This window comes from Nelumbo lutea, chromosome 5, assembly GCF_056320005.1.
Source record: "Nelumbo lutea isolate HS-2025 chromosome 5, American lotus-T2T, whole genome shotgun sequence".
Lineage (NCBI taxonomy): Eukaryota > Viridiplantae > Streptophyta > Magnoliopsida > Proteales > Nelumbonaceae > Nelumbo > Nelumbo lutea.
In genome coordinates this window covers 39,754,326-39,825,246 of record NC_142688.1, presented here as the reverse complement: position 1 = coordinate 39,825,246, position 70,921 = coordinate 39,754,326, and the positions used below count along the sequence as shown (strand labels likewise).

The 70,921-nt window shown below is 38.4% G+C and overlaps 3 protein-coding genes and 1 long non-coding RNA gene across 18 annotated transcripts; 2 read left to right on the top strand and 2 right to left on the bottom strand.

The window, feature by feature from the left end:
* Positions 1-12,005: 12,005 nt before the first annotated feature.
* On the bottom strand, positions 12,006-13,146 carry LOC148851872 (uncharacterized). The gene is made up of 2 exons (XR_016098978.1): positions 12,673-13,146; positions 12,006-12,375 (listed from the first exon to the last, which is right to left on the bottom strand). It is a non-coding gene; the product is annotated as an uncharacterized LOC148851872 (long non-coding RNA).
* On the top strand, positions 13,096-32,281 carry LOC148851871 (pentatricopeptide repeat-containing protein At3g53360, mitochondrial-like). 15 transcript variants are annotated; one of them, XM_088943526.1, is made up of 7 exons: positions 13,102-15,087; positions 15,182-15,225; positions 17,147-17,301; positions 17,552-17,640; positions 18,004-18,083; positions 30,648-30,711; positions 31,934-32,281. In XM_088943526.1, the coding sequence occupies exon 1, from the start codon at positions 13,373-13,375 to the stop codon at positions 14,927-14,929; it is 1,557 nt and encodes a 518-aa protein (XP_088799652.1). In that variant the 5' UTR covers positions 13,102-13,372; the 3' UTR covers positions 14,930-15,087; positions 15,182-15,225; positions 17,147-17,301; positions 17,552-17,640; positions 18,004-18,083; positions 30,648-30,711; positions 31,934-32,281. The 15 variants fall into 15 exon arrangements, 14 of the variants coding, with proteins under 14 accessions (XP_088799650.1, XP_088799660.1, XP_088799652.1 ...); XM_088943532.1 differs by lacking the exon at positions 30,648-30,711 and adding an exon at positions 17,729-17,919; XM_088943524.1 differs by lacking the exon at positions 17,552-17,640 and having other exon boundaries at positions 13,096-15,087.
* An 8,684-nt stretch (positions 32,282-40,965) lies between these two features.
* Positions 40,966-58,612, top strand: RSW3 (Glycosyl hydrolases family 31 protein). The gene is made up of 6 exons (XM_088943520.1): positions 40,966-42,809; positions 43,390-43,663; positions 43,753-43,888; positions 55,195-55,405; positions 55,515-55,721; positions 58,111-58,612. The coding sequence occupies exons 1-6, from the start codon at positions 41,169-41,171 to the stop codon at positions 58,477-58,479; spliced, it is 2,838 nt and encodes a 945-aa protein (XP_088799646.1). The 5' UTR covers positions 40,966-41,168; the 3' UTR covers positions 58,480-58,612.
* LOC148851869 (uncharacterized) lies at positions 58,555-61,000 on the bottom strand. Its single transcript, XM_088943521.1, has one exon. It carries the CDS (start codon positions 60,998-61,000, stop codon positions 58,814-58,816), a length of 2,187 nt encoding a protein of 728 aa, XP_088799647.1. The 3' UTR covers positions 58,555-58,813.
* Between the last annotated feature and the right edge of the window lie 9,921 nt (positions 61,001-70,921).

Below are 70,921 nucleotides of genomic sequence, written 5' to 3'. Positions count from 1 at the left end.
AAACAGAGAACTGAGGAAAAGTTATTGCAGAATTTCAGAAATATCATTAAGTACTTGGGTTTGACTATGATACCGAAAAGACATGATACTAGAAAAACTTACTGCCAATCAATCGGTATCATAAAAGAGGTACCCAATACTCTTTGATAAGATGTCTTTCCATATCATAGATTTTTTCTAAAAATATCCTCCTTAATTTTCTATTTCTCTCTTATTTTCTATTAAACCAAACACAGCCTAAATTGAAGCCTAAAGTTTTATTCCTTCAAATTAAGTGCATTATACATGCATTACCAACATATTTTTCTTGGTTGAGCAGCACCCAAAAACAACTTTCTTTCAAGCAACACAATTCCATTGGAGGTGGAGATAATGGGCTCATGGACCTTTTCACAAAAGGACAAAGTATAAACATGGGCACATGTGCACATTGAGTTATGGGATTGTTTAGTCCATTTGTGATTTAAAAGCCCAAGATGGTGTCCATTGACTTTGGATGTGGACCAATGTTGAAATAAGTTAAGTGATGGAATGCAACAACAACATTCTAACAATGAATTATTATAAAAAGAATTAGGTTTTATTAACTAGTTAGTAATACTTTCTTTTCTCACAATTAATCCATATAAAACTTAGAAAAAAAATCATCACGATATCAATTAGAACATCAATTAATACATAGATTAATTTAGGTTTTTAATTATAATATGGTTCATTGGGCCATCAAAAACTAATAAATCTTGCAATCACCCACATGATTGAGGGCTATAAAAACCATCAAATAACTAGGACCCAAAAAGTTCACTTGTTATCATCTGCTCAGTTCCAATCTGGCAACAATAATTGTATGAGTTCTGGAATGAAAATGAAAACCTTAAAGTTATGTTTGGTTTGAAGGAAAAAATGGGGAAAAGAAGGAAAATGTAAAGAAATTAATACAAAGTTTGTAAAGGCTTTACTGCTTTTCCCTTCCTTTCCCTACTAAATTCTTCCTTCAAACCAAATATAGCTTAAATAATTCATGTATTTAGGATTTAAATTTAAATTTATCCAAAATAAATGATGCTATCATTATTCCCCGCTGGTGCTACTGCTACCTGCTGACTCAAACCATCGACCTATTTGACCTGATCAATGAGTTTTGGTCGTTTTTTATTTTAATTATTTTTTAAGTTGAAATAGACCATCTATTCGAACCAGGTAATCAAACCATTGGTGGCCGGAACGGTTCTGGTTGTGGATCGATTTTAAAAACGTTGATTTGACCTATTCGATTTAAAACGGTCAAACCAACCAATTACCGGTTCAGACTCTGGATTAATTTTTAAAACATTGGTCTTCATCCTCTGGACGATTTACACGTTGAAAGTTAACAGACCCCAGACTGCAACTACCGGTCCTATCTCCTATGACAGCAGATGCAGCCATATTTATGAAAAAAGTGGAAATGGAACCTCACTTGGGTCCCATTTTTATGTGTGCAATATTGCTTTCCTCCTTTAGTTAAGAAGATTAAAGAACAAAAATGGAACCCTAAATTACGGATGCACTTGGATCATTAGCCATGGCAGCATTATAATCACAGTTTTGAGCAAGGAAAAATTACAGTATAGGATTATTTCAATCTCCATGCTTTGGGTCCATGGATAAAAACTTGTAATGTTGAACCGTGAAGAAATGGCTCTGTAGGTCCTGTGGCATTTGCAGGACCACCATGCAGTGACTTACCAGAATTCATTCTGATAACGACCAATTCTTGTATTGTTCTTGATGGCAATCAGTCATGAGCCCTTGATCATCCTTCCAATCTTCTTTTTTTCTTCTGCAAACTTTTGGCTCAGAATTTTATCTAAACTAGAAAGAGAACAAGAAGAGATGGTTGTGCTCCATCTACTGTAATGCAGACACTTTATAGTATCATGAAAACTTTTGAGATATTTACCATATCTGAATTTGATCCTCTTAATTACGTATTTGGATTCTGGGGTTTGATTGATCAAGTCATATTGTAGCTTAATCAGATTCGTCTAGGTAGGTCTGAATTCAACTAAACTACAACAAACAGCTTTACCATTTAGGATTTAGAACCTTAGATCAACCAGGATGGGATTTTTAACATCTAAACCAGTTTAATTGGAAAATAAGAACAATGGTATCATCCCATCATATAAAAAGGGACCAACTAGCTCAGTTGGTAAAGATATACGAGCTTGGATACTTCTTAGTTCTTATAGATCTCAGTTGAATATACAAAAGGAGAAAATGGGCACTCTTCTGGGTCCTACATTTCCATGTGCAGACTACAGAATTCTCTCCAAACCAGACTTCTGAATATACAGAAGCAGACAGTGTATTTTCTTTCTCGGTCCTACATTTCCATGTGCAGACCATCTGGATTTTCAATCACAAGAAGTCTTGCTTTCCCACGAATCCCACCCATCAAGCCTTACTAGTCACTACAGTGATCATTTGCTTCCATGGTGGCGATCGACTAAAAGAGGCCAAAACCTGCCCACTCGGTATCAACCGTTGCTCGTTGCGACGACCGGACGGACATGGAGTGAAAGGAGAAGTGCGAGTCGTGGAACGGCGAGACGGACCTGCTACTGGTGGACATCGCTGACGCTACGTTGAACGGGGAGAGGGGCCTCCTGGTGGGTACTGGTGATGATTCGCGGAAAGGGGAGATGGACCTCCTGGTCGATATCGGCGGTAGTTCAAATGGCACAGAAGGCGAGTCGCGGAGTGGGGAGGGTGACTTCCTCCGCGGCTTCGGCGACGATGACACCGACACAAATGAGAAGGAAGAAGGCGAGTCACGGGTGGGGGAGACTGACGACTTCCTTCTGGATACCGCCGGCGAAGACGGCACGGACACAAATGAGAATGAAGAATGCAAGTCACGGAAGGAAGAGGCTGACGACTTCCTTCTGGACACCGCCGGGGAACATGGCACGGACACAAATGGGAACGAACAAGGCGAGTCATGGGAGGGAGAGACTGAAGACTTCTTGCTGGACTTTGCCGGCGAAGACGGCACGGAGATAAATGGGAAAGAAGAAGGCGAGTCACGGAAGGGAGACACTGAAGACTTCCTGTTCCTGCTGGACATCGCCGGCGAAGACGGCACAGACACAAATGAGAATGGGGAGTCACGGAGGGGCGAGACTGATGATTTCCGGGTTGACGTCGACCAACGGGAGAGCACAGATTCGAGAGCGGAGGCGTAACCAAGCTCGGTCTCCACCTTGTCACTGCTATTCTTGCTACCTCTGCGCTTCAGCAATGGAGTGGAGAAGCACTCCACAGAAACAGTTGCAGACCGAACTTTACTAGATTGATGGAAACGCAAGCGGTCGGACCGTGATCGAGAGGTCGACCGGACCGGGCGGCTGCCTAGCTCAACCGGCGGATAGAAGTGCAGCCCGGCCGGTGGCGGCTTAAGCTTCTGGCGTGGTTTGGGTGGTGACTTGTTACAAGGTTTCTCTGGTGGTGGCGGTGGCGGTGGTTGTTGTGGTTGGGTCTTGGGAATACCCGGCCGGATCTCCCACTCGAAGGGCACGGCTCCCGGTCGCTTGAACGATTCATCTATGGCCATCTTAACGGAAATAACTAACAAAGTAACTAACTCACTCTCTTGCTCCCGCTCTCGTATTTATAGATTGATGAAGGGTGTCGGTCTGGCGAGATTGGTGGCGGGAGGGGTGGTTGTGGGGCCGGCTGCTGCATCAAATCAATTGTGGGCTGGGCTCGTGTCTCCGACTCTCCGTGCACGCAATTGACTTGGGCGGATCCACGTGGAAACAGGAGAGGCCCAAATGGATTATTGTAGTTAGGTAACTGTTAGTGTTACTATAAAAATCAATATGTATATTGGACCATCTAAGATTTGAGGAGAAAGGGAAGATCAACGACTATTAAGGGGGGATCTAAGGTTGGTGGTTGATGATTCTCGTCGTTTTGATAATTTAAGCCGTGATGATCGTTAGGTGTACTGGGTAGGTCTAGAATTGAATGAAATAGAGAACCGTCCATTAATTGTCCATGTGGGGTCCGTTTGAGCTTTAGACCGCTTGTGATGTATCAAATCAAAATCAAACAAACAAGTTCAAGGACCATGAACATGTGCTGTCATTCAAATCCAAAGTCCAAAGTGTTTAGATGGTCAATGGACGATTAGGATGGGAGTCATGGGACATGGTAAACCGGTAATGGTGTTGACGTGTTTTAGCAATCAACCAATCACCAAATTACACGTGAAGTCGCTGGCATCCGCTTGATTGCTGCCCGTACAGAAGTTTGCACCTTATCAATGGACTATAAATAGTATAGTATGGAAATTTACAACGGTTATGACATCAAACAATTGTTTGGCCCGTGATTTGAGCACATTGAAGCTACGGATCCGGAATCGTTTCGATTAATAGTCGGTTAACCCAGTAGACCCGATTATTCTGAAAATTATATTTATTTATTTACATAATAATTTAAAATATAAGTTTTGATAATATAATTTTAATAAAATGATAAAAATATTAAACTTTTATATATTAATAAATTAATTAAACATTTTTAACTAATATTTTCATATATATATATATATATATATATATAATTCATCAATTTTACCATTTTAAACCTAAAATATGATAAAATTAAAAAATATTATATATTTAATAAAATAATTGATTCAGGACAAATAAAAATTATTTAATCAGGATAAAATCATGAAACCAAAACAAACATAATCGGTTTGATTTGGTTCAGACAGACCCATTGACGGAGCCTAATTAAATCCCATTAAGGGCATTGGCACGACTCAGGTCCTCCCTTAATTAATTAGGGACACCTTTGCCTTACGAGTTACAACTGCCCCTAATTAATGGATATGTCTTCAGGTTGCGTCTTTGTATATTTGGTGAATGTAAAGTTTTATTGCTCCTCTCTTCTCGAGAATCCATACATGGACAGCTATCTCTCGAGCACAGGTTTAGGTTCGGCTCAATGGGAAAATGGAGCACATAACAATGCATCTTCAAGAACTACGAGATCACCCCTTTCATTCTGGGGTGACGGAGGGATCGTACCATTCGAGCCTTTTTTTTTTTCATGCTTATCCCGGAGGTCTGGAGAAGGCTGCAATCAATTATCTCTTGACTCGAAATGGTTTGCTTTTGAATTTTGAATGTTTGGTAAGAGTTTGCTTTTAAAAACTTAATTTAAACCCAAAACATTTTAAGCCCAAAAAAAAAGCAAAATCTAAAATTGTGGTTTTGTGCTTTTGGGATTTAAAAACACAAATCATGATTCATGAAGCTTATCCAAGCACAACCTTATTGATTTGTTTATCTTATAAGCTTCTATGGAAGTTGCCAACTTGCCATGTGGCAAATATGGGCAATCAAACTTTTCTTTGACTTTGTATATATCATCGAAGAAATACCAAAAGAAGTGGTTTTTGTTTTGTATGTTGTGCCTACTAAGCCAAACTCCTCTTTCATGGGAAAATTTTGTTCTCATTGATGGTCAGATCTTATCTTTTATTTCCCTAAGGTAAGGAAAAGGAAACTCATCTTTTCCTTGTCCGCATTTGATTTCTTGGAAGGCTGATAGAATGGAATGAGGTGAGAAAGGAAAGTTGAGCACAAAAAATTCTATGATCATTGGCTTCTGAGTATTTATATTTCTTTATTAGTGGAGAGATGTTCCCAAAGCAAGGCTGCAAGTGTTATAAGGACCAAAACCAGTTTCATATTAAACAAGCATTTCCCACCTTTCACATATTTTCACACCAAATTTGTGACCCCACTTCTCGAAATTTGAGAACAATCCCATATATCTTTAATCTCATGGAAAAAGCACATCCGTTGAGACCATGGTTGCACACTACTTGTCACCCTCCAATAAAAACACTACTATGAAAAAAGTAGAACATTTGATGTTTTGAATTTGGAAAAATCTATGATGCGGACATGTTTGCATTTCATTAGGATTGTAAGGAAGTACTGCGACTATGGTGTAGGGATGCAAATTGATCAGATCGGATTCGAATTAAGGTATATATGAATCCAATTTGATACTGTTTATGTTGGATCTAATCTGATCGGATCGGATCTAATAAGATTCTTGAATTTGAATCCTGTCGGTAAATCGGATCTTTGGATTTGATCTGATTCGACTTGTTTTCTTTAAAAATTAATAAATTATTAAAAGAAAAATAAAATATACTAATTTCAATAAAGTAAAAACAAAAAAATACAAGTTTTTTATTATTTTTATCATATGTATATACATGTTTTTTATAAAATCAAATAATATAACAAATATATAAAAATATAAAATAAATAAATAATATATACGTATTATATATATTTATGTTTATAAATAATATATATTTATATATATATATGGATCCAAGTTTCTCAGGTCAGATAAGGATGATCCGAATCCGATTCATTTTTTTATCAAATCATAATTATTAAGATCCGATTAGAGTTAATCCGAATTCAACCAAATAGGATCGAGATCGGAAAGGATCGATCCATTTGAGAATATTTAACAAGTGACAAGTAAAACATGATCAAAAATAAATTTGAGAATATTTCTTTTTATATTTTCCCTTCCTCCAACACAACCTAGGAAGGTAATGCCTCGTGGCTTCTCTTTCTTACCTACTAACTTTTATCCGTACCTTTGGAAAGTCCGTGTAAAAGAAGACTTGAATGAAAACCTCCCCATCTGCATCACCTCATAATAGAAAAGGTTGGTCTCTGAAATTGTCGGTCTCGTTGTTAAATGCTCCACATCAAACATAAGTGTATGTTTGTGAGTTGTGAGCTAGCCGTCCATATCAAGAATTATATGCTATTCTTCTTAGACTTAAATAACCATCTACATTTTCTCTCTTCTACTATAGTAGTGCAGAACAATTATGCAAGTTCCACGTAAAAATGGCTTAATGGGCCAAAGAAACAGATTAAGCCCAAATCCAAATAATTGATGCTTAGTGAAGCCCAAATGCAACTCAACATTTTCCTGGTCATATTATGAGGGTGTTCTTTTTTTTTTTCGGATTTTGAGAGTGGGGAAAATTGGTCAATGGGATTTTGGTTCCCAATAACTAAGAATTTCATGTTCTTTTTTCATCTTTATGTGGGAATGAGGGAAAGTTTATTTTCTTAGGTACACTTATTCAGGAAAGTGATACCCATCTCCTAAATGAATAAATAACTTTCCCACATAGGGGGAAGTTTCCAACACTTGAATGAGACAAAAATGCCCCTTTTAATAATGAATTTCTATGGCTAAAATGGTCATTGCCTTATTTACTTGGAAAATAAAAGAAAAATAACATGGGTAAATGCACTTACTTGGGCAAGTATTTCCCAAAAAAAGCTTACTCAGGCAATTGCATTTACCAGGATAAGTAACTTACCAAAAAGTGAATATGGCCTATGAGTCAACTCACTTTAATTGGTTAAACTTAACCATGATTGGGAGTGTTTAAAAATAAGTGTTTATCAAAATAAGTGCTTATTTGGGCCATTAAGCACATATTGGTATTTGGGAAATAAATCCAAAATAAGTGCTTATTTTTTAAGCCCAAATTTTCGGTTCTTTTAAGTGCTTATACAATAAGCATTTATTCAAAATTTTCCTTCCAAAATTATCCCTAGTTGAATTTTAAAATACCACTTATAAAATTATCCCTAGTTGAACTTTATAAAAGTACTTTGTATGAAAGCACTTTTATAAAAGTACTTTTACAAGAGTACTTATAAGAAATTACTTTTATGAAAGCACTTTTAAGAAAGTACCTTTACAAAAATACTTTTAAAAGTGCTTTCGTAAAAGCACTATCATAAAAGTACTTTCAAATGGTATATTTTAAAATTTTGAAAGAAAATGAAGGACAAAATAGTCACGAATGTTTATTTAAGTGCTTATTGGAGAAAAAAGACCACCAAACACCCAATATAAAATAAGTGCTTATTTTAAAAAATAAGTACTTGAAAAAGTTGGGTGCCAAATGCAAATAAATGTTTATTCAAATAAGAACTTGTTTTTGAGCACTTATTTTTAACTTAAGCACTCCCAAACATGGCCTTAAACCCATAGAGCAAAAAAAAAATCTCAATTTGATGTTTCTACAAAAAACAATTGCACTTCAAAAAACAAAAACAAAAACAATTGAGTAGAAAGAACAATACAATGTCACCAAATACAACCTCATCTATAAATCTTGTAGTTCATAGGTAGAAGCCTCAATGGTGAAGGTCGCCTTGGACGTTTGGATTTGAATTATTTAAGGCTCTATTTGAGAGGAGTGCACATACAAATTTATTTGGTTCATAAAAATGCAAAGTCGGTTTAGTTTTGCAATGACAAATTAATATTCTTACAAAGGCTCCATTTGGGAAGACTGCATATGCAAATATGTAAAGTGCATTTCGATGCAAAGTTGGTTTAGTTTTGCATTGATAAATTTATTTCTTGTTAAACGATTTTTAGTTGTAATGGATGCAAATATGAATCCCAAAATTAAAATATACATTTCTAACATTTGGTCAATTTCAAGTACAAATGTACATTGATTTTTTTATATAAAATTCCCTCTCATTTTGGGTGCAATCGTACATTGGAAACTGTGTTTTTTATCATTATCAATGCACAAATATAATCTTGCCAAACACTAGTAAAACTAAACCAAATTGCATATATGCACTGAACCGGAATCTGCACTCTTCCCAAACGGAGCCTAGTGATTTTTGATATGTTACCATAACTACAAACACAAATTCTAACGCCACTTTGAGCTCAAAAGTTTGCATCCATTTTTGAATGCAAACATATATTGGAATTCTTGATTGTTGCCATTTGCAATATATAAATGCTTATAAAACCGAACCAAATTGCAAATATACACCCAATAAATATAAACACAAATTCCAATACTAGAATCCACCTTTTTACATTAACCCATTTTTAGCACAAAAATTGGAATTTTGTTCATTTCATTTAAACCGAACCAGAGTGCAAGTATGCATCCAACCAGTTTGCACTCATCTTACACGAGGCCTAAGTCTCAATAGAGACACTTAGCATGCAATTATTATTATTATTACTGTTTGTCTTCATGAGAATGAATGAGATGACAAGTTTTATATTCACACAAGTGTATGCTGTTACTGGCCAGTGGCCTGTGGCCACATCATCTCTGCATGTAGCAAAACAAATCCTATATAAAGTTTAAAATTTCAATAGAGCAGTATGTCTAGAGAATGGTATGAGGCATGATCTACATGGGTCCCACATTCGGTTGTTGTGCCCATTGGGAGTGCTTAGAGTGACCAATCAGCTCAGATCAGAATTTTATAGCTTCATAGTACAGGGGGAATGATGTCAAAATTCACGGACAGGATGTGGTTTATAGGGAGGAGATCGCTAGTAGTAGGGGGGGCTGGAATTCAGAATTCTGCATCGCATGTATCCGTACTTCTCCTTACTTACCAGCGGGCCCATGTAATCAAGTTGATTAACTTTCACTAAATTAAATTACCAAAAACTTGAAAATTAGTTTATGGAAATCACTAAGTTAAATTTCCCCAATAAATACCAAAACCAATGAAAGTTACCAATATTTATGGAAATTATTAATAACTAATAAATACAATTTATCAATATTAAAAATCCCCAATAATTAATTATGGAAATAATAAGATTTTCCAAACTTAATAATATACAAAATGTACTAAGTTTTCCAAATAGTTTTGGAAATTATAAATATAGTTAAAGTTCACAATAATTTTCCTATTTGATATTTAATAATTACCAAAAACCAATGTAAATGAAAATATTAAAAAATATTTTCCATTACAAAAAATAATTTTCAAAATCAATAATTTTCTGAAATTACCTGAAAATTACTACAAATTATTGGAATTTTCTAAAAAAATAAATTTCTGAAAGTTACAAAATAAATAATTTTCTGAAAATTACTAAAATTTTCAGGTAATAATTATCAATTTCAGATGAAAATAATAATAAATAATTAATTTCATATATTACCAGTAATTATTAATGTTTTATTTAATTATTTATTGCTTAACCATTATTAATATGAATAAATCAATTTTTAAAATTGTATGTAATTATGAATAATTAATTAGTGAGAATATCAAAATAAATTCATATTTTAATTATTGTGATGAAAATGATTTTCTGAAAATTACTGAATTATTTTTGTAAAAGTTATCAACTTGAGATGGTGAAGTTAATAATAATAATAACAACAACAACAACAACAACAACAATAATAATAATAATAAATTTGACATCATATTAATTTAATATTGAAATATTAAAAAAATCAGTAAATATAGGTGCTTATTAATATATTCATTAATTATTGATTTTTAGCAATTATTGTTATGCATAAATTAGTTTCAGAAAACAATATCGGAACTTATGAATAATCAATTACTAAAAATATAAAAAAAATCAGTAAATTGGAATTTTTAAAAATTAACATTCTCTAAATTAAATTACAAAAACATGAAAATTAGTTTATGGAAATCACTAAATTAAAATTTCCCAATAATTACCAAAAACAAATGTATATTACCAATAATTACAAAATGTAAATTATCAATGTTAAAATTCTCTAATAATTTTCGAATTTAATAATTACCAAAAACCAATACAATTTACCAATTATTAACTTTGAAAATTATTAAAAATTTCCAATTTATTAATTTTCCTATTTAATGAGTTTCAAAAAATATTAAATTTTCTGAATAGTTATGGAAATTACGAATTTAGTTAAAATTCCCCAATAATTTTTTCAATTTAATAATCACCAAAAAAGCCAATGTAACTTACCAATAATTGATTATGAAAATTATAAATTTTTGCTATAATTTAAAAAAAATAATTACTGATAATTGCCAAAATTACTTAATAAAAAATAAACGAAAATACATTGTCGTGCTATTTCATTTGCATAGGTGTAAATAAAATTGGAAAATAAACGGAAATAATAATAAAAAATACATTTCTACCAAAAAATAATAAAAAAATACATACCGTGTTATTTCATTCCCCTTACCCCTATTTCCCCAAAGTGTAGGTTTCGGGATTTGATTTCGCGTCAACGGTGAATCCAACCAGCTAACACACCAATGAGCAGCCCCCTATAGTTACTTTTGCAGGAAGAAGAGGCAGCTCTTCTTGAATTGTCATGAGAGAAAAATAACCATGTTTTAGGTTGCAGGAGAAAGAAATGTCAACATATTATGACAAACAAGCGAGACGCGTGCGGAACCCATTTCAAGCTGTGAAATGCACTTCCGTTAATTCCTCTCTTGCGGAATGTGTGTCATGACACCATCGGAGTGGGAGCCTCTTGACGCCGTTTCAAACCCTTGACACCCCCAGAATTCGAAAGCCCTCCAAAATTTGAAACTCTCCTGAATTTGAGTTTTGACTTGAGGCGCTTGGCCATGGCTGGGATAGCCTGGGAGGAGGAGTAGGAGCTGTGCAATGACGATGGGTTCATTTACAAGATTATATTGCTGCTGCTGCACCATTAGTACCGGCTTCTGATCCAGTGGTGGAGCAAAGGCAGCGGAGAGAGCAGAAAAAGAGGGCACTGCTGAAGCTGAGAGATCAGTTGCAACAAATGAATTTGATCACAATTCCCTTTGGATTGTCATGTATTCTCTCATGAAATATTAAAGGTTCTTTGTCAATGTTCTGTCTCTCTTTATTAGTATCTACACTATAATACGATCTCTCTCTCGGAAGAGGCAGTTGGTTTTAGCAATGCTAAAAATTTTAAAGTCTTAGGCTTCATTTGCCTTTCCTTATTTCAAGGATTTACCTCTTTTTGGCGTTGGGGCATTTTAACGGCAAAAAGGAGTCTTTAAAACAAGGAATGCCAAATGCAACCTTAGACCTGGAAGCCATACCTACAAAGATCATGTAACAACAATGGAAAGCAAAGATTTAAAGGGGCATCAACTGATGAGAGTATATATCTATTGAATACTTGGTACACAACATTATGACTCTTGCTACTACATATATACAGATAAATATACATTGTCTTGCTACAACAGTAGAAATACCGTCTTTGGTTATTACCAAAATCCCTCTTCCAGACATAGCAGCTACCTAAATGCATACATGAGCAATAAATAAGGTGTTTCGAAGATATCATTGCATTTCTTTGGTACTTTTTATGATAACCCACTCAAGTTGCAAAGGGTTTTAGAAAATGGTTGATAGGACCAACTGCTGAAAGAACTCAGACCTATGGCTTCTCTCTTTATAATCCTGCTCCCGATCTTCATCTGACATGTAGATTGCTCCATGCTGCATCAACACAAATTGTCAGCCATATCCTCTTATAGTCAAAGTGTTGAAACACACCAACAGTTCCTAGCATGGCAATTATGTTTCCTTCTAAACTACTGTTTACCATATGAATTTTAATTGCTTATGACTGGAGAGTTTCAAATTTTGGAGGGCTTTCTAATTCTGGGGGTGTCAAGGATTTGAAGCGGCGTTAGGGGTCTCCCATACCAGCGGGTTCAGATATTTGAATGTTAGAAAAAGAATGAGAAAAACAATATATATAAAAGAAATGAGAAAAACTTACAGAGTACTTACCTCCTGCCAGTATGGCCGTCGAAGTCTACTGGCAGAACTTGACCGAACTAATCTCCGGTGAGTGGGTCACGATAGGTGTTCGGCATCAAGAATTTCAGTTCGAAGTAGAATGGAAGAATATATATAAGAAATGAGAAAAACTTACAGAGTACTTACCTCCTGCCAGTATGGCCGTCGAAGTCTGTTGGCGGAACTCGACCGAACTAATCTCCGGTGAGTGGGTCACGATAGGTGTTCGGCATCAAGAATTTCAGTTCGAAGTAGAATGGAAGAATATGGGAAGAAGAAACGCTTTTGGGCAAAAGAGGAATTAACGGAGGTGTGAAAATTCACGGCGTGAAATGGGTTCCGCACGCGTCTCGCTTAATGCGCGTGTGTCATAACACGCGTTTAGTAACCTGAACCGTCTCGCTTAACGGTGTGTGGGGGGGGGGATGCGCACCCACAGTTTTTGGGTTCATGCTCAGAAATCTTACACCTGAACCAACCTGAAGCGGGTTATATGCACTGGTTGGTAGAAGGGATCGACAAGTTTAGGAACCTAATAATTTCAAGGCAATAAGTGCAACAGTTGATGCATCTATGTTGGAGATGGTATAAATGCTAGTTGGTAGGCTGTAGGTGGGTAACGAGTGCAATAGTTGGTGGTTGAGTGGTTTTATGGTGAAGATGTTATTTTGTATATGAATTTGTAAATCAAATGACTGAGCATCTCTCTTTGGTTCTCAAACAATGCATAAGCACCAAGTCGGCCGCATTGGCCAAGGCGGTTCATTCTATTTCTCTTAAATTGGGCAATCTCACTAGGCTTCATGTGGGAGCATGTATAATAAACGCCTACAGCAAGTGTGGAATTGTTGATGCTGCATGCCATTTGTTCGATGAAATTGCAACTTCAAGTGCAAAGCAACATTTTGTGCTAGACGTGGTCTTCTGGAATTCAACTATATCAGGCTGTGTTCGGAATGGAAGGGATGAAATGGCCTTCCAATATTTCAAAAGCATGCGGTTCTATTATTCTTATTACCGGAACAACAATTATGCTGATTTAGATTTGGACCCTGATTGTTATACTATTTCAAGTCTCCTGTCCTCTAGTTATTGCCTTGAGAGAAACCCAAGTCTGGGTGAACAGCTTCATGGGTATTCCACCAAGACAGCCATCCTCTCGAGCCTTTCAGTTGGGAACGCTCTCATCACCTTCTATGCTAGATGGTGCTGGTTTCACAAAGCGAAGCTTGTTTTTGACTCTATGCCTCGAGTGAATGTTGTTTCATGGACTGCGTTGATCTCAGGCCATGCTCAACAGCCAGGTAATGAAGAAGAGTCCTTGAAGATATTTGTCACTATGATGAGGCACAACAGCCAGTTGCCAAACGAATTCACTTTTGCCACTATTTTCAGTTCATGCGGGAGATTGACTTCCTTCTCTCAGGGTATCCTATTTATTGCAGCAGCTTTGAAATTGGGCCTTCTTCCCGACATTAATGTCAAGAATTCACTAGTGGGGTTCTACTCAGAATGTGGTTGCTTGGAAGAAGCCGAAGCTGCTTTCAAGGACATTGCTAATCCTGACCTTGTATCATGGAATTCCCTTCTGAAAGGATACTCCCAACAAGGAAAAGGTGAAGAAGCCCTCGGACTTTTTAAGAAGATGCTTGAAGAGGGTGAGACCCCAGATGCCATTACATTCCTCTCTCTCCTGTCTGCATGTAGGCACTCGGGGATGGTGTACCAAGGTCTCAACCTGTTCAGATGCATGAAGCAAGATTATGGGATTGAACCGGAGGAAGAACACATTTCTTGCATAGTTGATCTGTTAGGACGTGCTGGTAAGCTACGTGAAGTAGAAGTATTTATCAGGGATACCCAATTCAATCTAGGCCCTTCTGTTTGGAGGACAATTCTTGGAGCCTGTCGAGTCCATGGTCAGGTGGAACAAGCAGAGTTAGCTGCCTCAAGGCTTCTTCAATTGGAGCCTTGTGACAGAGAAGCTCACTTTGTGCTCTGCAACATCTATGCAGCAAGTGGGAGATGGGATATGGTTGCAAGCCTGAGGCGCTCGGTTAAAGAGAAAGGAATGGAAAAGGAGCCTGGTTTTAGCTGGATTGAAGTGGGTAACCAGATACACTCCTTTTTAGTTGCACACTGGAGTCATCCGCAAATAGATGAGATCCAGAGGACATTATTTGAACTTACAAACAACATCAAGGAATGGACTCTTGAGACAAGTGAAATAAATGATTTTTTGAATTGAAAAGCTATCTGTTGGCGAATGTGCTATTGTTCTAACTCTTGCTTGCAGTTCTTCTCATGCAAGAGCTCCTCTGGCATGTTACAGAGTGTTCTCATTGTATTGCTTGCCATATCCATAAACTGCAGATACTCGCCTGCTCCTGTCTTCGTATATTCTTTGTAAGATTTTCTCTCGATATTCATTTCTTTCTTCTCTATTATTTTGTTGTGTTCTGTTATTTACATGTTCTTCCTCTTCCTTGGTCATGGGCAGGTCATTCTTGATCTGTCAGAAACTCCTTGCAGATCTAGGGACAGGTCTGTTGTTCTTAATGATTTAAGGCCTGTTATTTTATTATTATTCATTTCAAGACCCAAGAGCTTGAGCACAATCTATTGCTTGCTGTCTTGGTATTTTGAAGCCGTAATGAAGCTTCCTTTACCTTTCTCAATCTGTTGAAAACCCTCTAGAGCTCCAGAGACAGGTGAGCTCTCACCAGTAGAGGTGTCAATCGGATGGATTTCGTCCAACCCGATCCAGTCCTATGTGAATCCCCACTTATAAATGGACTGGACCCAATCCAGTCCAAATCCAATACAAACCAAATCCAATCCAATCCATTAAAATGTAAATGGATCGGGTCAGATCCAATTCAAACCGAATGAAATAAAAAAATTATATAAAAGCACTTTTAGCATTGAAAAAGCACTTCTGTAAAAGTACTTTATAAAAATATTTTCATAAAAGTGCTTTTACAAAAGCACTTTATTGAAAGTACTTCGGAAAAGTGCTTTTGTAAAAGTACTTTTATAAAAGCACTTTTCATAAAGTACTTCTGTAGACTTTTATAAAAGTACTTTTGTAGAAGTGCTTTTGTAAAAGTACTTTCATAGAAGTGTTTTTATAAAAGTACTTTCGAAAAGTACAGACTTTTATAAAATTACTTTCGTAGAAGTGTTTTTATAAAAGTACTTTCGAAAAGCACAATCTTTATAAAAGTACTTTTGTAGAAGTGCTTTTGTAAAAGTACTTTCGTAAAAGTGCTTTCGTAAAAGTACTTTTATAAAAGTACTCTCGTAGAAGTGCTTTTGTAAAAGTGCTTTCGTAAAAGTACTCTCATAGAAGTGATTTTATAAAAGTACTTTTGTAGAAGTGTTTTTATAAAGGTACTTTTGCAAAAGTGCTTTCGTAAAAGTTATTTCATAAAAGTGCTTCCATAAAAGTGCTTTTATAAAAGTACTTCTATAAAAGTGCTTTCATAAAAGTACTTCTGTAAAAGTTTTTTTGTAAAAGTGATTTCATAAAAGTGCTTTCGTGTAAAAGTAATTTTGTAAAAGTGTTTTTATTAAAGTGCTTTTATAAAACTTCTGTAAAAGTGCTTTTATAAAAGTAATTTTGTAAGTATTTTTATAAAAGTGCTTTCATAAAAGTACTTATATAAAAGTGCTTGTATAAAAATTTTTTCGTAAAAGTACTTTCATAAAAGTGATTTTATGCTGTTTTCAGTTTTGATTGATTTCAAATTGGACAAGGGTTTGGCCTCGTAATTGGATTATTGGAAATTTGGTTTGGGTCTAATTCAAACCAATAAGAATATGGACCAATTTATTTTGGATTGGCCCAATCCAATAATTACAATGGGCTGTCCAAATCCGATTTGATAAGGTTTGGATCAAATTGGATCCAAACCAAAACCGGTCGATTGGCACCCCTACTCACCAGGAAACTATAATCCATAGCAATTCGAATGTAGGTTCTTAGATATCAATTCCATATTGCTATGTTGGAATGTTTTGGTGGCCTGTCAGTTGCCTGCATACTCAAGTTTCCATTTGGTTCAGCATTATGCATATGAATTCCTACCTTTTTGTGCCAAAGTCTTGACATAGATAGATAAGGCCTCCTAACTGTAGAAAACAAGATTCACAGGCTTCCTACAGACAGTGAATCTTATAACATATGTTATAAATATAGTATAAGTATATAACATATATAATTCTTCTGACAAGAAGTACATAAATCATGAGGGAAATGCCAAGCTGAACTAAGAAACAGGATACACTGGCTTCCTAGGGATAGTTGATACTTGTAACATACAAACGTAAATGTTTACTTTATTAAATCCTTTTACAACATATGGGCTATCTACTCCTTTTTTTTTGAACTCCATTATGCATTATAGTTCTATATAATATAAATCATATTATAAGTGATTGATGTTTTAAATATGTTTTTTAGTGCGGAGACTAGTATTTACACATGGGCAAAAATGTAGCAGACACAGAGACAGCGATTAGAGAGTAAGAGATGGGTGTGCTGTGTGCAGATATATAAGTGGATTTGGTTACAAACAGTCCAGCACAAACATGATCTAAAAAAATGTTAAACCCTAGGTAGGCTCATGAAAAAAAATTCCTGGCTATGCCCTCAAAGTTTCTTCTTTTCAAATTGTATGATAGGTTACTTTTCTATTGTCATATTTCACACTTCCTAATCTAATATTTTACGCTGCCTACTGTTCGGTGGTTTAAATTGAGATTCACTTAAATATGTATGAATAGGTTAGTTTTCTCTTATTTGGCATCAATTGCTTTTAATTATATAGTTAGTTTTTGCTTGCTGATTAGCCTAACAACTACACAGGAATCATTGTGTCTCTTATTTAGCATAAATTTGTATATGCTATATCATTGACAAGATCTACGATTACAAGAGCAGGCAGAATTTCATAGGTGTGTTGAAGCTCACAGTATACACTTTTTTTTGGACCAAAATAGTACTTTATTCATGTCATGTCTAACTAATTAAATTGGATTTCAGATATCATTGGTTTAGTTGTGTTTGTAAGCCACACATCTATTGTTGCTTCTAATTAAAAAAAAAAGGGATTCTACTATTATGTGTCAAGTCTTTAAATAAGAATCTCCAGGCCAGGCATGAATAATGCACATAGAAACCTTCCCCTGTTTACATGTGGCTTTCATTAAACCGAATAAAAGAAAAGGCACAAGGTGAGGATGCTTACTTGACCCACCCCATGTCCACTTAAAAATGTCTGCCTCAATATACTAACCCATTCTATCTGTAATTGGCAGGGCTTCCTCAAGGCACCAAACAAAACAATGTCACAGGAAATGACCATCCTGACAATGTGACAACTCATTGCCACAACAAGGTAGAAAATATATAAACTCCTTCATCTCTGAAATTTCCTATCTGTGTATGCCTTTGTTTCTTGAGTGTAATAGACTTATATAAGATGGCCTTAGTTCTTCCACTGCTTTTATTTTTTTAGCTTCTTAGTTAGCACTCTTAATTTTTTTTTTTTTTTTTCCTTTTGGCTTCTTCAATAGAAATGAAACTCTGCAATGTAGACTTACAAATGATGTATAACAAAGACAACAGGACTTTATTTTGAAAGATGTTACTCCATGGCCATGTTTGGTTCGCTTCTATGGGTTTCATTCTTTTCATTCTTAGGCAATAATGAATAATATGCAAGCGTTGGATACAAAATTCTTGCCATGGGCCTCGTTCTTTTTAGAATGAAAAAGGGACCAATGGCACAAAAATTGAGGCAGCCTACAGCATGAGAAATAATTGTGCCCCAAGCTGCCCATTCTCATTCTTCCTTTGACTCTCTCTCTCTCTCTCTCTCTCACACACACACACACACAATTTGCAGCGGTATCTGGTGAGAGCTCTCTATATATCAGATTCTTCTCTTTTTGTTCACTTAATGTAATAGGAACAGGGATTAATAGATTCAAACTGTCTGTGTTCCCATGAAAATGGCTAATCCCTGCAATGCTTTGCCTGCCTTCTTATACATTACTCAATTTCAACCATCTTTTTTGCCAAGATTGCTTGTTTTTGAACAAATTACGTGTTTCCCATTCTACACAAAACCCAAGAGTTGTTAAATACTTAGGAGCTCCTGTGACGTTTGTAGATAATGATTTGATTTCAATGTTCTAGACGTAATATTTTGATTTCTGGTTATGTGAGAGTTGGTAAATTATTGGAGGCTCGTAAGGTGTTAGACAGAATGTTGGAAAGAGATGTTGTTTCTTGGACTGTTGTCCTTAATGGTTATTTGGGGGCATAGTTGGGTGAGGAAGCAATGGCATTTCTCTTTTTGCTCTTTCTTCTTCTTCTTCTTCTTCTTTCATATTGGGATACTGGGCCCATGTGAAATTTGTGACATGGTAATTCTCTTTGGTTTTCTGACGAACAGTCAATCTTGGGCTGTTATTTATGTATCCTGACATATTTTTGTTAAGTCTTGGGCCCATGTGAAATTTTATATATTTCTGTATATTTTTGGACAATATGGCCCATTTTTGTCATTTTGATCAGTTCCATTTAGGCTTGGGCTATAGCATCTTGTTCCTCTAGCTCAGTAGTGCTTGTCTTTCAATTTTCAGTTTATTTGCGTTAGTAGATAGAAGGTTATTGTGTTTCTTGATGCACAAGACAAGGAATGGCAGTTTTTGTAATTATAGTGAACAGTATTCAGGGCCACACAAGTCACTCCATAAATAGATGTATTCTTTTCCTTTTGAAGCTAATGAATGAATGAATGAAGATTTCTTTAGAACTCTCTTGCTATATGTAGTGATCCCTACAAACCTAGAGTGATTCTAGGACCCTTGGAGTGATTCCTTGGGATTTCTCTCTTTTATCTCTTTCTCTACTCTTTCTTCTTCTTGTGATAGTTTGTTCTAACCCTACTACATCAGTTTTGGTATCAGAGCTAATGGTTAGTCACCATGTTCTCACAAAGCGACCGATTTTATAGGCCTAGGGTATCATTTAAACAATCTCATGGGTTTAAAATCAATGATTATAGGGTTTTTGAACCATATGAAGGGTCTATTGTTGATTTACATGAGAAGTTGGTGGAAGAAAGTAGATCTAGTGATGTCGACTCTAGGAGTAAGGTTTTCAAGAATGTTATAAGATAAGGGAAGTGCCTAATTTCAATGGAGATGAAGACTAACAAGCATTCTTTGATTAGATTGCTATACTAGAAGAATATTTCAATTGACATGATATGTTTGAAAAACAAAGATTTAGATTTACACGCATGAAGCTTACAGGTATTGCTAAATATGGTAGAAAAGGAAAAACTTTGGTTGTTGGGGGCCAACAACCTATACTGTTGAGAGAGTTTTTGGGAATGCCACGTTACCATGAGAGTGGGTAAATTAATAATTTCCCCATAATTTATCTTGACCAAAAACAAAAACATGGGCGTGAATAGGTGAATTGCCGAGAACGTGCCTAACCCAGAAACTCTTAAACAGCATAGGCTATTGGGCCCTAACAGCCAAAGTTATACTCTTGAGCAACGTCTAGAAAATAGAGGTGAATTTCCTATTACCACATGGTTAGAGATCAAGAGGTATTTGCAAGAAAAGTGCATTCCACAATACTTCCATGATGATCTATATGTGGAGTTGATTAATCTCAAGCAAGGTATGCTATCTGTAGTTTAATATATGTATAAGTTTGATGAATTATATATTAGATGTGACATTACAGAAAATGAAAGGCACAAATCAGTTTACAATTCAGATTCATGATTTAGATCATGCCTTTGAATTGGCTCTCAAGATAGAGAAGCAACAGTTGGTTACAACAAAGAATTTGAAGCCAAGGAGAAGAAAGTACAAAGTTGAAGATAAAGAGGATGATTTCTTGCATGTCAATGCTCGTCCTAGAGTTAAAGTTGTGAATGAAGAATTTCAACCTATAGAAGTTGTAAACATTAAAGATCAAAAGGGTGTGGACCAAGAAAAGATTAGAATTGTTGAAGAAGGAACTTCCAGCACCCATGGTCAACTTGAGGTTAATGATCAAGAAGAGATAGAAGTGGAGCAGGTTGAAGAAATTTGGGTGCAAGATGCAAACACGTTGGTTGTAGTAGATGATAATAAAGAAACAAGTCATGACTTTACCTTACAAGTTCAACTGGAACCAATTCAATATTTACAAACTAACATAGCACAAGTTCCACCAACATCAATAATGGTAGAAATTCAAGAGTTTGTTGAAGAACCAAGGGTAACCGAACACATAGAGATGGAGATTTTTCAACTAGAGGTTGAAGGAAAGTTCCAAATGGTGCAATGAGATTTTGGATATGAAATTTCATAGTGTGGTAAGCAAGGGGAAGATTCACCACAAGATAGGTTGATTGATGATGTCAGTGTTCAAGAAGCTAATGCTATTGATGATTTAATAATGAATGTTATGGAAGGTATTATTTCAGGCATACATTACTTTCATGATCCATTTATAGCTATGTGTGACATCTACTCTACAACCCAAGTGTGTTGAAGTGGCTATGGGAATTACTACTCCTTTTGTCATCAACTTTCATCCTCAAGGTCTTCAAAACTCGAGGACGAGTTTTTTTAACCAGGGGAGAATAATGTAGGAGCTGAAGAATCAAATTTGGAATTTTCTAAAAATTTCTATATTTCGGTATATTTTTGGACAATATGGAGCATTTTCGTCATTTTGACCAGTTCCATGTAGGTTTGGGCTATAGCATCTTGTTCCTCTAGCTCAGTAGTGCTTATCTTTCAATTTTTAGTTTATTTGCATTAGTAGATAGGAAGTTATTGTGTTTCTTGATGCACAAGACAAGGAGTGGCATTTTTGTAATTATGGTGAACAGTATTCTGGGCCACACAAGTCACTCTATAAATAGATGTATTCTTTTCCTTTTGAAGCTAATGAATGAATGAAGATTTTTTTAGAGCTCTCTTGCTGTATGAAGTGATTCATACAAACCCTAGAGTGATTCTATGACCTTTGGAGTGATTCCTTGGGATCTCTCTCTCTTTCTCTCTCTCTCTCTCTCTCTCTCTCTCTCCCTTGTAATAGTTTGTTCCAGCCCTACTGCATCATACGGTTAATAAAATAAAATACCATTTCATGGTTGATGGTAAAAAGCTGTTGGTTTTAAGACAAGTATTAGCCACTTGGCTGGGAAGAAGACTGCAATCTAAATGTAGACTAGAGTTTGGCTTTTTGGAAGTAGGTATTTATGACTACTAGAAAATGTGAGGTTTCAATTTGGAGAAACAATATTTAAGTGCAACAAGTAACAAATCTAAGGCTAAGTTTGGAACTGATTAAAAGTAAGTGCTTATTCGAATAATCACTTATTTTGGGCCAAGACCACACCAATAAGCACTTATTTGTATTTCAGAAATAAGCCTGAAATAAGAATAAACACTTATTTTAGAACCTCAAATTTTGGGCTTATTTAGTGTTTATTTCCTTTCTGGCCCATCTTGGACTGCCACATCATTTTAAAAATACCTATACTATCCCTATTTAAAATAAGTGCTTTTTCACCAAACGCTTATAAGTGCTTATTAGAATAAGCATTTTTTAATCACTTATTCAATAAGTACTTATTTTCAAATATTTACTTCCAAATTTTCCCTAAGGTTGATATTATTTGCAGATTCAACATGTTGAGAAACTATGATCTGGAGTGCATCAAAAAGAGTATAGAAAGGAGATATTGGACTATTGGTAGGGGTGTCAATGGACTGGTTTTGGATTGGATCCAATCCGATTCAAAACTTATCAAATCAGATTTGGACGGTCCATTATAATTACTGGGTTGAACTAATCTAAGATAAATTGGTCCATGTTCTTATCGGTTTGAGTCAAACCTAAGTCAAATTCCCAATAATCCAAAATCTTGTCCAGTTTGAAACAGATCAAGACTGAAGTCAAAACCTAAAAGTCTGAACCCTTCGGAGTCAACGTTTGAAACCCCTGTTTGAGGTTTGAAGACTAAAATCCTTGTTTGGACGCTCAAAGCAACCTTTCTCTCTGGAACTCTGGAAATGTGGAAGACTGGAACCAGGTAGGGGTGCCAAATGGACTATCAATGTGATATGACCCAGAAATTTGACACGCAGTTCACAAACTCACAGCAGAATCCAAACCACTAGCACATCAACAGGGAACTGATATTCATTCAGAAGAAAAGATCACTTACAGTAGGTCAGTTCTTCGAGAGACCGCCGGCTCTCCCAAGCACTCTCAGAATTCTGTACTCAACAAAAGTCTGCCTCCATCCCCCAAAGCCCCTTCTTATACACATCTTACAGCACAACTGCCTTCCATAATAAATGCCCAGCTGGCCAACTTATAAATGCCCCACACTCTTCTTATTCCCAATTGACAAGCTATAAATGCTACTCTTCTTATTCCCAACTGACAAGCTATAAATGCTACAAAACTCTCATTATTCCCTCCAGCCATAAATTCCCCCATGTTCAATTATTTCCCCCCTTGGTCGAAAGCTGACCTTTCCCCTTCCTGGCATACGTAAAATTAATTGGGGGCCTATCATTACCCACCGCCCAAAGTCTAACCTTGTCCGCAAGGTTGAAATGAGGAAATTGGTTGCGAAGTAAGTCAAAAGGCTCCCATGAATCTTCAAAATCAGGCAGGTCCTGCCAATGGATAAGCACTTCTGGACCAGTAACTCCAGGCATAGTGGATGGACACACCCCTCGAATGGCCGCCGGTTTCACCGGCATTTCCATATCAGTTGACAGAGTGGAAGGAATCATAGGAGAAGAGATATGATTGCCAATTGCCTTCTTGAGTTGTGAGACATGAAAAACAGGATGAATCCTTGCCTCTGGAGGAAGTTGAAGTTTATAAGCGACAGTGCCAATTCTTTCCACAATAGCAAATGGTCCATAAAATCGAGGGGCAAGCTTTTCATTGGCTCGGCGAGCTAGAGACTACTGGCGATAAGGTCGCACTCGAACATATACCGAATCTCCAACCTCAAAATTAACATCATGGAGGCTCACACCAGTCGAGTCTTTCATCTTTTGTTGTGCACGGTGTAGATGAGCACGCAACTCCCTAAGTATAGCATCTCACTGAAGGAGAACAACTTCAACATCAGCATTAGCCATAGAGCCAAGCTCATAGCGGATTAATGGAGGAGGATTGCGCCCATAAACCACCTTGAAAGGTGTCATGCCAGCAGTAGTGTGAAAAGAGGTTTATAGCTGTATTCTGCCCACGATATCCAAGAAGACCAGCGGAAGGGGGAATCAGCCGCAAAGCACCTCAAATAAGTCTCCAAACAACGATTAACCACCTCCGACTGTCCATCTGTCTAAGGATGGTAAGCTGAACTACGACGCAATTCTGAACCCTACAGGGTAAAAAGCTCGTGCCAGAAGAAGCTCATAAAGACTTTATCACAATCAGATACAATCGAGCGGGGAATGCCATGTAAACGGACTATGTTGTGCAGGAAGGCCTGAGCAACCGTGAGAGTTGAGAGGGATAAAATGGGCATACTTGGAGAGACGATTGACCACCACCATAATTGTGTCAAACCCCTTTGACTTAGGAAGAGCCTCAATAAAGTCCATAGCAATATCCTTCCAGATCTGTTTAGGTAGGGTAAAGGTTGTAAAAGGCCAGCGGGGGACATGGCTTCATATTTACTACGTTGACACACATCGCAGGCCTGTACAAACTCCTAGACATAATACTTGATCCCCCGCCAGTAAAATTCAGCTGCTATTCGCCTATATGTCCGGTGGATACCCGCGTGACCTCCCACAACTCCCAAATGAAACTCCTTCTGTAAGAGGGGAAGAAGCCGACAAAACCAACTTACCATGATAACATAGGTGTTCTCCAACTAAAGAATAGGTGGGATAGGACGTCGGATCATGCTGTATGGCATGCTTGATGGGGGCCAAGAAAGGATCAACATCAACTTGCTCCTTAAGGTCATCAAAATCAAGGAAAATAGGGACTGTAAGAGAGTTTAAGTGCATTTCAGTAGGAACCCTGGATAGGGTGTCAGCCCCATGGTATTATCGGCACCCGGTTTGTACTGAATCTCAAAGTCATAATTCATAAGCTTAAGAAGCCACTTATGATGCTCACCTTCGACAATCTGCTGGTCCAATAGATCTTTGAGACTATGCTGGTCGGTCCGAACAATAAAGCGTCTTCCAAGAAGATAGGGGTGCCATTTTTTAATGGCAAAGACAATGGCCATTAATTCCCGCTCGTAGACAGCTTTTGACTGTGCAGACGGGCTAAGCTTGTGGCTATAAAAAACTATAGGCCGATTATTCTGCATTAATACCACCCCAAGACCTACACCGGATGCCTCCGTCTCGATCAAGAAGGGTTGGGAAAAATATGGAAGGGCCAACACAGGTACGGTTGTCATAGCCCATTTCAACTCCTAAAATGCATTCTCAGCCTCCGCATTCCATGAGAAAGCATCCTTTTTAAGCTGTTGCGTTAATGGCCATGGTATTTTACTGTAGTTACACACAAAACGGCGATAATAGCCTGTAAGTCCCAAAAAACCACGAAGAGTTTTAGGTGAAGATGGTTGAGGCCAATCAACCATGGCCTGGATTTTAGAAGGATCGGCAGAAACACCAGCCGCGCTAATAATATGACCAGGTACTCAATGCTAGGCTGAGCAAAGATACATTTCTTTGAGTTGGCAAAGAGACGGTGGGTGCACATTATAGAGAAGACCTGTCAAAGGTGATCCAAATGGGCAGCTTCGGAAGCACTGTAAACCAGAATATCATAAAAAAATACCAGCATAAAGCGACGGAGGAAATCATGGAATACCGTATTCATTAATGACTGGAAGGTCAAGGGCGCATTGGTGAGACCGAAGGGCATGACAAGGAATTCGTAATGGCCCTTGTGGGTGCAAAATGCAGTCTTGGGAATATCCTCACTACGGACCCGAATCTGGTGGTAGCCCAATTTAAGATCAATTTTGCTGAAAATAGAAGCACCATGGAGCTCATCGAGAAGTTCTTCGATAACCAGAATGGGGAATTTATTCGGAACCATAGCACCGTTAAGGGCTTTGTAATCCACACAAAAATGTCAACTTCTGTCTTTCTTCTTGACTAAAAGGACCGGGCTCAAGTAGGGGCCTGTACTCGGCTAAATAATACCTGCAGCCAGCGTCTCAGAGACAAGGCGTTCAATTTCATCTTTCTGGAATTAAGGATATCTGTAAGGACGAACAAAGATAGGAGAAGTGCCCTCCTGCAAGACAATAGCATGTGTTGTAGCCCGTGTAGGGGGTAAGCCCGTAGGCATGTCAAAAACATCTTTGATCTCATCTAGTAAAGCGAAGATTGGCGGGGATGCAGGCAAGACAGAGTTCAACGGAGAATCCACTATTTGCAATTGTTTTAATTCTAACAAAACCCCTTGTCCCTCATGTTGTAAGTTACGCATCATAGCATGCAAAGATACCTGAGAGGAACAGAGAGAAGGGTCGCCCTACAACTTTACTTGGATACCTCCCAAATTGAGCTTCATAGACATGTTGCCCCAATTCATCACTGAGTCCCCGAGGGATGCTAACCAAGGAAAACCAAGAATGACATCCGTAGAACCCAACTTTAAGGGAAAGAAATCAGCAATGACATCCAATTCAGGTAAGTTGAGGAAAACCTGACGGCTGACTCCAGAAGTTCTCACCTCATCATCATTTCCCATCTGAACTCCAAATTCGTGTGTAGGGGTGCGGGGTAATTTCAATTCTTCCACTAAAGTTTCGGAGATAAAGTTGTGGGATGCACCCGAGTCTACCAATATGACCACCTCACGTGACAAAATGCATCCACACACCTTAAGGGAATTTGCCGCACACAACCCAACAAGAGACGAAACACAAAGTGCGGCTGATTCTGGAGCCGGAGCAATTTTAGTGTCCTCGGAAGTGCAGTCCCAATTAGACGCATCAGAAGCAATTTCCTCCACATCATCTTGAACCCATAAAACCTGAAGTGATTTCTGAGCACAACGATGTCTCGGGCTGTATTTCTCGTCGCAACGGAAGCATAGACCCTTTGCACGTTTCTGCTGCATCTCTTTGTCAGTCATCTTTTTGAAACAGGAGGCGGGGCCTTAATAATAGGGGCTGATGAAGGAGGAGAGATTGCGGGACGTGCAGGTTGGGTGACAACAGAAGTAGTCACTTGCGAAACCCGTGAGTTAAAGTGGGTTCCAGAGAGGGACGTTGCGGGCCCATGAGGAAATGAACTTGATTGATAGGCCCATAAGGCCCAATTCTTTTCCTCAATTTTCTGGGCTGCAACCATTTTTCTAATAAGCCCAACGGGTTCCATCTGTCGGAGTTTGGCCTGGATATCTGGGCGCAACCCATTCACAAAGGCTGCTTCAAGGACTGATTCTGGTAGGTCACGTAAGGGGGCAGAAAGCACCTCAAAATGGCGACGATATTCCTTGACAGTAGTGGATTGACATAATGATAGAAGCTGCTCCTGCAAGTTTCCCTCCTGAGTTGATTGGAAACGTTCAAGGAGGAGTTCCTTGAATTCTGCCCAATTACGAAAAGGTCGCCTACCATCCTCCCAATAATACCAAGCCAGTGCATCACCCTCTAAACAGACCACTGCCGCTCACAGACGTTCCGCCGGAAGCAAGCCATTAATCTCAAAATAGCGCTCTGCGCGAAAAAGCCAGCCGTCCGGATTTTCCCCATAAAAAATGGGCAACTCCAACTTCCGAGGAAGTGGATCAGAAGTATGTTCCGGCACTGACATTGAAGAAGACGTTGGGAAAGCTGCACTCTTCCCTTTGTCAGCCGCACGACTCGATGTGACTAAAGGAGGAGCAATGTCAGTTGCAGACAAAGGAGCTGAATAGGCTCGTTGCTGAAGCAACAAATCAAATCGTCTCACCAGATCTTGAACACCCTCCTTCCAGAGATTGTACCGAGTTCTCTAGGGACGAGATCGTCAAAAGTCCAGCAGCTACCTTATCTGTATCGAGTCGCTGAAACTCATTGCGTAAGCCATCCATCTCCAAACGAAATCCAAAATGCAGAGAAGACAGGCGTTCTTCGAAACCCTCCACCTGCGATGCCACTTCCTTAGTTGTCACCATGGCCGAGGAAAGACGTGCTCTGATACCACTGATATGACCCAGAAATTTGACACGCAGTTCATAGACTCACAGAAGAATCCAAACCACTAGCACATCAACAGGGAACTGATATTCATTCAGAAGAAAAGAAGATCATTTACAGTAGGTCGGTTCTTTGAGAGATCGCCGGCTCTCCCAAGCACTCTCAGAATTCTGTACTCAACAAAAGTCTGCCTCCTCCATCCCCCAAAGGCCCATCTTATACACATCTTACAGCACAACTGCCTTCCATAATAAATGCCCAGCTGGCCAACTTATAAATGCCCCACACTCTTCTTATTCCCAACTGACAAGCTATAAATGCTACTCTTCTTATTCCCAACTGACAAGCTTTAAATGCTACTCTTCTTATTCCCAACTGACAAGCTATAAATGCTACTCTTCTTATTCCCAACTGACAAGCTTTAAATGCTACTCTTCTTATTCCCAACTGACAAGCTATAAATGCTACAAAACTCTCCTTATTCCCTCCAGCCATAAGTTCCCCCATGTTCAATTATTGCCCCCCTTGGCCGAAAGCTGACCTTTCCCCTTCCTGGCATACGTAAAATTAATTGGGGGCCTATCACAATGGTTTGCCCTTAGGGTACGGAAACGTGGTTGATGAACTGGTGGCTCGTGCTCATTGGGACTCCTCTTTTTTCACTTTCTTTGGTCGGAATGGTGAGTTCTGCAGCAGTGATCTTGAAGTCTCCGCAGTTTTGATTGATTTACTATATTGTTTTTTAGGCCAATTTATAGTCTACTCCCCTTCAGAAAATTCCATTTCTGTGATTAAATTGTGGAGAAACTTTCTTGGTTATCATGATTTCTTTTGTGTATTATAGATTTAGGGTATTTTTTCCACAGTCACGGTCATGCTTTTATATTATCAATGGTTCTAGAGTTGACAGAAGATTATCTTGATTTAGGGTGTACGGAAATTGATGAGCCTATTCTGTTGTAACTTTATGCGGGGAAACTCTAGTTTCTGTAAGCCTATAAATTTCATAATTGAGCCTTTTTCATGCTGAGCGACACTAATTTCCAAAATCGTGAGAGAGAGAGAGAGAGAGAGAGAGAGAGAGAGAGAGAGAGAGAGAGAGAGCAGTAATTAGACGTTGGTGGCTCTAGAGTGTTACCTGTTCTCTTTGTTCCAAATTGTCTTGATGATATATACAAGCATGAGAAAGATAACGATATAGATATACTGAACATGTTGTCTCTCTTTTGCCAAGTAAAAGGATCCTATATGAATTACTTACCTCAAACGTCATAATTCTGGACTGAGTAAATTACCTGTTTGTCATCATTCTAATATCAGTGCCTTGTACATCCTTCTGCATAAAGCATAATTTCTATCACCTCATGATTTTATGAATCTTGTTTTCACTCTGATTCATGACCCTTGCATTGCACTTGTCTGAACTCAGATCCAGTATACATAAGCACTAAGCAGTTGAGAATCAGATTGATTGCATCACTAATTAGTTTGCCAATGCATCAGCCAAGTCATTACAATTATTCTTAGTCAAACTAGATAATACAGTTGATGGATTTCCACAGGGTAAGCACCAAGCAGGCTAGGTTCCCATGATGAGTTGCTTGGGAGGGGTATGGGCATGGGCCCATTTAATTTCTTCTAGGATTTGCTTGTTGGACTTTGCCTCAACAGTTGAAAGCTTTTTTTTTAAGTACTGGAAATTTGGCAAAGCAGCACTGCATTAGTCTGGGTCTAGGGATACATTTAAATCTACAGGACCCATAAACCAAGGAATATCAATAGGGATCTCATCAACAGCTTCAGCATGCTTTTGGTGTTAACCTGAACCCGCCATGCTCCCAGTTAATGTGGTAGTGTCATAGAGGTTTTGGTTGGTGAGTTGGATAATATCTCATGTTGGATGCAACTGTATTATTATGGTCTGCACACAGAAATCTTATATATGACACCTTATTTGGATAATTAGATCAGCCCCAAATCTTATACATTAATTTGCAGCAACCAATTTGAAACTGCACTCAGATAGTGATCTCTGTGAGTGTGAGTCTGCCTCTCTCTCTCTCTCTCTCGCTGTGCTTGTGATGAAACTGTCAATGTCCATACAATCCAAACTTGGACTCGCTCGACCAACCTTGCCTTTAACAACAAATATTTCAATTTAAATTGGTAAGGGATTAGGGATCTGTGGTTGAAATCAGATCTGCTGTGATTTGCCCCTTTGTTCACTGTATGCTACTTAACAACTCTGCAAGAAGGAGGTAAAAAAGAACCTATCAAGGGATGGTGCTGGCTGAATTGCACCCATAAACCAAAACCATCTACCCAGCATCCTCAACATGGGGAGTCCTTTTATCAGGGCTTTCCATAGCCATTGAACTTTCAATCTTGTAATTTTAAAGTTACCCACAAAAGGGTTTATTTTGAACACATTATATAAAGTGTTTTAGGCTGAAATTTGATTTCGAGGGTGGAGATAAGAACATGGGGAGTCCATTTTCTGTCCCAAAGTAAGTTTCCATATGAAATATTCCTGTGCCATTTAAACTTCTCTAGTAATCATCTCAACTATAAGACCAGTTCTTCATCTGCTCAACCCATGTAATCATCAAAGTACTCATAGATGCTTTCTGAATTGGCTTGGAAACTTCTAGGCTTTTCAGATATAGTTTCTTACTTCCTTTTGTTATAAGCTCAAATATTGAGTTGTTGAAACTAACTCCTGTCTCTAATGGTTTTTAGGAGCTTAGACAATGTTCGGATGAATCTTGAAGTTCTCAAGTACTATGCAATAGTTTTGTTCTTGGTAATCTTATAACCTTGCAAGCTGTCTATTTACTATGATGTAGATACCTCTAAATTCTAAATTTTTGTTCATATTTGATGAACTAAATATCTGATTCACCTACTAAAAATCCTTCTATAGAGTAGGATGTTAAACAAAATGTGATTAGCCAATCCCAAATAGTTGCCATAAGGCTTTAGTTGATCTGAGTTAAGTATCTGATGCTGCAAAATTGATATTTACAAATTTCTAATTTCTGTACATGCTTGAATTTAGATTTGATTCTGAAAATCAGATGACTAGGGTTCTCTAATGGGTTTGACCTTTAAAGATTGAAATTTTCAAGGTAGGATCCATTAATTGCATGTGCACAAAATGTCCTACTATACATGCTCATTAGGGTCTTAATCAACCTTAAAAGTAATGAATGAGGAAGAAGGACCATGAAGAGTTTGTTCTCTCCTGCCAGGCTGTCACTACACCTCTTTCTTAGCAAACTTGTCTTCTAATGATTTGTGCTACACACTTAGCCGTGATGATCATCCACGCTTATAAGCAGGGATCTGGATCTGTTGTCTACAATTAGATTTTTTTTTGAGAGTTCTAAGGCTGACTCTATTATTCATTAATCAGTTTACAGCAGTTACAATTTACCTTTCAATGATTTCTTCGGCTAAAATCAGGAGTATTTGCCCATGTGATTGAGATCTTCCCCCCGGACTCAGAATCTCTTACACTTTCTTAATACTTGTACACTTTCATTCAGTCTGTGATAGATGCCCACTCATACATATGTAAATAGTCACAAAGGAGCAGTAGGGATCTCCTACACTTGTCACCTTTATATTAAGGTGTACATTAACTAATGAAAAATCGTCAATATTTGGTCCATTGAATTGGACCAGTCCAATCCCGTCCAGGTTCAACAAATATTCGGTCCATTGAATTGAACCAGTCCAATCCCGTCCAGGTTCAACAAATATTCGGTCCATTGAATTGAACCAGTCCAATCCAGTCCAGGTTGGACAATACATTCCAGGAAAAACAAAATTAATTCTGAATGAATTCAGTTAGCTTTAAAGGATTGATTACATTTGCCCCAGCTTGCGAATAAGTATGAAGTGTTGTGTTTCTTGTGTTTCCTGTGTTCATCTATATTGCTTTCTATGAAGAGTACAACTACATTATATGAACACTTGTTATTGGTTAACATTTTCACGGGCTATCCTTTTTGTATTTTCAGGTACTAGTTGATAGGGCATATGTGGGGGAAATTTTGCAAGAAAAAGCTTCTTGCTGAGATCAAGAAGCTTGATAATCTATGTTCAATATGATTCACCCTTCTTGACAGTACTATTTGACAAGCGAGGGATCTCCACCTGCAACTATGAAAATCTTTGTTCGGATCTTTGATATAACTATTTGTATTAAAACCAAGGTTTAAAATGTCAATGTCGGTGGAAATGTTAGTCATGCAAATATAAGAAACATGCCGGAAATATCATATGGAAATATTGTAAAATTTAATAGGCATGGTGGAAACATTGTAAAATATGCAAAATATAGAATGATATTTTATGAAATGATAAAAGAAGCATAGGCACACCTTTTTAAATTATTATTTTGTTTCAAATCATTAAACAAAGCTAAGACATTAACGTTATAGACAAAGGAATACTTTCTCAAGTTGCCCTATAAACCTTAAGATTTAGATGTTCATTATAGAATGAGTTAATGTAAAATTTTAACCCATAGAAAATGTAAATGGTTGTAACAAAAAACCAATATTTGACTTCATGTTTAAGATGAATATTGAGCTAGCCCTAAGAGGCAGTCATGTTTAAGATGAATATTGAGCTACCTAATGGGTAGCAACATGACATTGTTAGTTCACATACCTACAAATTTCCCCAACTTATGTTATAATACTAACTCTTGGACTCCACGTAGTATTGGTAGTGTTAATTGGGGAATGTGTCAATTCTAGAAAAATTTCATGTTGCTACCCATTGAAGTGGAGATTGAATGCCATGGAAACTATCTCTTGTACTCTACATAGGGCTAATAGTGTTTATTGAGGAAATGTCAATTCCAATAAATTTTCGTATTGTTGCCCATTGAAATGGAAATATGTTGTGGAAATATTAGGAAAATTAGGGACATTTTAAACTATGATTAAAACAAGCTATAATTACAAGGTTGTTGATTTGTAAAAAAGAAAGAATTTAAGGAAACATTTTGTGAGGAAGTTATGATTTCAATGTTTCAGATTTTCCTCGTTTGAATATATTTTTGTAATCTTTATTTTTTCTGGGTTTTTTTTTATAAAATTTTGATAATTCATTCAGTTTGGATTGGATTGGATTCTAGTCCATTTACATTTAAATGGATTGGATTGAGTCCGGTCCATTTGTATATGAACTTGTATTGGATTGGATTGGATTGGATCATATTGGACCAAATCCAATCCAATTGGCAGCCCTAATATTGGTTATCCAAATTTCAGAAAAAGAAGTAATTTATTATTGGAAAGGATATTCACCACACACCAACCCCTTTATGTTTACATCCTCCTTGACTAGTGAATCAGCCATCTCATTGGTAAACTGCATCAAGAAAAGTTTCTCAATTCTCCATGGTCCCACCATGCAAAGCATTTTGTTCTGAATTCTAAATTCTGAAAATTGTCAAATGTCCATTTTGACACCATATATGAAATTTTTTGTTTGTCTATGTAATTCAATAAAAAATAATATTAAAAATTATTATAATGATAAAAAATTATTTAATCAAAATTAATAATTCTTAATAAATAATTTGTGTTAATTAATAGTTCATTATAAATATTATTATTATTTAATGATTAATGATTAATTATTAATTATTAATTAACTTTTAATTATAATAATTATTATTATTGCATATGAGGCCCTTGAGTTATAAGGAGGGAGAAGTGTTTTGGGTTTTGGGGGTATCATTGGAAAACAAAAAAAAATGTAAGATTCCACTTTAAGAGATAAGAGATAAGAGGAAACGAACAACCATTTTCTTCTTAAAGTTGCTTTTGATCATGAACAAAAAAAAGCCTAAAGTAAGAATGAAACACTAATCATAGTGCAGCCAGTTATTGAACTGAAATTAGTGCCAAGGGATTGTACAAGAGAACCCAATCCACCAAAAATATCTTATACAAATTAGCACCGAAAATACCTTAAACCAATTTAAGCATGAGTTTCTTCAATAAAATGATTTTTTGAGAAAAAATCCTGTAATTCTATTGAATGAACATGAATGCCTCTTCCAGTAGTCCCTGAATTCATCACACATGATTTCAGAAGAAGTCCCAAGTACGCCCATGGCCCACCCATTGCCTCAACAGCCATTCAACTTTGTTGATTAATGTTTCAAGGTAGCTTTGTTTAGAGCAAAATGCAAGATGTTCCACAAAGTCTTAAACAAAATAATAAAATTAGCTAATCTTTTTCTATCGTGTTTTTCTAGCATCATATGAAAGCATAAAGTCAATATCTGATGAACAAAAAAAAAAAAAAAGAATATTCTGAATAATCTAAACAAAAAGATTACAATATAGAGCCTTCTTACAACATCCCCTGGGTTCTCAAGCACGGCCATGAAATGAAACCTAGTGTGAGGCAAGGAGAATAGGCTTATCCAAATTCACTAAGGAAAAAATATGGAAAGGATGTTGGACTTATTTTTATAATGTTGCTTATAAAATCCATGATTGACCATCCACGAGAAAAGAAAGAATACAATATCAGGTAGGTATGTATTTTCTTCATCCTCTTTTCTAACCCAAAAATATAGCTCAATCGCATGCATCTTCTTTTCTAATGACTATTTAATTACTTTCCCCATCAAGTTCTTTTTACAGAGTCTATAGCCACGAGGGAAACTATTTCAGCCATGGCCACAATGCCAAGATAGCCACCATTGATCAATGGGAAAAGAGGAAAAACCCTTATCTCCTCTAGAGGTGTAAAACGGGTCATGCCACCCGTGGCCCGGCATGACAATCTACAGGTCGTGTCAAGCCTGACACAATCATGTGGGCCATGCTGGGCCTAGGGTTTTAGGTCCTCGCGGACCAGCCTACAACACGACCCATATATATTATATAATATTATATAAATCATAATTATATAATAATATATAGTATATAATATATTAATAAAATAAATGATTTTTTATACTAATTTATTTAATTATTATATATATAAACAATTTTATACATAAAAAATCATATAAAATTAAAATTTTAAGTTTTTTTGTCAATTTTTTAAATAAATAGCTTTGGCCCGATGCACCGCACGGGCTTGGGCCATGGACCGTACTGGGTCGACCCCCCAAGTTATCCCTGGGAGGGTGGCACGGCCTACACCTTGCGTAGGCCGCCCATGGGCTGTGTCGTGCCGGCCTAGCACTTCTCGTTTTACACCTCTAATCTCCTCTTCTTCCACTACCCTAAAAAACAAGGTATTTTGGATTGCAACAGTCCCCATCTCTTACGGTGATCAATGGGTAGAAGTGGAAAACCCTCACCTCTGCTTCCCTCCCTCCCTTTTCTCAATGTAGGAATAAATGGTCAAGGACAAACAACAATAAGCAATATATCATTACCAAAAGAACAACAATAACCAATAATTCATAAATTAATATCCTGCAACAAAAATATTGGCAATGTATCTAAATTAATATCCTTCATCTATTAGCTTATGATTCAAAAAAAAAAAAAAAAAAAACATGGCAGTGTATCTCTACACAAATATCCTTCAATAGAAATATTGGGGTCCTTTTGACAAATTACAATAACCCATTGATTAATTTGTCCATTCTCCTAATACTACTATTTAGTCATTGCCATGGTATTCTCAATGCTCATAAAATCTCATTCCCTTTAAACAGAAATAAATTTATGAAATGGTTCTTGTCTTATTTATAAAAAAAGGCTTTTGTTTTATGAATTTGATTTGGTTCCATTAGCAAGTTAAGAGTCAGAATCAAACTTGACTTCAATTAATTGAAGAGATTTCAAGTTTCATCTTCACTTATGTACACAAAGCATACTAAAATATAACCTCTTGGCTAAAACTTTGATAACTAACTCTTTGCCATTGACAACATTGGATAGAATAACTACTAATTTAAGAATAAACACCAAATCATTTCATCTCTATTGTTTTTAGCTCCATGGTTCTCTACTTTCTATGCTTTACTTCTGCCCCCCAAAAATTGGCCAATCTTGACTAATAGCACAAAAAAGTAGCATATAAATAAATTCCATTAAAAAAAATTAAAACAATACATTAACTAAACAATCTAGAGTGTAAAGAACTGTAGTTCAACTACAAATTTAAATATATACATTTGAGTGTAGAGAACCAGTTTCAAGCATACCTTTATTGTCAGTCTACTTAAAGGAAAAGAAGAAACAATTTTCAATTGTAGAAATGAAATCAAGTTTTGCTATTGTCTCTTTCCCAATTCTAAAATCCATCAAAATGGTAGAGTGGCTCTTTCTAGACACATATTGTAAAATCTTAAAAGTAACAGATTTGTAAACCATATTGTAAAATCTTAAAAGTTGTAGATTTGTGAATTTTGTTTAAGTTGCAACCCAAACACAATAATACTGCATAAACTTGGTGGGCACTTGAATTATAAGCCATGTTTAAAGGTTTTATATGCATAATATGAAGAGAGAGACAGCGGATGATTTTTCTAAGCATGAAGTAATATCTTGTTGATTTTTGTGGCATCCCTCAAAGAAAGAGGATGTAAGGAGGAAAAGGAAAAGAAAGATTTATACATTTTGGCCCCTCCATATTCATAGTTCCCTACAATCAAGAGGTATGTCGATTGGAGGATGAGATCGAGGAACACATTCCAATACACCCATCTAAAAGTGGGGAATCAAATCTTCCTTGTTAACGCAGAGTGCTTCATTTTGGTACCAAGGAAGGGAGCACCCTCTGAAAATGAGAGATAGAGATATGTGATAGAATGGATTCAGAGTGTGCATGTTTTGGGGAGGTCTTAAGAAGTTCTAAGATTGAAACTTGGGCATTAATAGACCCTAAGTGTGCTTCTCAACCATAGGGAGGGATACGGCGATATCATGATGCAGTCACATTGTGAGTGGTGGCCCTTGTGCCTCCCCACGTCTCTTTCTCCCAATTTGTGGTGTCTCCCCTAGTGGTCTAAGAATGAATGGCTTAAATCAATCTAAACTTCTTAAAATGGAGCCTCTTAGCACCTATTCGAATGATGATCAATCTCATTGCACTTTAGGTTCAAATCCACAAATCTCTACATTAGCTCTCTTTTTAGATTTTAGTTATTTCAATTGGCATGCCCAAGCTCCTCTTATGAAAGCAAACACACGGCTGAAAAGTCAGAAATAAATTCAACAACATCCGAAAGGAATAGTTCACTCTGCACACTACATGAAAGAGTCATTTGAATGCATAAACTAGAGGCACTGAACAACTTAGCTTCGTCAAAAGACCCTGAGGACTTCAACCGAAACAATTCACTTTCCATCATCCCCACTGATCTATTTATAGTAGGCTGATGGTGGAAAGTCGAATAGGGAGGGAAATCATTTATTCTCCTTCATATTGAATGTAGTCCATCACTTTGAGGTCATGAAAACCTTGTGAATTGAATGTAGTCTGGCATGACCAAACATCATCCTAGAAGCGAATAAGCTTATCATTGCCCAACCAAAGTCTAGCCTAGGTTCTGCCTGAAAGTCTCTCTATACCAAATAATACATTTCTAGATGCATGATATTTAGAGCAAATAGACATTATGTATACCTAAGGGTGTTTTAATGAGTGTATTGCACTCCCTCCTTGAATACTTACACGAAAAATTCATAGCTTATACTTTTTCGGAAGGTGTAATAGGTCCCTGACCCTTAAATTCCCGCTAGGGAATTGGATCAGGGCTAACCACTTTTAAATGAGCTAACCAATTTTCGACTTCATTCTACTGGTGAACTTCAAGTTCACCACTTTTAAATGGGCTCATATGATTTTGTCTTCTATCGGTGAACTTCAAGTTTGAGCGAAATCAACAAACGATCTGAGATCAAGCTGAATGTTCAGTTTAACCGAGAAATTTAGTTTAGACCCAACCAAAGAAGAAAGGAGCGATTCTTTATTTCAACAGAGTGTGTCAGGTTCAGGAGGGATTCCCTCCCGAACCTCCCTCTACCTTCGGAGTAGGGAAACTTGCACGTGTGGTTCTGGCTGGGGTTTCCTTTGGTATCTAATAACCTTGCTTTTGCTCATCGCAGGCGCACCTCTCCTAACTATTTCCCATTTATTTTGGAATAATCTTTTTAGGAGGGTCAATTTTACATGCTTCTTCCAAATCCTTATATTATTAAGTACGACTGGTACCATTTTGATGTATTTCGATTCTTCCAAGCAAGAGAGGGTTGATGCTTTTGAATCCATTGTTTTAATTCCACTTCCTACTCTCTAGGTTGAACTTGTCCTCTCCTTCCCCTCCACTCCCCGAGCGAAGCAACCCTTTCCATGAAAGTGGGTAAGCTATTTGTCAAATAAAAATCTTTCTCAACTCATAGCTTTAGGCAACTATTGCTTATAGCACTTGACTCTTTCTTCTTGGCCCACATATGGTCAATATCATTCTTTCTCTTTTAGGCACTTGTCATTTGACTACTTCTTTCTAGTTTTATGAGTATTTCTACTTCCTTCCTTCTTCCCCACTACTTTCTTTTTCCAGCCCTCTCCTTCACCTTCACTCCCCCACTAGACTAAGAGACCGGTGGAGCATTCAGAGACTAGCCATGCAATTCGTAATCTGTGGGGATAGGTTGTATAAAAAGGTCAACCAACAACATTCTGTTGAGATGTATAGATGAAAGGAAGATCAAAGAGAAGATAATCTAGGCCATGAAGTAGTCTGCAGTCCACACATGAATGGGCACAGGCTTTCCAAATTACCGTTGAGTACTGAAAAGTGAAAGCCATCTCATATAAAGAAATGGTTCAAGAAAAAGGGATTCATTCAAGCAAATAACCTTCACTAGGTTACCTCGAGGCAATAACTGACTAGCAGATACTCGTGCTAAAATTGCCTCCATGTTTCAAATCCCAACAGGGGCAGAGGTCAGATGAGATTTCGCAACAAAATGGGGGGGGGGGGGTTGTAAAGTTAAGAGTGAGTGCTCACTCTTTCTTTATGGGGCATCTATTCAAAGGAAATGTTTCGGCCAACAGACGAGGCATCTGACTTTCTTACTGACTTTTCTTATTAATTGAATCACTCAAATCAGTTAGCTCAATGAATTCTATGCTTTGTCTTGAGTGAGTGGAGTTCAGTACTCCCATGTCAAGACTGATACATAGACCTACAAGAAAGACCAATCAACAACAAGACCAAAAAAGATAGACTTACCTACCCACGAAAGAAAGAGGAAAGTAGGAAGGATTGACTAAGTCAGACAACTATATTCGGGTTCCCAGATCCCAAAATAAACCAACCACAACTAAAGATACCTACACAACATGACCCTTCATGCCAACCCAAGAGACCAACAATCTCATAGGCAATGACAACAAAGTGTTATAGGTTGCTTTGTATGTTGTAAGCCGAACCCTTATTGCCTTGCCCAAGAGTTTAGGTTTAGAGCTCGATCAGGAGAGTATGCCACCACTAGTACCCGAGGAGAGGGGAGTAGAAAGGTGCAACCACAAGATGCTGATGAGCGGGCAAGCTTTGCCACCACAGCCATGTTGATAGAATTGGGCGAGGCACTCGACGAAAGGGGGTTCACTGAGCAAGTGATGAAAACTATAGGATTGGTACCCTTATTTGATTTAGAGTTGGGGCTTTCTTTGCATGCTCTTGGGCTTTGAGCAACCTGACACATTGTAGTGCCCTCGCAGCCCACTCCGCTTTCTTAAAAGGGGTTCATTCTTAGTTTATTAGCTACTCGCATATTAATAACTTTGTGTTTCCTTATGTGGCATTCACTTCATATGTGATCAAAAAAGAAAATATGCCAATTGAAACCATAAATTTCAACGCTTATCTTGAAATAAGTACACTTGTTGACATGGTTAATAAAAACACTATTGGTCTTAGTTAAACATTGCAGAGTTTTATCTCCATTCAGTTGTTTGAATTGCTTGTGATCATGGATTCTGCGGTGTGCAACTGTAACAACTTCAATATAGTATACATCCAAAGAAGAAGAGGAAGGACATTAAATAATCTCCACCACCATGCCATCCACCTCCATCAATGCAAGAAAGACACTAAATAATCTCCTTTCAAAATAGATACACCTATATTTGGGGAGAAGAGACTAATAGAAAATTTTGTCATTATTGCATCCTTATAAGCCAAGAGCAAAGAAAATGCAACTCACAAATTAAATATAGATCTACATATATTACTATAAGATTAAAATATAAGTGGTTCATTAAGCTACTATTAAGCAAGGACCAAGAAAGGAAGAAAGAAATGTAGCTAATGTAAATGAGAACCTTCGAATATAAGTGGTTCAATCACTAGAACCTTTGAAGGCCTAAATGAGAACCTTCGAATATTAGTGGTTCAGTCAACTACTACTAAATCAGCGGTGCAGGTGGTGTGAAGCGTTCACATAGGAACGTTTGAGGGCCTCCATGGCATTAGAAAGTAGAAAAACTGAAAAAACCAAAAACCCTAAGTAGATAGAATGTTTTTGATATAATATGTGCATTTGGAAGAGAGTGAAAGAAGGTAAAAACGTTAAGGCTACAATTTACTTGGGGTGAAAAAAAAAAACGAAAAACGGCCGAAACTGAACCGAAAAATCAATTTACCGAATCGGTTGGTTTGGTGATTTTAAAAAACTGAAGGTATCGGTTCAGTTTCAGTTAACCAATTTAAAAAACCAGCGGTTAACCAAACCGACCGGTATACATGTTTTTGTATATATATTTTTTATATATTTATGTATATTATATATATTATATGTATTTTATATATTATAAATTAATAAATATGCATTATATATAAATATATATTTATAATATATAATATATTATTTATTATTTAAAATATAATATTTTATATATTTTTATAATAAATATTATAAAATCAAAAAATTAAAAAAATCAATGAACTAAACCATCGATTAAACGAACCACTCAACTAGTTAACCGACTGATTTCAATTTAATTCCAATTACCACCCCTACCTTAAATAAGCTTGAAGGATCTCTTTGCTAGTTCGAAAAGGAAAGGAAAGGGGCCTCATAAGCTATTAACGATGATATTCCCCCTTTTTTTCCTCTTCGAGATGTAAGATAAATGAAATAAAGCTGACTCTAAAAACTCAGCTACTCCTCTTCAAAAAGAGGAAGTCTCATCTGATCATCTCCTCACAGGTCTTGAAAACCACGTGGTAGAGCCCAAAATTGGAACTAAACCATGGCGACAGCAATGGCGAAGACGACAACGACGACGATGAGGGCTTCTTCTCTGCTTCTAGTGATTATGCTGTTACTGGTTCTTCAACTGAATTCGGTTTTATCTTGGAAAAAAGATGAGTTCAGGAACTGTAACCAGACCCCATTTTGCAAGAGAGCTCGTTCGAGGAAGCCTGGATCTTGTTCCCTTGTGGCCACTGACGTCGCTATTGACGACGGTGATCTCATAGCTAAGCTCGTCTCGAAGGAAGCCGATAAAGGGCACGGAGAAGGAGAAGAGCAGCAACAAGAAGAGGAAAAGGAGCCGGTAAAACCCTTGATTTTTAAGTTATCTGTTTTTCAAAATGGCATCTTGAGGGTTAAGATTGATGAGGATCCCAGCTTGGATCCTCCCAAGAAGCGGTTCGAAGTGCCTGAAGTAGTTTTACCCGAGTTCGAAAACAAGAAGCTTTGGTTGCAGAGGGTCTCGACGGAGGTGATTAATGGCGATTCCGGCCCTTCTTCCATTGTTTATCTGTCGGACGACCTCGAGGCGGTCCTTCGGCATGATCCCTTTGAAGTTTATGTTCGAAGGAAAGGAGGCGATCGTGTCGTGTCGATGAATTCGCATGGGCTATTTGATTTCGAGCAGTTGAGGAAGAAGAAAGAGGGAGAAGATTGGGAGGAGAGGTTCAGAAGTCACACTGATACCAGGCCTTATGGTCCGCAGTCGATCAGCTTCGATGTTTCGTTTTATGGTGCAGGTTCTGTGTATGGGATCCCTGAACATGCCACTAGCCTTGCTTTGAAGCCTACCAGAGGCCCTGGCATCGACCACTCCGAACCTTATCGCCTCTTCAATCTTGATGTTTTCGAGTACCTTCATGATTCTCCGTTTGGCCTTTATGGGTCGATACCGTTCATGATTTCTCACGGAAAAGCTCATGGGACATCTGGGTTTTTCTGGTTGAATGCTGCAGAGATGCAAATTGATGTTATGGGATCGGGCTGGGATGCCGAATCGGGGATCAGCCTGCCTTCATCGCAGGGTCGGATTGATACGTTCTGGATGAGTGAGGCTGGGATTGTGGATGCCTTCTTCTTCGTGGGTCCAGGGCCAAAGGATGTCATGAAGCAGTATGCTATTGTTACTGGGACATCTGCATTGCCCCAGCAGTTTGCCACTGCATACCATCAATGCAGATGGAATTACAGGGATGAGGAGGATGTTGCGCATGTTGATTCGAAGTTTGATGAACATGACATCCCGTATGATGTTCTGTGGCTTGACATAGAGCACACAGACGGGAAGAAATATTTCACATGGGACAGGGTGCTCTTCCCCAATCCGGAAGAAATGCAGAACAAACTGGCTGCAAAGGGTAGGCGTATGGTTACAATTGTTGATCCTCATATCAAGCGGGATGAGTCCTTTCACCTGCACAAAGAGGCTACTGAGAAAGGGTATTATGTGAAGGATGCCACGGGCAACGATTTTGATGGATGGTGCTGGCCTGGTTCCTCATCTTACCCTGATACCCTGAACCCAGAGATCAGGTCCTGGTGGGCTGAGAAGTTCTCTTTCCAGAATTATGTTGGTTCAACTCCTTCCTTGTATATTTGGAACGACATGAATGAGCCTTCTGTCTTCAATGGGCCTGAGGTATGTCACCCTTTTTAGTTCAGTGTTTATTGCAGTTGTATGCCTCTTTCAGATGAGTTTCTTTTTCCCCTTAGTTACGGATGAATTAACTAGTAATGCTCATGAGAAGGTCCTCCGGTGTACATTGTTTGCATATAATATATTCTTTATAATGAATTAGGGAGGAGTAAATTCAAAATCCTTGAAATATGGACCAATACTTTACTATCCAATAGTTTTATAGTATGCTGAACTGAGACAAAATTAATAAAATGTAGACCTAACAAAAATACAGTGACAAGGATTGGTGGCCAATGGATTTCACGAAGCAATCATTTATGTATATTAGCCCAATTATCTATGAGGAGAGAGTGATCCAAAAGTATGCCACCTATTGAACTCAATCTAGATAGATAAAATGGCAATATGCTCCAAGGGTTTTCATTGATGCATGCATTTAAAACTGTAAGGCAAAATATTACAAGACAGCTAAAAATATCAGCGATGCTTCGATATGATGTAGGGGCTACTGTTGTGGCTTGTTAATACTAGATGTTATCCTGTTATAGTTAATTTATTATTATTATTATTTTTAAACCAGGTAACCATGCCTAGGGATGCTGTGCATTATGGTGGTGTGGAACACAGGGAGTTGCATAATGCCTATGGTTATTATTTTCACATGGCCTCAGCTGATGGGCTTTTAAAACGAGGGGATGGGAAAGACCGACCTTTTGTTTTATCAAGAGCATTCTTTCCTGGAAGTCAACGATATGGAGCAATTTGGACAGGGGATAATTCAGCAGATTGGGATCACCTCAGGGTCTCAGTTCCAATGATTTTAACTCTTGGTCTTACTGGAATATCATTCTCTGGTTAGTAGGATTCATTATTTTATTAAATCGTCTTAATACCTTCAGTCTCCTCATCCAGGAAACTGTTTTAATGACTATACTTCATGCAGGTGCTGATGTTGGTGGGTTCTTTGGCAATCCTGAGCCAGAATTGTTAGTTCGGTGGTACCAGCTTGGTGCCTTCTATCCATTCTTTAGAGGTCATGCTCATCATGACACCAAAAGACGAGAACCTTGGTTATTCGGGTAATATATTCGATTATTCTGTACTTCCTTTGTTTACTTGATATTTGGTTTCAAATCCCACAATTTATTGCCTTCTCCCAGCCCTCTTAATAGATACTACTAGTTCAGTTAATTAAAATATTAAATTTTCTTCGTTCTGATCACTTGTATAAATTCCAAGTTGTTGGTTGGAGATGATTGTTTATTTTCTTTTCTTTCATTTGAGGCTTGGTTTCTTCTCAGATGTATCTCTTTACACTTTTGCTAGGTTTATGAGTATTTATAGGATGCTAAGAGACTGGAAATTTTTAAGAATATCATCATCATGGTCCTCTAGTTCATGATTTTCTGATTGTCTTATTAGGATTAGATGCATGTGCAATCTGTTAGCAGTTCTTATGATGTCACAGAACTGGAAGGTAAGTAAATTACCATTTTGACCAACATGTCTCCATTTCTACTGGTTTACTTCCTTGATGGAGAAGGTTGGGAGTTTCTAATGCCAGATTACATTCTTCTGTCAGTTTCTCTATTGGTTTACTTGATGGAGATTATTGCATTAGAAACTACTAAATGATCTAGATTGATAGTATTGGCTTCTTGCAGTTCATAAATTTATAGATGGAAAGAAGCATGAATCCATGAAATTTATTTTTCAGCCTCTACAAAAATTGGGTTCTTGCTCAAAAACATGTTTATCCAACTCTAACCTATAAAAGCCTCCTATGCTTGTTTTTGTTTAAAAACCTCAACCAAGAAACCCATGTTGAATAACAAGGGAAATGTTTACCTATTAACAAATAGCAAGGGAAATGTGCTACTAGTCTGGCTATAGAAGTGAATAAAGATTGAAAATTCATGAAGTGTGGTAGGATCAAGGATTAACATTTGATTATGGCATATTTTCTGTCTGCAGAAGTGGTTCATGGGAATTTGTAGAAACTCATGGAGACACTGTAAAATCCCAGTGTTACTACAATGGGAATAATTCAATTAGAGAAGGTTAAAAACTATATAAATAATTAGTGCCATTGATTTTTTTTCCCAATAGGAATAAATTGGATTGTGTAAGTTAAAAACCGTAAGTAAGACTAGATCCCTCCAGTTCTCCAGCCTAATATTAATGAACAAGCAAAACAGGTGGAATCAGTCCAAGTTAAAAGCAGAATCTTAGTAGGTATAATAGACAACAGACTGACATAAAAACTTGGGGCATTCATACAAAAAAAAAGACATAAAAAACTTGGGGCTTTCCATCTCTTTTCTTTTTAATTTTGTGCCTTGGGTCCCTTTATTTGCAATGTAAATTTCATTTGCACTGGTGTAGATGAATGGAACTGCATATGGGCTAACTGTAAATTATAATTTACTTTTGCTTCAGATTTGACTCTATATATATTGTGAGAAGTGGAATGGGAAATAAAATGATGTGGTCCCCACTTTGTATGAAAGAGAATGGAAGTGGGAGGAAGGTTATTTGTTTGGGAGGAGTAAACAAGAAATCAAAATGATGCGGTCTCCACTTTATCTATTTATTTATTTTTGATCAGCAACACAGAAAAGATTCATTAAATTAATAGAATGTGTACAGCAAGAAGTTGTGGGTAGACAAAGTCCACATAAACCCCACTAATTACCATACAGACCCAAGCTTTACCCAACAAAGAAATTCATTAGTTACAGACAAGCCCCAATGGACCCAAAGGAAATCCCACTACCTCTAATATAGCTCAGAACATAGATTGCCTTTGAACTCCTTGCTTAGCTAGACCCTGAGCTATGCTATTAGCTGTTAGCTGATCTCCTAATCCATCTTATGTGAATTTCCATATCTTTAGAAGCCTGCTTAAAGCGCCTGAACTCATTTCTTAATCTATAGATTGCTCCTTCCTCTTTTTTCAGTTAGTTTGCAACAACTTTTGAGTCCCCTTCAATAACCAACCAGTTTATCCCCAACTCTTTAGCTCTTTCTCAATACCAAATACTTCTGCCTTCAGTTCTGAATTCACCACATCACCATGCTGGATAGGGCCTGAGAACATGGCAATGATATTTCCATTCTCCCTTATTACCCCACTAATGCCCGATGGGCCAGGGTTTCCCAAACAGCTACCATCAAAGTCAGTTTCTTCCACCCAACATTTGGAGGGGACCAAAGTTCAGATACAATAGGTCTTCTAGAAGCAATGTTTGCAATTGTTCCCCATGATTTGAAGAAGTCTTCTGTCTTAAAATCTGCAAATATTTTCAAAGTTTTCACCCAATGTGCCACCCTTATGGCTATCACTTTAAATACAGCATCTCTACCTCTGTCCTTATCACCAAATATCCTCATATTTCCTCTCTGATTGTCCAAGCCACTGCTACTCTAATGCATTTTCCCATTACTTTGCCTCTCCTTTTAGAATACCTGAATATGTTGGAGCTAAAGAGATCTTCTACATTAGCAAGAGGATTCCAGCTGCAACCAAATAGAGAGGAAAATCACTCCCAAATAAAGTTAGCAAAAGAACAAGAGATAAAGAGGTGAAAATCAGTCTCACCATTCAGCTTACATAAGGAGCACCAGTTTGGGGACAAGCACCACTTTGGCCTTTTTCTTTGAAGCAAGTCACAGATGTTGATGGAACCATGGAAAACTTCCCAACAGAAAGCATTGACTTTAGGAGGGATGGATCGAGACCAAATTTCCTTAACAGGGAAAGAAGGAGAGGATGGAGTGACAACAAGAGAGTTCAAGAAGGATTTGCAAGAAAAAAGAACCTGACTGATTGAGGGCCTAGACTCTAGAATCTGAAACACTATCCCCCAAATCTATTGAATTCAACAAGTCAACCAAGGTAGAGACATTAGAAATTTCAGATTCCCTTTGATTTCTAGTAAAACCCAAATTCCAGCTTAAGTTTGAAGAGGAAGAGGGAGAGCTGATAAAATCACTAATAGGTTTACCCTTGAGTCTGGAAAGAGCAAAGAGTGTAGGGAAGACCTTTGACGAGGGGGAGTCCCCAATCCAGATGTCTTCCCATAATCTGATTTTCTGACCCAAAGCCAAGTAATACCTTATATGGGGAAGAAACAAAGGAAGAATATCATGGATGGCCTTCCAGGGTGCAGCTGCTCACATCCCAACCATTGCTTGATTGTCCCTGGATTCTTGAAGTAACTTTAGTCCACAATTTCTCATTTTCTTTGGGAAACCTCCAATGCCATTTACTTACTAGAGCCACATTCTTTCAGTTTTACATTTCCAATTCCCAAACCCCCTTCACCTTTCAACTGGTTCACCTTTTCCCACCTAATCAAATGACCTTTTTTCCCTTCCCCAGGCTCCCACAAAAAGTCCCTCATAATTTTCTCAATTCTTCTTATCACAGCTTGGGGCATTCTAGAAACCGACATGTAGTAGACTGGAAGATTCGCCAAGGTGGATTTGATCAATGTGATTCTCCTTCCCAAAGAAATATATTTTCTCTTCCAACTGTCAATCTTTTTTCAAACCTTTCTACTATTGAGTTCCAAAAACTTACCGAACGAGGGTTTCCACCAAGGGGCAATCCCAGATAACAAAAGGCCAATCTCCAGTCTCACAACCCAACAATACATCCAAATCTCTCAACTCACTCCCTTCCAAATTGATGCTTAGATTAGTTGGTTCTCAAGTTGGAGATCCTTTCAAACAAGTTCACAACTAATTTCAGATTTTCCACATCTTCATTGTTCTCCCCTTCACAGAAAATCAAGGTATCATCTGCAAACTACAAATGTGAGACCATAACTATATCTCTCTCGACTGACCAGCCTTTGATCAGTTGCATAGAGTTAGCCTTTAAAATCAGTTTACTCAAGACCTTAGCTACCAAAGTAAAAAGAAAGGGAGATAGTGGATCTCCTTGTCTAAGACCTTTAGTCCCTTCAGTGAAATCAACTGCAGTGCCATTCGCTAGAACTGAATAGTGACTTGTTTGCATACATCCTTTGGTCCACTTACACCATAAGTCTCCAAAACCACACTTTCTCATTATAGTGATAAAAAATTCCCAATCCATAAGATCATAGGCTTTCTCCAGGTCCAACTTAATTGCTACTCCCTTCCTCTTTAACAATTTTTTGACCCTCCACACACTCACTTGCAATTAGAATTTGATCAATAATTTGCCTATCTTGAATGAAGGCCCCTTGGTATTGGGAGATGAGAGAGGAGAGCACCTTTTTAAGACTCAGAGAAGGGACCTTGGTAATTACCTTATAAATACTAGTCACTAAGCTTATAGGTCCGAAGTCTCCTGGCTGGGTGGCACCTTGCTTCTTTGGGATCAAAGCTAAGAAAGTTGAGTTCATCCTTGGACTAATTACTCCCCTTCTATGGAATTCCCTGAACACTTTCATCAAATCATTCTTGATTATCTCCAAACAATCTTGATAGAAGGCCATGGTGAAACTGTCAGGCCCAGGAGCCTTAGATCTATCCATAGTGAAAATGGCTTCCTCAACTTCAATTTCCTCAAACCTCTTCTCCAAGGCTTCCACTTGATTTTCTTCCAAGCTTCCCCATTCCAATTCTCCCAAACCCCATCTCTCTGTGATTGGCCTACCAAATATTGATATGAAATGGTCAACAAAGGTTTTAGCAATTTCTTCTTGATTTGTAATTTCAGCCCCCCCACTACTAAAGAAGAAATTGAGTTCTTCCTTTTTCTACCATTTGCTAAAGCATGAAATTACTTAGTATTGCCATCACCTTCTTTAATCCATCTCTCTCTTGATTTTTGCTTCCAACTAATCTCCTTTCTTAACAAGGTATCCTCTAATTCCTTCTTCAGAGACCATCTTCATTCTCTATCATGATCTTCTATCACACCTTGGAGTTCTTTCCTGTCAATTTCCTCAATTTGTGTAATCAAACTGCCTTTTTTCTCTTCTAGTCTTCCAAACTTCACCCTGTTCCATTCTTTTATTTCCCCTTTCAATCTTTATAGCTTTCTCAGAAACTTTTGCCCTTCCCATGTAGGTTGTGGCACATAGAAACCCCACCTCTCCTTCACCTATCTTAAATTCCAGATGGGTAAGCCAAATATTTTCAAACCTAAAAGGGGAAGGGCCTCCCTCAATGGCTCTTTGAAACAAACAGATTGGCCAATGATTTGATGTGACTCTGGGTAATGATTTTTCCCTCAACTCCTCCCAATGTTCTTCCCAATCAGTGTCGGGGCCTGTGTGGAGCACTTCAAATCTATTCTAAGAAGGCCTGTGTGTAGAAGGGTGTGGGTAGAAGGATTGGATTGGCCAGATGTAGGGGTGGAGAACAGGAGAAGGTTGGAAAGAAGCTTTAGTTTAGAAGAGATCAAGGAGGCTGTATTTTCTATGGATAGAACAAAAGCTCCAGGGCCGGATGGGTTCACAATGGCTTTTAATCATGACTGTTGGGATATTTTGAAGGATGATCTTTTGCGGATGTTTGAGGAGTTTTTCAGGAGAGGAATTGTCAATCCGGGTGTGAATTCTACATTTATAGCCTTAATTTCAAAAAGGAAAGATGCTTCCCACCCGAAGGATTTTAGGCCAATTAGCTTGGTTAATAGCTTGTACAAGATCATTGCAAAAGTGTTGTCTTTGAGGTTGAAGAAGGTTTTGCCAGATATCATTGCACACTATCAAAGAGCTTTTGTGAATGGAAGACAAATTACTGATAAGATTTTAAGTGCTAACGAGAGTGTGGAGAACTTTAAGAGGGATAAGAAGAAGGGAGTGGTTTGTAAGTTGGACTTGGAAAGGCTTATGACTTGGTGGACTGTGACTTCTTGAGGAAAGTTTTGACTAAATTTGGGTTTGGGGATAGATGGTCTAAGTGGATCATGAGTTGTGTCCGGAATTGTCATTACTCAGTGCTAGTGAATGGGACAGTCGTAGATTTTTTTTCAGCCAGTAGGGGTATAAGACAAGGAGACCCCCTTTTTCCTTTCTTGTTCATTCTAATTGCGGAGGTTTTGGGGAAACTGATTCACAGAGCAAATTCTAGGGGGCTCATTAGAGGCTGGAGAGATGGGAGGGTAGAAACCCCCCTTACTCACTTATAGTTTGCTAACGACACGATTTTGTTTTGTGAAGGCGGTAATGTGAGTTTTATCAGGAATTTGAAGTCGGTGATACAACTGTTTGAGCAAATGTCCAACTTGAAGGTTGACCTTGGGAAAAGTTGTGTTGTGGGGGTGAATTTGGAGGGGGGAGAGATCAGGGAGAGTGCTGAAGTGCTCGGGGGTGAAGTCTCGGGGTGGCCTTTGAACTACTTAGGGTTGCCTTTAGGTGATAATCCCATGAGAGAGAGCTTTTGAAACCCGGTGGTGGAAAGGTTTGAAAAAAGACTGGTTTCATGGAAAAAGAACTACCTCTCTCTTGGTGGGAGAATTGCACTTATTAAGGCCACGCTTGCTAATTTACCTATCTTTTTCCTGTCGGTGTTTAAAATCCTAGTGAATGTTGCTAATAGATTGAAGAAGATAATGAGAGATTTCCTGTGGGAACCGGAAGAGGAAAAGAGCGATCAGAGTTAGCAGGGAGATAGTTTGTAGGAGTAAGACCTGTGGTGGTTTGGGGCTTGGGAATATTAGGAGAAGGAATATGACTCTATTGGGAAAGTGGTTGTGGAGATTCCCTTTGGAGAAGGAGAAGCTATGGGCTAGAATAGTGGCAAGTATACATGGGCTGGAGCATAATGGATGGGACGTTGGAATCAGAGCTAGGACCACGAGCAATTCTCCTTGGAAAGCCATTCATGACTTGCTACTAGTTTTCTCCCCTAATATCAGGTATGATTTGAATTCCGGTAACTCCATAAATTTTTGGGAACAATCCTGGGTGGGGAGTGCCCCTCTAAAGGATCGGTTTCCTTCTTTGTATGCTCTTTCTGATTTGAAAAATGAGCCAATCTCGTCTTTCACCACCCCATCCTCTTCCACTTCTGGGATTGGGTGGAACTTGGGCGGATTCTAGAATTTGGACCCCACTAGGGCGGATTCTAGAATTTGGACACCTACCCCCAACGAAATATTTTCTTGTGCTTCTTTCTTCAAAGTCTTAAGTCAGTCTACCAGTCCTACTTTCCCCCCTTTTCCTGTTGATGAGGTTTGGTGCAGAGCAATACCTCCTAGGGTTGGTAGTTTTTGTTGGGAAACCTATCTGGAAAGAATCAACACTGTGATCTACTCCAAAAGAAGAAACCCAATACTTGTTTGTCACCTCAATGGTGTGTTCTTTGTAAAGTGGATGGGGAGACTGGTTTTCACCTATTAGTGTCTTGCCATTTTGCGAGGTCAATTTGGGAATGGGCTTTGTCCCTATTTGGATGTAGCTGGAATCCCCCATCAGACTTGCAGGGCCTTTTTTCCCCTTCTTTTTTCTGGTGGCAGATAAAAAGGTGAAGGACAATGTGGAGAGGACTAAGGGCTGTAGTATGTTGGACACTTTGGGAAGAAAGAAACTCCAGGATATTCTCAGAAGCTCAAAGAGGAACAGCAGATCTGAGGGCTTTCATTCATATTAGGGTGATACATTGGCTGAAATCTTTGGAGCTTTTCACAGATTACATTGTAGATGACATGTTGAGGAAGTGGGGTGAAATTGCAAGTTGCACACAGCCCAAGTCAGTTATGAGTGTGGCTTGGACCCTTCCACTTGGTGGATTCGTGAAACTAAACTTTGATGGGTGTAGCAGGGGAAATCCGGGACAATCAGGGATTGGAGGTGTTTTTAGGGATGAAAATGGGGTCATTTCTGCCATGTTCTCAGGCCCAATTGGAGTGGGTGACTCCCTTAGAGCTGAGATCTTTGCAGTTATGGAAGGAGTCCAGAAAGCTAAGGGGTTGAACATCAGGAAACTCTTAATTGAAGGGGATACAGAGGTGGTGATAGGGTGGCTGATTAAAGATCACAATGGCTTATGGAAGTACAATAATGAGAGGGGGAAATTCAAGTGGCTGCTGCGGGAGATGGAAGTTAAGATACGTTGGGTTAAAAGATCGGCTAACTCCCTAGCTGACGGTTTAGCTAAACAAGGGGCAGAAAGGGACTCACTGTTTTGGGCTAAGCTGTAACTATAGTTTGTTTTCTTTCTTTCTTTTTTTTCCTTTTCTTGAGGTTCTTTGTTGCTCTTGGAAGATAAGCGTGTTTGTCTTCCTATTGTAAATATTCTATTGATGAGTTAATCAAAGTGTTATTGATCAAAAAAAAAAAAAAAAGGAGACGTTAAAAACCTATCCAGTCTTGAGCAAATCGGGTTAGCTTGGAGATTGGACCAAGTGAAACAGGATTGACCTAGTGGGAAGTCTCTTAATTCAAAGTCCTCAATAAAGCTGTCGAATTTCCTCATACTCAAAGTAACTCTCTGTCTTCCTCCAATCGAGTCATCCACATCTTATCACATTAAAATCACCTCCTAAACACCAAGGGCCTTCCCATAGACCTCTAACATCTGCTAATTCTTCCAACATCATGTTCTTTTCTCTATAGGAATTTGGCCCATAAACATTGGTAAGAACCCAATCAAAGCCATCTTGATTATTCTTCAACTTCACTGAAACTGAAAATCTTCCTACTAGCTCTTCACAACAGGAAAACATATCTTCCTTCCAAATTGTGTTATGATTCCCCCTAGAAGCACCCCAAGCTGGTGCATAGCACCTTTGATAATTTCTTTCTCCCCACAAACTCCTGATCTACATCCTATCAACCTCCTGAATCTTGGATTCCTGGATCAGAACTATATCTGGCTTTTCTTTCTTCAATATCTCCTTAATCAATCTCCTTTTTGTGGCACTTCCTAGCCCCCTAACATTCCAACTGATGATCTTTATTGAACTAACTGAAAAATCCAAAACACCTTTTCTCCCTAAAAGCCTCCTTTCATCCATCCCCCCTAGCACTAAACTCTTTGTCCCCTTTCAACATCATTAATTAATTTCTGCACTTCATTCATCTCTTTTTTTCCACCCCTTTTTTCCTGGCTTTTTTTGAACAGTCTCCTTGTCTGTTTTCTCTAGATTAAGGCCCATTCTATTGGAAAAATTCATCAGCTGGTCCCCTCCCACTTGCACCTTCCCTCCTGCAAAAACATCCTCCCACCCACTACTTTTTCCTGTTGTTTCATCGGAACAGTGTCATCCTTCCTCGTATCTCTTTCTTCTCTGCCCTTCTCTCCCTCCTCTCTGATCTCTTCCTTCCTCATATTTTCCCCAGAAGAAATTCCCTCCCTCCTACAAATATGCTTTAGAACCCCAGCCGGAAGTTACCTTTCCACACTCTCAACACTGTTATTCAAGTCCATGGGCTTAATCATAGTAGGAACAAGGACCGGGTCATCTGCAAGAGAGCTAACAGAGGAATCAGTAGCAAAACTGAAAACACGAGAGTTGCAAGGGTTACCATCCACCAAAGGAGGGAGCAAATCAACAACAATAGGTGTTTCAGCAACCGAACCACCTTGACTTGGGCCTAGGTTGCAAGCATCAGGGTAATCTGTTTGAGGAAGACCCATGGCTTCTGCAACCTGATCAGAAATTGGAGCCATATCCCTTGCAGGTGTTTCCTTCGAAGCATAATAGATCCCCTGCTCAGCCACCATCTGAACTTCCTGCTTTAGTTCACAAGAGTGGGATTCCCTAACCGAGAGGCCACAGGAAGAATCTTGCTGCTCCTGGATGTAGTTTGAGGCATTCTGAAAGCCAGAGCTTTGTCGACACCCTTCATCCTCACAAGACATCTGCAAAGGTTCGTCGAAGGAAAACCTCTCTACAACTTCAGTTTCACTAACCTTGTCTGCCACAAACAAGGCACCGATGCGATAATCCTCTTCATTGTCCAAATTGATTTGTATTGTCCCATTCACACTCCCTATGCTGGATTCTTCATCAAAGTAGCACTCTTCCTCTTTATAATCGCAATCAATCCACCGTCCGTCATCCTCTTCATTGTCCTGAACCTCTTTTGATCTAGCGTTACCTGGGATTAAGCTTTTCCTGCTGAGAAGGGGAGCATCTCGCCCACTGTAGTTTCAGCATCTCCCTTTGATAGCTGCTGTCAGGGATCGATGGGGACAATGATACACCCAAATTAGCATCCCCCATTGATCCACCACCTGTTCTACACGTGACATTTAAGTTGTCACGTGCAGTCTCCTTGAAGCTCGGTCCGACCACTTGGTTCAGCCCCGGTCTCGAGATTTTATTTCCCAAAAACTTCCCCTTTAAAATGTCCATATAGGACGCAGGTCCCTCCCTTTGAAATTCAAACTTATTTGAAAGCCCGATTGATAAAGGCAAAGTGGAGCCTAAATTAATCGAGGCCGACAATTTGGTTTCCTTTGGGGGAAACCCAAGTCTGACTCCCGAAACTTCCAATCTTGTTGATCCACATGGCCTTTGTCTTGCCACGTGAGCATCGTCTTCTCTCCTTGCACACTCCCAGAGCGTCGATTCAACTTTCGGTGCAACCCAAACCTGCCTCCACCTTCCATTGGAAAACACTTCAAGCATTCTTGGTATCTTCTCCGGCTTAGCATCTCAAATTCGTTAGGTTGCTGCACAAAGGTCAGAGAGATTCACCTCTTGTAAGGAACCGCTGCACAATGTGGCAATCTGGAGGAAAACCTCCTATGCCCAAAGATTGAACGGAAGTCAGAGTACTTTCAGACTGATGGTACAACTGTCGACCTCCAATTCATTGCAGGAAGGGCACCGGTTCTCCACCCTTGTATGACAGGGACAGACTGGGGAGATGTTGTCAGGTACATTAGTAATTTAGTATTGACCTGTTTTGACGGGTAAATTTCCATTTGGAAACACTTATTACAATATAGGTGATAGTGTCAGATTTTCATTTTTTAGTTGGTAACAAAATCTTACATTAATATAAAAAATAAAGCAAATAATATGAGAAGCTCAATAATTCAAAGACCACCCTACATACCCAACTACCCACCCTATCCTAGATAATTTGAAACCCAAAAGACCACCCAAAGGTCTGCTCGAAAAGACAAAAAAATAAATACCATGACGCTGTAGATATTCTAGGCCATTTTGCAAAAATCATTCTGTTAAGATTTGCAGACTCTAATCCTAGTTTTTGATAGTTAATATTGGCAAAACTATCTGCAATAAACCATGTTTTTAAGGCTTATAAGTTGTAACTCATGGATTTTGAGCCATGTTTCTGAGAGAAACCAAGTGTTACTTGTTGCAGTTAAATTCTAACTGCAGCCATTAAATAATTTGTTAAGCTAATTTATTAGATTGGCATGTTTCCTCTTTCTGGGCCTTATACTTGATGTGGTGACACAGAGAACGGAATACAGAACTGATCAGGGAAGCAATACATGTCCGCTACATGTTTCTCCCATACTTCTACACATTGTTCAGAGAAGCAAATACAAGTGGCGTTCCTGTTATGCGTCCTCTCTGGATGGAGTTCCCTTCAGATGAAGCTACTTTCAGTAATGATGAGGCTTTCATGGTTGGAAACAGTATTTTTGTACAAGGAATCTATACTGAGGTGAGGCTAATGGTTTTCTTCTACTTTGTTCTGTGTGCATGCATATATTGTTAAGCTTTTTCCCCCTAAACTAAATTGTGATAACTGATAAATAATACTTTTGGATCAGCATGCCAGACATGCATCGGTATATTTGCCTGCTGGACAGTCTTGGTATGACTTGAGAACTGGGGTAGCATACAAGGGAGGTGTGAATCACAAATTGGAGGTTTCAGAAGAAAGCATCCCTGCTTTCCAGAAAGCTGGCACCATTGTTCCAAGGAAAGACAGGTTCCGCCGAAGTTCCACCCAGATGGTGAAAGATCCCTACACTCTGGTATGTCTCTAGTGTTGAACCATCCTTTTTAATCTTTTCCACTGCAATGCAAACCAACACAAAATTTTTACTTGAGACTGGACATGTGGGACTCTCCCAGTCTTCCTCTCTCTGAACTTTTTTTTTTTGAAATTAAGGTGAAATTTCATTAAAAGGAGGGAAAGGTTCCCTCAAAGCCAGATACGAGAGGAAAAAGATAAAGATAAAAATGGAGAGCCAGAGAGGTCACAGGGAACAAACAAAAGACTAATTATATAGCATGAAAAATTATCATACCCAAGCAGCCTCTCCTAATGATTACAAATGTGAGAATACTTGAATCAGAAAAATCTTTTGTGATGTATGCCCCTCTGATTAGACATCTCTCCACCCTTCTACATGTCAACTTCAACGGTGAGCTTACATCATCAAAATATCCTGTTTCTTTCATGCCAAAGACACCGGCAGACAGCAGCTGGGACCATATTCCATAAAATGACACCCCTTTTGCTGAAAGAACTGACACATTAATAAGAGGTCAAGGGGAAACCCAAACAATGCTAAACAGACCCAAGAAATTCACCCAAAATCCCAAATTATGTGAGTGAACTCACAATGAATGAGCAAGTTCTGGATTGACTCTTCAGCAGCACTGCAAAGGCAGCAATGCTTTATGATTACCATGCCCAACACTCTCAAATTATCTATCATGAGAATTCTTCTCTTGATAGCCATTCATAGAAGGAAAGAGACCTTGGATAGGATCTTCAGCTTCCAAATCCATTTCCAGGGAACCTCTCCAGAGAAGATACCTGATTTTACAGAGGACACCTGATTTATCACCTATCTACCACACATGGCCCTGCTCCAAAATCTGCAAGGGCATCTGCTCCAAAGATCCCATTGCAGCACTAAGAGGTTCAAGATCCCAATCGTCCATGTTTCTTGTTAATCTCGGGGTCCATACAACTCCGTTACCAATACTTTCATAGCAGTCTTTCACCCTAGCTTCCTTGTCAAGAGCCAAGGTATAAATGCTTAGATAATAAGCATTAAGATGTGGGCTGTTACCACACCAATGGTCCTTCCAGAAATAGATAGATGTTTTCATCATTCCCAGCCTGGAAGAGATCAACGAAATACCCCTCTCCCAACAAAGAAATATCCTGTTTCTTACTTTCCAAGTTACAGTATGAAGAAAAATTAATACTCTTTTGCCTTTTTGGATCTAATCATACAATGCAGTATAAAATTATCTTCTGCATAGGCAATGTGTTTATTTAGCAAACCAAACAAGCCAATTTGTCCTGACATTTTGGTCGGTATCTTCTTATGGAAGCTATCCCGGGCCTGGGGACACAGTACCCATAGTTGTACTCTAGGGCTCGTAACTTTCCATGTCTTGATACCCATAGGATCATGACCCATCATCCAATGTTAACCATCCAATTTTACCTTAAAAAAAAAGAGTGAACACACCAGTATTCCTTCCATGCACCTGGGATCAACACCTGTGTACGGTGTGTACACTCATGATTGGTTATGTAGCCCTTTACACAGCATAGCAAGTATCAGATCTGGGCTCCATCCAATGGATCTCACCCAAAAGAGGGTCTACACTAAAAATAGCATGATCAGTTGACTTTCAAGTATTTGATTTTAAATTTATTAATGGAGTTTTCAAAGAGTTATGATACATCTCTTTTTCACTATCCAAATACTTTTATTAAAAGCATATTGTTGTTGTTACAATCATTGTTTAGAAAACCGGACTGGACCAGTGAGTCCAACCACTTCAATTGTGGCTTGGCCCATTAGTTGGTTCGGTTGGACACTGAAAACTGTAATTCATGAAAACTGGCCAAAACTGGCTGACTGGCCAGTTTAACAAGAAAACCGGTGAACCAATCCCGGTTTTATGAAACCACCTGGGTCATAATGTGAATAGAAACTTCAAAATGTTGATAATAAGACTTGAATCCAAGACCTCTCATTTATGTGTGTTAACTTGTTACCATTAATCCATCTTTGCATTTATTTGCGCCTCTTTAATGTATTTATTGCTTTAATAAAATGCGAGGGCCCATTTGGTTTGTAGGAATAGGGGTTTGGAATCGGAATCAGAATCCCATTCCCGGTGGAATGGCATTCCCCCATTTGAGGGATTGGCATTCTTCCCTCTCCTTCCCTTGGGAATCAAAATCCCATTCAGGGTCCATAAGATTGCTTTTGGCATATCAAGTCAAATGTTTGTAACTTTCAGTTAACTGAGTTACAAATGCAAAACCTTATTACCTTAAATATACGTTGGTTTTCTATTTATTTAAAATTTATAAATTGGCTTTTCTGAAATACTTGATAATGCTGCCCAACATCATCTTCTCACATTGATTATGTTTGTCTCTTTTAGGTGATAGCTCTGAATAGCTCCAAAGCAGCTGAAGGTGAGCTATACATAGACGATGGCAAGAGCTTTGAATTTGAGAAAGGAGACTACATCCATCGCCGCTTCCTGTTTTCAGACGGCAAGCTTGTATCTTCAAATGCATCACCCCCAGCCTCAAGCAATACACCATTTTCTTCAGATTGTTTTATTGAGAGGATTGTTCTTCTAGGGCTCTCCCCTGGGGCTAAAAGTGCCATCATTGAACCTGCAAACCATAGAGTCGATATCGAACTTGGGCCACTTAATCTTCGAAGGGGACAAGTGCCCTCTTTTCCTACCATCCGCAAACCCAATGTTCGGATTGCAGATGACTGGACTATAAAGATTTTATAGATTTAGCAAGCACAGCTAGGAGCTAGCCTTCTGGACCAACATTTTAATGCAATGGTGGAATTTTATGCAGAAAGAGAAGATTAAATTATAGCTTCAGTTTTATTATATGCCAAAGTAGTAAATTCTTCAATAAGATTCCTGATCTCGATACAGTATTTGATAATGTGATCAAACAGTAAGTAACAAACCAACATCTGCTTGAAGACATATCCACACATTCAGACCCATAGATCTCTCATTTGGTGACATAATTATACACATTAGATATCTGTGGCATATCTCTTGCTAGGGTTCTTCTGAGACTAGAGAGCAGCTCTTGAAACAGTATACTTAGCTATACATTCTTAACATGAAAGCTATGATTGTTGTTGCTTCTCAACACTTGACCACACTTGGAGCCGGCTGAGACCGAGTGTGAGAGGCGACTCAGGTGAGAGCTGAACTCCCCGACCTTATTGTCATCCTTCAGGTTGAGCCAATGACAATCATCAAACGAGCATCCAGGCTCCCCGAATGGTGACTCCACAACATCAGCGGGCCTCATGAAAGTGGGGCCCCAAGCGGGTGTCCCATCTTCGTATGAATTATGCGTCAATCTCTTAATGCCAGAACCGTCCGATCTAGCTATAAAGATTTCACCGTATGGTTGATAGTGATGCGGGTTTGATATAGGCTCTGCAGACACCCCAACATAGTCCGACGTGAACACAATGCTCCTCCCGTCGGGGCTGAAAGATGGATGGTTGGTCCGGCCGCCTTCACCGCTGTGAACCACCTTCATAAGCCCGGTCCCGTTCGGATGTATTAAGTAGAGGGCGAAGCCGCCTCCACCCGGATTGTCCCGGTCCGATGCAAACGCTATCCACTCGCCGTCGGGAGACCAGCTGCACATCGTGTCCGTCCACGGGCCTTCCGTAAGCCTGCGGAGTCCCCCTTTTTCTCCTTCTAGTGCGTCCATCACGTAGAGGTTCTTGTGACCCGACCGGCCGGACCTGAAGACAATCCACTTCCCGTCCGGAGACGGTGACGGAAAAGCATTGTTTTCCCCTCCTAACGTCAGCTTTTTGTATGTGCCCGTTTCATCGCCGTCGATGGTGATGGAGATTACGTCTACTTCGGTGCTCTCTTCGGCGAATTCCGGACCAGCACTTGTGTAGATAACGCCTTTCCGCTTCCAGTCCCAAGCAGTGGAGAAGGCAGTGCCGGGAAAGACTTCACGCTTGCCAGAGCCGTCGCGGTTCACCACATAAACTCCCGGAAAATTAACATAGGCGATTCGGTTTCCGTCGGGGGAGAACGATGGGAAAGACCCGTCTATCCTGAACAGAGAGATACCTGGTGCTGGACTATGCAGATTTTCAAGCATAAGTGGATTGCTCGTTCCTCCATTACCGCTGCCTCTGCATCTATGGTACCCGATTTGGGTTGAGTCGGAGGATAAAAACGGGTTGAAGTGGTGCGTGCGTGGCGAAATAAGCCGAGTTACCTCCTTAAACTCATTGCGAACAACGTCGAACAGTTCGATATGGCGGAAATCGGAAGTGGGTCTCCTTGTGGCCAGAGCGATGAAGCTCTTGTTCCCAGGAGAAGCAACTGGTGTGAAGGCATGAAGACCCGGTGGCGTGACTCGTTCTACTACCACTAACCCAGAACGAATTGTTGCCTGTTGAGGAAGGATCGCTCTGTAGACACTCCACCACCCATCGTCACTTCTACGGTGAAAATACAGAGTAAAGTCATCGACCCAACAAGGCCAACCGCCATGTTCAACAACTTTAATCCTCTTGGACCCATCTCGAGTCCTGAAAATATAGATATCGGTATTCAGATCTTCAACCTCCCCGTTCCATCCTTCCTCCCCAGATGAAGCCACAGCCATCCAAATCCCAGAAGGAGAAAGAGCAGGACTGAAGTCGGCCACACCATAAGGCGTCAACCGCCGAGTCTCCCCTGTTCCGACATGGGTCGAGTACACCGCAGCCCAGCTTCTTCTAGGCACCTTGGAATCCTCATGGGTCGATACGTATATAAGATAATCGCCTGAGAGCGACGGTCGGTCTTTCAGGGAAATTCCACCGTTGCTCTGTTCTGGGTTTAACAGCGGAACCTGAATTCGACATGGGGTCTCAAGAGCCGACCTTCTTATGGGGCTATGATGATAATACGCGTCAAGGTAAATGTTAGAGGAGCCGTGGCGCTCTGTGACATAGACGATAAATTGCAGAGGGTGTGGGTCGAGGGTTAGAGTTCGGTTGGAGAGGAGATTAGAGAGAATTGAGGAAGAAGAGGGAGAAGGGAAGTGGCCGTTGAAGTTGACTGACTCGCCGTCTGTGATTTGAAGCTCATCGACGGGGCTTGGTGTGTGAAAAGAGGTCGGGAGGGTGAAGATGTCGAAGGCGTAGCGTGACCTCCCGAGCGTAGTGAAGACGATGCTGCTGCTGCTCGATCTCTCGTCATCGTTTGCTACTGTCCAGGATATGATGAAGAAATAAGCGAGACAGAGAGAAGATCGAAGCTTCATCTCTGAAGGTCTCCTCGACTGTCGTCCCACTGTTCTTTGCCTGACAAGGAGCTTGCTCAATGAGTCGGTGGATAAGAAAAGGGAGTTTCTGGAGAGTAGAGACCGACACTGAACTCTTGAAGTGAACTCCTATGAGCTATGATGCAACAAAACAAGAGAAAAGGACTCGGGACGAAGATAACACAATGGTTTGGTGCCGTTGGATATATCAAGAGATGAATAATATAGAAAAGAGCTGTGGCATAAAATAATAATGTAGAGCTCGACAAATGAAAATTGTTGGTGGTTGTGAAAGAAAATCTTTTGAGGATAATACCTTGTCTGGTTTGTGGTTCATAAATTTGTTTGTATGGATTGGAGAAAATTATTTACCCCACTTACCAGGAAACGGTAACATTTGATCAGAGATTTGAGATTTCTGTCCCTTTTGGTTGTCCGATTCAACTCTCTTTCTACTGCCCCCACTAACCAAAGGAAAGCCGGAGGAGTCCGGATCTGCTCCTCACTTCCTGGCGCCTCGCAAGTTTCTCACAAAACGTGAGGACGCTACGCGTCCCCAAAATCATGTGAATTACATTCACGAGTGGGGAGCCTTAATTGCCGTTATGTCACGGGGTAATTCTACAGCGGAAGAAACCCGTGCGGTGTCCTGGCCAAAGCGGAAGAAACCCATGCGGTGTCCTGGCCAAGGCAGGCCAGGACAAGTCTTTATGCGCTTAGAGGCTAGGAGTTGCCTGATGGGATGGTTCCACCAACGTCAGTAGCACTGGATCATGACTTCAAGTTCAATAGCCGGGGCACTCTCCTGGCTTAGACCGGTCCATTGGAGGCGCCGCTTACGTGCTAAAGGGGGACAACCATAAGGGAAGGCGACCATGCGCCGATGAGGTGACTTGGCACCGATGTGTAGGGTCTCCTGTATGCCGATGATGACAGGCACCTGTGTGCCATGATGATAGGCAACCGCTTGGGCCGGAACACACCCGTGCGCTAGGGGCAACGGGATAGCTCAATCAGCTTGGGCAAGGGGCTGGTGAGGTGAAGGGACATGCTTGAGCCAGGCCCGCATGCCAAGCCTCCCTTGAGTATCGGTAGCGCAGTGCCAGTCTAACACTGTCCCCATGAACAAGTGTGCGCGCATGAGGAACCCTGGTAGCCATGCTAGCCGTTAACCAGGGCCACCCCGCAAGGGGATGATGGTCTAGGAGTGCCAAGGGTAGGCACTCAAGGAGGTCGACCACCCCTCCTCAAAGAGTACGTTAAGCTTTTGGTGGTCTGCCTGAAGATGACATCAGTTCTCCCAAAAATCTTACAGGCGAAAATGACGGGCATGTCCCTAACGTAAGCCTGCCAAGCGTAGACAAGGCTAAGCCTGCTTTGAACCGTAACAGTTAGTCACCATTCCGTTAGCCCCCCACCCCTGCCACCGAGTATTCCTCCGCCGCAAGTTTTATTTCTAATTTTCTGTTCTTTCCCGCTAAAGTCCTGCCAAATTCTAGCGCCCTCTACCGATTGAGTAGTGCTTTCTCCGGCGGACAGCAATTTCACCAGCGACAATACAAAGTCTTTCTACCATCACAGGCGAAACGAGACTGACAACTCTAACCGGAAGAAAGGAGAAATTACAGAGTTCGGAAATATTTTGGCAAAAGCTACTGGAATATGACGAAACAATAAACCAAAAGCATGGAATGTTTATCACCGCACTTATAAGTTTAGGATTTTTGTAAAGTGAAGATGCAGAGTTTGAGCAAACAAATAGAGGCACAGACTACGAGAGTGAAACCTGGCACTGGGGACCCTAGAAGGGACATCAGTCTCAAACTCAATGGGCAAACCGAGAATGCCATTGTAGCGATCGAAAGTAAGGTGGGAGACATGCCTGACATTGGTAGGCCAGCTAATATCCTCCCTCTCCATGCTACATGTCACCAACGACTTTAACTCTGCTAGCAAAATTTCCAGAATTGGGAAATGATGACGCTCATCTCTGGCACCTCCCTCTCACCTTGCATGAATTATCAATGGAGTGGATATTGGATTGGAAAAGTAATTGTCACTGTCATTATCTTCCTCTCCTTCTTCGTCTTCGTTCTCAATCAGATATAATGACGGAGTCGGAGGGGACAACTCCAACACCGATATCCGTCCAGGTCCACAAGACCTGGATTTGAAGAGCTAAGCCATAGAATTACAAGACAAGTATGAAGAGTTTCAGAAGGAAAATTAGGACTGGTGTTTCGAGCAAACGTTGAATTTGGCGAAGCAATGGAGAAGTAGTAGTAGTAGAAAGCTTGGTCAAGTTGGGACCATGGGATTGTAAATGATTGGTTCGATGCGGGGAGGAAGGAAATGAAACGTTGAATTTGGCGAAGCAATCGAGAAGTAGTAGTAGTAGAAAGCTTGGTCAAGTTGGGACCATGGGATTGTAAATGATTGGTTCGATGCGGGGAGGAAGGAAATGATGAGCTTGAGAAGAGGAGATGTTTTTTTTATTTTTTTAAAAAAAAAGAAAATCCGTCTTTGTTAGCTTTGCTATCTATAAGTACATAAATCTCGATTGAACGGACGATGGAATAGACAGAGAACCGAGCAAGTTGGAATTGTAGGCTTGTGACATGGTGGAGACAAGAGACAACGACGACGAGGAATCGTAGCTTTGCTATCTATTAGTTTGGGTCCTTAGTGAAAAGGAACAGGGATGAGAGTTTAGGCAGGGAAAAGTGAAATCAACAGAGTTGTCAGTCTCGTTTCGTCTCTGATCGCAAGGAGACTTCAGGGCTTCTAACGGAATTATTGTTAAGGCCCATATTATTTTTAGAATGAAAAATCAGCTTCATGCAATCATGCCCCATCTTGCTCATTTCATTCTTTGAGTAAACTATACCTACAAAACTATTGTCATAAATGCTACTTTTGTAAAAGCACTTTTACAAAAGTATTTTACAAAAACACTTTATAAAAGTACTTTTACATGAAAGCATTTTATGAAAGTATATTTACATGGAACTACTTTATAAAAGCATTTTTACGAAAATACTTTTATGAAAATACTTTTATAAAAGCACTTTTATAAAACTTTTATGAAAGCATTTTTATAAAAGGACTTTTACAAAAACACTTTTATATAAGTACTTTACAAAATCACTTTTATAGAGGCACTTTTATGAAAGAACTTTTGTGGAAGTACTTTTAGAAAAGCACTTTTATAAAAGCACTTTTACAAAAATCTTTTTATGAAAGCACTTTATAAAAGCACTTTATGGAAGTATTTTTATGAAAGCACTTTTGTAGTACTTTTATAAAAGCACTTTTAGGAAAGTACTTTTATAAAAGCGCTTTTAGAAAAGTACTTTTATTAAAGCACTTTTGCGAAAGTACTTTTACAAAACATTTATGCCAAGTGGTAAACATTGACTATTGGAGACCTAGTCTGGCGGTTTGTGAATACCGACATGATTTTTTTTTTTTTTTTTGAAGAATGAAGATGAGCAACATAGGTCATTTGTCAATATGAAAAGAATTCATTTATAGGAAAAAAGCATTTGGTTCATATCAATATTTTCTAGTTCTACCTATTTTTACTCATTCTTGTCCATTTTAAAATTTCATTTTGAGTAACAATGAGAAATAATGAGAATTGAACCAAACATGGTGAGGTCTCTAGTTGGTTGATTGTAGCATACACTTATAGCTGAATATCACCTGCACCAAGGAATGTGAGATTTAGGCTTCGTTTGGGACGACTGTAAATGCTGATTCAGTGTGTATAAGCATTTTAATTTTATTTTGCAAGTGTTTGTAAGAATGCATTTATGTACTGAAAGTGAGAGTTTCTATAAATTTCAAGGCATGTCTGCACTCAAGATTAGGTAAAGTTTACATAAAAAAAAAGATATAAAACTTTGCGCTCAAAATTGATCAATGTTGAAAAGGTATGTTTCAATCTTGGGAATCGGGATTCATGTTTGCATCTGTTAGAACTAAGAATTATTAGGCAAGAAATTAAATTTATCATACAAATGCAAATATTTGTATGAACCAGAATGCACTCTACAAATTTTTATTTGTACTCTATTTGCACTCTTCTTAGGATTGTGAGGGCTCTCTTCTCTCCACCTCCCCCTCCACCAACTGTTACTTGTTTAAAAGCTTTTTTGTTTTTTCTTGTCAATCGAATGTTTGAGAAACTAAAATAATCCTGTTTTTGTTTTTTGGGTAAGCAATATCTTCAATATAAAATAGGATAAATACAACCAAACAGATGCAGCACAACAACAGAAAACAGAAAACAATGAGACCAAGGTTACTTTGTATATAAATCTAATTCTTTTAATAGAGATGCTAATGCTTTGGCTCAAAAGGCAAAATATATGAAAGATGTTTGTTATTGGTGGAATGGAAATAGCCCACAACCGGCTGGAATAGCCACTTAACAATCGGACAGTCTTTCTGTTTAGTTAATTTAAGTTCAATTAAAAAAAACTGACCAATACTACCCAAGACAAACAAGATTAAGCATCATTAGACTCAGCACAAACACAATCAAACAGCCACTTCAGCCACAAACCAAACAACAAACCAGACTACAAGACAGATGAGCTGCCTAATTACCACCCTTACCTATAAAGGAAGCCAACTGAGGGGTGGTTATTTGGTATGTTCCAGTAGAGATGAGGATTCAAATCCTGCTGCCACCAATTTTGAGAAGGGGGACCATGAATGTGGTGCTGCGCTACTTAAGGGTGTGAATGGACCGGTTTTGGATTGGATTCCATCCGGTCCAAAATCAATTTAGACAGATTGGATGGACCAACAAGACATATTAGATTGGACCAAAAATATTTATTAGATTGGATTAGACCTGGTCCGTCCATAATAAATTTATATTGGATTGGGTTGGATTAAGCCAATATATGGTCCATTGATATAAGATAAAAATATATGTGTCAATAGACCAGATTCGGGTTGAAACCAATCTAAATTAAAATGAATTTGAACAGATTGGACGATTCAAACAATGAATTGGACTGATCTAAATTGGTCCAAAATATTCATTAGATTGGATTGGACCTCGTCCATTTATAATGGACTCACATCATACTCGATTGGGTTGGACCAAACTCAGTCCAATTGACACCCCTAGCGCTACTTAATGGACCCTACCAAAATATCAAAAGAATCCCTACCTACAAAGGAGAAGGATATCTGATGATTTCTACATTCAAACAAAATATACAGCAGAACAACTAGAGCTAACCTACCAACAAAACTAAAGCTAGAAGAGAGAGATTTTTGGTGATGGCCAAATTGTCACTTTTTATGATCACTTACCCCAAATTAAGATCCTTTATTAGCTTCAATTTGTACTGATTTTCTCGAGTGTACTTTTGGCCGATTTGGTGCAATAAACTAGCCTAATGGCTTCTTAAGAAACCTCAGCCCAAGAAGAAGAGCTGACTTTGGACCATAATTTATAGCCAAACCGACCCAATTCATCTTGCAAAATCAGCCCAAAACAATCTTTGCCCTAGAAGAGAACCAACATCCACGTTCACTTTAAGCCACCCATGGTTAGGTGGATGACTGCCTTCCACCTTTACTCTTTTCTGGAATTAGTTACCTTGGTGAGTTATTTGGGGGTCAGCTATATCCAAACTATTTGGTGTCAGCTATATGAATGCTCTTTGACCATTCCATTCATTTATCCTATATCTCATATTAAATTATGAATGCTTAATTAGGGTATTTGGTACAGTGGCATTGCCATTGAATTTTGGATTGATCAATACAAATTTATGCAAAATAGGTGTTGTTGTATGTATCTCAAAAACATCAATTTGAGGTTTTAAGTTGAAGTACCAATTTGTAATGATCAGCCCAAAACACAACAATGCAGCACACCAAACACCCGTTAAATCATTTCTTACTATTTTGGTCAATGTTCTTTTTGTTTACCCCTAATCCGTTTACTCCCTTCAACTTGCAACAGATCACTTTAACAACAGAGAGATCAATGAGGTAGGATTAGGTATATAATCATTATGGTTTTGTTTGGAAACAATCAATCAATGCAAATAAAGTGTAAATCCCGGTTTAGGGTAAATTTGTATTTTGGTTCATTTTTGCTTGTGTTTGACAACTTTGGCAACATTACATTTATGCATTGACAAATGACAGATCAATGCATATTTACATTGGTAATACGATGCAAAATTACATCAATAAAAAGAAGTAAATTTACATTCAAGTGGGTTTTTGATAAAAAAAAAAGCATATGCTTTATTGGAGTTTGTGTTTGCATCCATTACAACAAAAAGTCTGTTTAGTAAGAAGTAAAATTTGTTAGTGCAAAACTAGTCCAATTTTATAATTTATATGAACCGTTTTACACCCTACAAATTTGCATTTCCTCGTTTCTAAACACAGCCTTAACAACATATTGCAAGTTAGCTTCACATTCATGGATGTTTATCTTTTGATCTTTATTATGATTTCCAGACCAATTGAATTCATTAATACAGAATTTCCAGCAGTTAGAAAAGGATATGAACTCTTCAAGCTGTTGAACCAGTATGAAGAGAGAATCTTGTTATCAATATGTTCATGGAGAGGACCTATTACCTACAAGCTAACTTCATATCTTATTACTTCCTAGGTGGTGGCATTTATTCTCGTAAGAGTGTCTAGGATTTGTCCGAGAACTCAGTAATTGTAGTTTGAGACACTTATAACTTGCTAAGCGTCCCCAACCTAGAGGATTTTGGAGCCACCATTTGATACACCATGGTCAAGCAATTTCTTACGCCAGAAATGATCAATACGAGTAACTGGGTTTTTTGACCATTAAATGGCTTTTATCCAAGAAATTCATGCATTTTTTTATTCATTTAATAATTATTATTCCTTTTTCTTCAAATAAAAAAGGAAGCAAAAAAGGGTAAATTACAAATAGATAGGCTCAGTTTGGAAGGAATACGTATGCTTTTAGAAAACTGAGCCTTAATGGCCTGAGCTTTAAAGTGAGGCTCCTGAACTTTTAAAAATCACAAAAAAAAAAACCATACTTAGCTTCTATTTTACTGTTTTTTCCATATGAAACCATCTCTGTACTTCTTTTCAACAAAGAATAAAAGAATTTGAATGGAACAATAAAAAAAAAAAAAAGAAAAGAAAAAAATAGAAAATATAGGCATTTTTGTAATTCCACCCTCACTATAACATTAGTTTTAACAGAGTTGGACTAAAGCTCAGGATATTAAAACATCACATTTAAAAGTTTAATCCCTCAAACGTCATTACTCATTACCCAAAAGTACAAGGTACCTATCTATAATTTACCCAATATGGTGTTTATGGGCTTGGAATTCATGCCCATCACAAATTCCATTTTAAACTGGGATGGGTTGACTCTACGTAAATTGCACCAGCATCAAATTTCCAATGAAAATTTAAGGGATAATTGTTGGTGAAATGGAAAAAAGCTTATGCTGACAAAAGAGTGAAAATAGAGTTGAAGGTCCACCCTCATAGGAAGGGATGCTTCTTGGTATGTTCTTGAATTGAATGTATGAATGTATCTCATGTTATGGAAGCACAAGGTGTCAGTGGCTCAATAGTTCAGTTGGTAACTTCTTTTATTTAACTCAATTGGTCTAAGGTTTTTAAAACTGACCAAGAGACTGAATCGGTCAGGGGTCTGGTTCTCGGGTCAAATAATTCAGTCATTCGAACTGAATGATTGGTCTGTTCTGACAAAAAAATAAAAAATGATCAACATCGTTAAACAGTTCGAATGGTTCAAATGGTTCGACCATCTGATTCAGTGGTTTATTGATTAAATCAATGATTTTTTTTTACAAAAAATCAATTTTGGGGAAAAACAGACTGGTCACCTAATCGGTTCCCGATTTTTTCAGTTCAACCATCTGATCCGGTCTGGTTTTAAACACCATGAGTTGGTCACTTGGCATCAAGGATCAAAATATTGGTGTGTATTCACTTTTTTTTATTTTTTATTTTATAGGCATTAGAGAGAGAGGAAAAAAAATTCAAAATTCAAAAGCTCTAAAAACCCATATGAATATAATATGCCAGATGTCCCTCCCTTTCAACAGTTATGGGTTCAAACCCATAACTGATGAAGCTTTCCCTTGTGGATTATGTAGAGAATTTTTCCAAATCTATTGTGTTAATGCTCCTCTATTTGATTGCATGTAGAATGAAGGAAAAATCATTATGTAAGCCTGTGTCCCCACCGTTCATGCCATATCTATTGTTAATTATGGGCACTTTAAATCATTTATTGTTTCTTATTACTTCCACTCATGCCTAAGTCATTTTTTGTCTGCCTTTGCTCTTGTAGCCTCGGAAAAATAATGATTTTTATTTTATTTCGTCATCTTTTGGTGTTTGGTTGCATATAAAATGGCTGAAAATTCCGATATTTCCAAAAAGGTTTCTAGTTGTAGGAAAAGGGAATCCTATAATTTTCATTTTGTCAGCCATTTTTTGAACAGATATTTTATCATTCATATATTCACTTATGGAGCAGAGGATATATTGAACTTTCCACCTAATTTTCCACGTGTAAACAGATAATGTATTTCAAATAGAATTGTCAATGGGTCATGTCTACCATGGAACCGATTTAGTGGACCAATTATACCGGTTCTGATTCTGAATTATGTGTGCTAATTGGTTTGAGAGTGTTAATTTTTGTTTGATTAAAATATTTAAATTTTTGTCTTAGTTGCTCTTTAATTGTTAAAAATGTAATTTTAACAATCAACTTTCTCCTCATTCAAATCCTTCTTATTAAGGCCCTATTTACAAGCCGAGCAGACCGTGTTGTGGTCTTTTTCTGTTTGGTTTGTAATAGATCTAGCCGCCAAAAGTTGGTGCATCAAAAAGACGCGAGAAGCCCATGTTGGGCTGATTTTGTAAAGTTCTAAATGGAGCTTTTCACATCTTTCTCATTTTATTCTCGTGTGAAAAGACAAAAAAAATGCACGGTAGCCAAATTAGCTTCGAGCTACTAAGATCTTCATGCAAAATCTCAATGTGTCTTTTGGTTGTCAGAATTATCAAAAGATCTTCCCAAAAAGACTTGCCAAATGGCCCCTAAGTCTTGTATTTAAGGTAGTAATTCGCATTAACATTCATTGAATCATAATCTTGACTAGAATACCCCTGTTTTTGAATTTGGTCCCTCTTTAATTGTGAGGGAACAAAATAGTATTTTAAAAATTGACTCGAAGGTCGAACCATTTTTGCCTCTGGATTGTAGGTCACTAGTTCTACCGTCCAGGTCAAATGGTTTAGACCGTACCATGTCAGTGCTTATATATTTTAAGTGTATATATATTATATTTTTATATATATGTACGAATACATATTCCATTAATAAATAATGTATAATTATGTTTTAGATATGATATCTGTATTATTTTATATTTAATCTATGTTTTTAATCCAAATTCTTTTATGTATAAAAATATTAAAATTTGCGATTTGAGGCCAAAGTTATGGCCTCCTAAAGTTTGCATAAAGAGTTAGTATGCAACTCGTGGCCTAGTGATTGGGTCAACTGGGTGGTCAATGGTTTGATTGTTTGGGTCAATAATTTGTTGACTCTATCAACGATTTTTGGTGGAAAGCTAGGTTTTGCTAGAACTCGAATCGAAAAATCAAGTGAGTGATGGTTCAAATGATTTGACCATACGAGTCAAGGATGGGTTGAAAACCTTAGAGCAAAATGTAATTTAAAGTACTGTATTTCTCCTCATTTAATTCCCTCTTGTTAAATCTAGTATTTAGGGTGTTAATTCTCATTATTTTATATTAATTAATCATATTAAAAATAAATATAACAATAACTAACTATTTTTATTGATGATAAAAATAAAATACAAACTTAAA

Excerpts from the sequence above, each read along its gene's own strand:
- LOC148851871 (XM_088943534.1), top strand. The coding sequence starts at position 13,373 with ATGACTGAGCATCTCTCTTTGGTTCTCAAACAATGCATAAGCACCAAG.
- RSW3 (XM_088943520.1), top strand. The coding sequence starts at position 41,169 with ATGGCGACAGCAATGGCGAAGACGACAACGACGACGATGAGGGCTTCT. Across the intron at positions 42,810-43,389 it reads CTGTCTTCAATGGGCCTGAG|GTAACCATGCCTAGGGATGC; the intron begins GTATGTCACCCT and ends TTTTTAAACCAG. Across the intron at positions 43,889-55,194 it reads CGAGAACCTTGGTTATTCGG|AGAACGGAATACAGAACTGA; the intron begins GTAATATATTCG and ends GTGGTGACACAG.
- LOC148851869 (XM_088943521.1), bottom strand. The coding sequence starts at position 61,000 with ATGAAGCTTCGATCTTCTCTCTGTCTCGCTTATTTCTTCATCATATCC.